Genomic DNA, 72,089 nt, shown 5'->3' on the forward strand with positions numbered 1-72,089 from the left:
CGGACAACATGCAAACTCCACACAGAAAGGCCCTCGTCAGCCACTGGGCTCGAACCCAGGACCTTCTTGCTGTGAGGCGACAGCGCTAACCACTACACCACCGTGCCGCCCCAAACTCACAGGTGATTACTGAAAAAAAATAATCGCATTAAAATTTATTTCAAACTTCAAAAGTGGCATGCAAATGTAATAAAGACGTGCACAGAATTATCACTTATCTACGCTGACTCACATAAAATACTTAGTTTTGAAATGGATAAAATAAATCACAATTCCACCTTACCTTTGAATAGTTTTAGACCAAACTTCGTAGGAAATTTAGTGCTTTTAGGAACAGGATTTTCTTTTGTAATTTGTAGTTCTTCCTCACGTACGGTGACGAAATGATTGGCAGCTGTTTTGCCGAGTCACCCGAGGTGATTATCGAGAAATCGTCTCAACCAATGAGCGCGGCGATTTCCTAACATCACCTCTGTATTTATACTAATTTTAATTACTTCTCACAAAACAGAAAAAAATGCAAAAGTATGTCTGTGAAACTATATACTCACAGTATTATTAATGAATTGTGGTTATCTGGTAGCATTTCATAGTGTGACTGATTTAACTCAGCATTAGTAATGTACAAAGTTAGAGGTGCCGTATTTGATAGAGTCCCCTGCTCGTCCTGCCTCAGGCTTTCAATGGGGAGACCTGAGGTCATAGCTCAACCTACTCTTGTCACCCTCCTTCCCCATTTTGTACTTTTGAGTAGGAGACCAGGAAGTAGCCTGACTGTCTAGCTCACAAATTAGAATCAGGGCACCCACTTCGACAGGCTAATTGACCCACACTGTGACATGATATCATTAGCGTGCAAATGAGCGATAGAATTCGCAAATCTCAAAATGCAGATTTTTTTGCGGACACCCCATGCCACCCTCAGCAAAATGCCACCATGGGCAGGCGCCCATGTCACCTATTTTTGATAAAAAATGTAAGTGATAATGTACAGTTAGCTGGTCATTATTGAGAACCCCTTCAGGGTGACTCCATAGGGATTCTGCATCATCCTGTTGGGTTTATTTTTGCTGTAACGATGAGCTTGCCGTACATTATCCCTTACATTTTTGATGGCCTCATACGGTATCCATAGAAACAAATCCACGACAATAGCCCTTTTTTATATTTGTAAACAGCGATGATGTGTTTTGTGGGCGGAGCTGAACTGGTGGCAGAAAGTGACAGTTAGTGGTGTGGGGTGTTTTATTGTTAATGCTTAAAACTATTCCTATGCCATTCTTGAGGTCTCAAGGCATTTATAAACAAAAAGTGAGGCCATGGTTCTGCGTATCTACTTTAAACATAATGCCAGTCATCCTTGCAAAGTGCTTGAAGCAAGTCTCATCTCATCTCATCATCTCTAGCCGCTTTATCCTGTTCTACAGGGTCGCAGGCAAGCTGGAGCCTATCCCAGCTGACTACGGGCGAAAGGCGGGGTACACCCTGGACAAGTCACCAGGTCATCACAGGGCTGACACATAGACACAGACAACCATTCACACTCACATTCACACCTACGGTCAATTTAGAGTCACCAGTTAACCTAACCTGCATGTCTTTGGACTGTGGGGGAAACCGGAGCACCCGGAGGAAACCCACGCGGACACGGGGAGAACATGCAAACTCCACACAGAAAGGCCCTCGCCGGCCACGGGGCTCGAACCCGGACCTTCTTGCTGTGAGGCGACAGCGCTAACCACTACACCACCATGCCGCCCACTTGAAGCAAGTATAAAGTTATATTTAATTATTTGCATTCATATTTTTTGTTAATTTATAGGTCTTGATATCTAGCTAGCACTACCTTTGTAGGAGCCATTTGTCCATTTTACGTTTTAAGACCCCTGCTGGCTCAATGTATGTTTAAATGTTGGAATCTTGAAACCTTGGCCTTAAGTGGAGCCTAGTACATCTCATCTCATCTCATCTCATCTCATCTCATTATCTCTAGCCGCTTTCTCCTGTTCTACAGGGTCGCAGGCAAGCTGGAGCCTATCCCAACTGACTACGGGCGAAAGGCGGGGTACACCCTGGACAAGTCGCCAGGTCATCACAGGGCTGACACATAGACACAGACAACCATTCACACTCAGTCGCCAGTTAACCTAACCTACATGTCTTTGGACTGTGGGGGGAAACCGGAGCACCCGGAGGAAACCCATGCGGACACGGGGAGAACATGCAAACTCTGCACAGAAAGGCCCTCGCCGGCCACGGGGCTCGAACCCGGACCTTCTTGCTGTGAGGCGACAGCGCTAACCACTACACCACCGTGCCACCCTGGAGCCTAGTACATGAAAGGGTTAATTGTTTCACCTGCACTAATTAACAGAGTGCATGAGTGCTCAAAGGTATATGGAAAGTTTGGAAGCTTGTAGATGCCAGCAGGCACACGGTTTTTCAATCGCTTGTTTGCTTATCGTTTTCTTTTGCGTGAAGTTTAGTTTCATGGACTTTAAGAACTGTTTTGTTTACTACTTAATTTACGTTTGGAATAAAACAACAACTATTGAAACCTCTGACTGGCGTCTAGTGCCTTATAAGAAGACATAACAACCTTCGTAAATAAATTGAGCTAGCTAGTGAAATAGTTTGCAGTGCTCATGACCAACACTACACATTTTGTTGACCTGATTTTGTAAAAGTATTTTTTAGGTTTTTACATATAAGGAAAGACTGAGGAAGAGAATGAAATAGGAGGCCAGACAACATGAATACACACACAGAGATATACTTCAATAAGACAACTTTGCTACCCTTATTTTAAAAACCAACAGCTGTCACTGTATAAAGCTACTGTAGCTACTGAATTCATCGCAGCATTAAATTAATGCTGGTGCCTGTCGACCTCTAGTGGTAGTCTGAAAGAATAACTTGTCAAGAATGTAAAAGTTCTAATGTTAATATCTCATTATCATCTCATTATCTCTAGCCGCTTTATCCTGTTCTACAGGGTGACAGGCAAGCTGGAGCCTATCCCAGCTGACTATGGTCGAAAGGCGGGGTACACCCTGGACAAGTCGCCAGGTCATCACAGGGCTGACACATAGACAACCATTCACACCTACAGTCAATTTAGAGTCGCCAGTTAACCTAACCTGCATGTCTTTGGACTGTGGGGGAAACCGGAGCACCCGGAGGAAACCCACGCGGACACGGGGAGAACATGCAAACTCCACACAGAAAGGCCCTCGCCGGCCACGGGGTTCGAACCCAGGACCTTCTTGCTGTGAGGTGACAGCGCTAACCACTACACCACCGTGCCGCCCATGTTAATATCTCTTCTTTATTATTATTATTATTATTATTGATCCCTTATGGTGAATTCATAAGCTGCTAGGCATTAAACTTTCACAAATCATCAGTTCTTGACTTTACTGTCATTCATCTCGAGTTGCTACATTACATCAGTTGCATAATAACCTTTTACAAAGTATTTTTTGTGGCTTGGTTTGTTTACGAGCTAGTCTTCACCTAATCCAGTATCCAGTTTGTGTGCTGATCACCTGACTTTTTGACCATATGCTTTATAGTAAGTATCTCTCTGCCTTTTGGCTTTGTCTGCATGTTATTTGCAAGAAAAAAAATTGTGTTGTTTCCAGTGTACCAATGTCTGACTGTTTTTCTACTTGCAATCCACAGTTTGGATTGAATATACATAAATTGACTGAATTGAATCCTAAAACATCTAGACCAGGGACTCTCAACCCTTTCTACTTTAAGGCCCACCTATTCATACTTGGAACGAGTCAAGGCCGAGTAAAAAAGATCCCCAATTATTTTGGCTCATCTGTTTTATTTGACTCTAATAATCTATTATAAAGTGTATTAATGGAATGCAATATCACTCCCTGTTACAGACGGGAGCCCAGGAATTAAATAAATGCAATAAAACAAACTGTTTTTAATTGTAGGTATTGTATTTAAAACTGTATGAATGTGCCAGAAACCAAACCCATGCATGCAGGGCATTCTCAGTCAAAAGGGATTAATGATCCAAAAGTGGAGTCTGGTCAATTAACACAAGAACTTATTGCCATGTTTGTGTACAGAAAACAAGCAAGTTATTAAAACCAAGAAGTACACTCAAAAGAAGTGGGTATAGAAACCACTCAATGTGATCAGATCCTTACACACTAACAAAGAAGGATGTTTCCTATGAGTTGGAAAATTATCCATCCGTTGAGTTCCCCGACATCTCAAACTACCTGGTGCTTCAGACATCGTTCTACACGGACAAATGGATGAAACAGTACAACGTTTTATATGTGGCTGGGTTAAAGTTCTGGGGATCAGGACACTACAAGATAGACAGCGGTAAATGGATCTAAGTGCAGGAATAGTGTTTATTATAAGGCATGATATTTACAAAAACAACACAAACGAAAGCAAAGCAGAATCATAAAGCAGAGTATTCAACCCGAGTCATAAACATGGCTAGAAACAAATGTGACAGTGATAATGATAATACTTCACAAAATCTCTATGAAAACAGCATCCGTTTCTGCATGTGCTGATTGCGCTCACATCAGTATCAGGTGTTTCCCATAATGACCGGGTCCTAAGAGCGTGCACAATGCACTCCGTGAGCAAGCACGGCCGCTCGAGCTGTGCCAGACTCAAGTGCGTGAAGGCGTGACAGTCAAGTGTTTGCTTGCTGTGTGACCATGACTTTTAGCTCACGTGTACACATCACCATGCATCGCTACCAAAAATGCCTAATTTTCATCGATAACCCATCACAAAGCATCGTGAGCTTAATGAGACGGATGTGATGTTGGATGCAACCCAGCAATTGTACCCTCATTCTCATTATCTCTAGCCGCTTTATCCTGTTCTACAGGGTCGCAGGCAAGCTGGAGCCTATCCCAGCTGACTACGGGCGAAAGGCGGGGTACACCCTGGACAAGTCGCCAGGTCATCACAGGGCTGACGCATAGACACAGACAACCATTCACACTCACATTCACACCTACGGTCAATTTAGAGTCACCAGTTAACCTAACCTGCATGTCTTTGGACTGTGGGGGAAACCGGAGCACCCGGAGGAAACCCACACAGACACGGGGAGAACATGCAAACTCTGCACAGAAAGGCCCTAGCCGGTCACAGGGCTCGAACCCGGACCTTCTTGCTGTGAGGCGACAGCGCTAACCACTACACCACCGTGCCGCCCCCAATTGTACCCTACTAAGAGTAAAAATTAGCTTCAACTTGGAAAAAAAATGCTGCCCACTAGATGGCGCTTCGTGGCCCATTGTTGAGAAACAGCTTTAGCCTAAATTTTTGAAATCTTTTAACAAAACTGACAGAAGTGTGAGAGCAGAATGTTTTATTGTTTCAAGAAAAAATATTTTACATATTGTTGAACAAAAATGATTTCTTCTCACAGACTACAAATGCATATATCATTATTCTGTCAGTAGTAAAACATTTGATCAGTGTTTATAAAACTTAACATGTCAGACACCCGCTGGCTGCTTTACGCAACCACGGATGTCATCACAGTGCAACACATGCACAACTGTGTACATTCTTTGTCTTACACAGACGCACACACCTTTCTACATATCTAGTACAAACTCTAGAGTATCTAGCCTGATAACCAGCCTAAAAGTTGCATGCTCGGCTCCAGTGTTAGATTACAAAACAGTAAAAATTTCTAACTTTTACAATTTAACAGAACAGTTCTGTGATGGTTGTAAAATGTAGACATGTATCTACTAAAAGGAATAAATAAATCACTTTGCTACATCCACAGAAACTACACCTGACCTCAACTCCGGTGTGGCAAAAAACAAACAAACAAAAAACAAAACCCAGCAGTGACTACGCAACATCATAAGAAAAACTGTACAGTCTGTTTTGCAAGCAAACTGCGTGCTCAAAAAAGAAAATGTCCGTTCTGTCCATTCCGAGGCTTTTCAAATAACGTTTGTCATTCAGAGACATTACTCAGCTTTGTAACGTTATTGAGTTATTAATGACAAAATATCAAAAGCCAGTCTTTGAGTGTGTGTGCGCAAGAGAGAGAGAGAGAGAGACAGAAAGAGAAGGATGTGTCCTATGACCAGAACCTCTTAAACATTCAAAAAATCCCTTTGTCTCCCACACATTAAGACTCTTTCTACAGATGCTTGGTTTTAAAAGATTACATTAAGTTTACTTAATACTGAATCTCAAAAAAAAATCTAGAAAAAAGAAAGCATTGAACATGACCGTGAAATTTTTATATTTGCTCAGAAGACAGTAGTTCAGGTTTTTTTTTTTTTTTTCTGAGCAGCTTGTTGATAAAATACAAATAAAATGCATAAATTAAAAAAAAAAAAAAGATCTTTTATATATGTAGTCCAAAAGCACATAAATAAATAAAAAAAGAAAGCAGTTTAGGGAATAACGTATAATTAATATAGTCATAAAAGTTTTGGCAGTAGAGTCAGTTCTCACTATCGTTATTACTTGAAGGCTTCAGGGATATGATTCATATGAATGCTGGTGGGTGGGCTTGAGATTCCTTCTGACCAGTCAGATAAGTTGGAATGTGGAGAGCAGCTAGACCATTGGTCAGGAGATCCAGGGGATGGAGTCAGGAAGGGATGATCGGGGACCTGTGGCTGGTGATTTGGCGTGTTGTCCATGGGGGCGGAGTAACTGTGCTGAGAAGGAGGAGTCAGAAACTGAGTGCTGGACATCGGCTGGGTCAGGTGCTGTGTCTCCTGTGGCAGCACGGTTTGGATCGAGTTGGACTGAAGTTCTGCCCCGCTTATGTCACCCAGGAAGTGGTGAGAGAGGCCGTGATTGGGGGCGGAGTTTGAGTTTTGGTGCTGCAGATGGTTTTGATGAATGTGGTTCGACAGCAGGTGAGCTGGCGTGCCCAGGTGGCTGCTTTGCATTGTGGGATAGCCCATCACTTGCGGTAAGTTAGCACCGTGGTGCATTGATGGCATTATACCCGAGAATGCACCTTGTTGTTGCTGCTGTTGTTGGGCCCTTGCCAGCCAATCACACGGCCCTGTTTGTGCTCCACCTCCATTATTAGCCACTCCGAGATGAGACAAGCGTGGAGGAGCTGAATCAAAGGGCTTTGCCATCCCCAGATGAGCCCCGCCCATTTGGGAGTCAGCCAACCCTTGCAGGTGATGGGTGACTGGTGGGGACTGTTGGAAAGGTGATGTCATCATTGGTGGTGAGGAGACATCCGATTCCACTGGAGAGAGAATGTTCGTGTCGCCATTCTTTTTCTTTTTCGTCTTCATCTCCTTTCCTCCTTCCTTTCCTCCAGGTTTACGGGGTTTCTTTGCATTATTCGAGTTATTGGTGCCACCCGGGCTAGTTCTGATGCCCAGGAAGGCCTCAGGCGAGCAGATTGGGGGTGAATGAGTAACAGTGGGAGGGGTCTGAACCAGGTTATATTCTTCCAGCAGGCGCACAATATCATGGTGCATACGCTCATTGGCAATGTCACGCGGCAGTTGATCCAGGTGATTCGTAATGTCACGGTTGGCCAGGTGGTCGAGGAGGAGCTTTGCCGTCTCGTAGCTGCCCTCACGTGCTGCCAAGAAGAGAGGTGTTTCCTCCTGCGAAGGTTTACAAGATCTCAATGTTAAACATTTACAAATTTAGAAATCTGGATAATGCACACTAAGTTATGAGAATAAGGACTAGGTATACATGATAAATAAGATCTCATCTCATCTCATTATCTCTAGCCGCTTTATCCTGTTCTACAGGGTCGCAGGAAAGCTGGAGCCTATCCCAGCTGACTACGGGCGAAAGGCGGGGTACACCCTGGACAAGTCGCCAGGTCATCACAGGGCTGACACATAGACACAGACAACCATTCACACTCACATTCACACCTACGGTCAATTTAGAGTCACCAGTTAACCTAACCTGCATGTCTTTGGACTGTGGGGGAAACCGGAGCACCCGGAGGAAACCCACGCGGACACGGGGAGAACATGCAAACTCCGCACAGAAAGGCCCTCGCCGGCCACGGGGCTCGAACCCGGACCTTCTTGCTGTGAGGCGACAGCGCTAACCACTACACCACCGTGCCGCCCCCGATAAATAAGATAACAGTCATAATTATTCTACAGAAATTATTCATGCAATTTAGGAATAAACCAGAATGCCAAGGACGTAGCAGCTCATCTGGCCTGCCATCAAAACAACCATGACTACCAAAACATCACACAGAACTGAAATGTGACAATGTGAGAGAGGACCAACCTCCATAACAAATTGTTTACCACAGGAAAATCAACAAAGTGCTAAATTTTGTTCCCCAAGGGAAGAGCTACCCAAAACATCGATCAGAACTGAATTCGCATGATAAATGAGAGAGGAGATACAATTCTAGTGACAGGCCTGTAAAATTCGTTCAATTGGCCTAATTACTAACTCATTTATTAGCAAAAAATTTGACAAAACAGTGACCAAGTTTTGTGTGGAGTGATGAGTTCTTTCAATCAAAACAACTGGAATGGAAATCCGTGGAGAACTGACGGAGGAGATACCGTACGATCTAACTGGATTGTGGATGACGGACGGACGCCACGCCATGGCAACCGCTCATCGGCCTTATGGCCAGATGAGCTAAATAGTTTTGCTACACTTTGTCATTTTATTATTGAAAATCAATTGTGTATTATAAGCATGTATTCCTATCACATGTATAAATCTCTGAATCAAAATAAGATTAGAAATCGGTTACACCGATTTGTGCAGCTCTGATATAAAACCCAGCACTACACACCTTGTTGTTCTGCAGATCCTTGTTGGCTCCATTCTTCAGAAGCACTACAGCAGCCTCAACATTGTTGACAGCAGCGGCCCAATGAAGAGCAGACTTTCCTATACAGACAGAGGCAGGGAGAGAGAAAGAGCAAAGTCAATTTAACCCTCTGGGGTCTGAGGGTATTTTCTGGCACTCTAATGATTTTGGCATGCTCTGATTTTGTTGTCAGTTTCAACAAATCTAAGCAGTACTTTCAAAGTCATATGACTTTTTTTTTTGTATTCAGCACAAGTTCAGCTACAATAATATCTATGTAGTACGTATGTCATGCCTGTACTTTAAAAAAAAAACAGATAAATGAAGTTATTTTTTTCGCGGTCCGGTTTCCATCAAATCCTGCGCTCTGATTGGCTGGTGAGCGGTCCGTATCCTATGATACGGACCCCAGTTACAGACCTCTGGTGACTCGCTCGTTCACAACAACAACAACAACAACAACAACAAACATAGTAGCAATTTTTGTCAACATTTATTTTCGCATTTCTCAGGAGAATAGCATTAATTTTACAGCATGGATAGCGATAACGACAGTGTTCACAGCGAAAGCGAGTTTTACTACCCTGAGGAAGAAGAAATAAAAGAAAACATTTCAGGAGAAAGCTAAAAACCTGTAACTGTTGCTAACGCCGAGCAAAAACATGGCTGAATCCTGAATGACTCAATTTTGTATAAATAGGGGACTACATAGGCGGCAAAATGTAGTTTTTTTCCTGCCATGGAAGTGCACTTGTATACCGAGGAGGAAGCAATTTGCATTACAGCCGTGAATGAGGATTCAAAATAGCGGCTCGGCTCGGTTTTCCCTTTCGGGCGCTCTCATTTTCTGTTAGAATTTGGTAAAGAAAATATTATTTACCAGCTAAAGGTCAGTCCGTATGGTGAAATACCGTGACCTCGGCCCAGAGGACCTCGGTCAGTACTTTCAAGACCTCGGTCACGGTATTTCACGATACGGACCTCCCAGCTGGTAAATAACATATATATTGTAAAAAGCAGTTTTAGAACTGTGTTGGAATGTGTGAAAAAACATGACCTTACCCATTGTGATGAACCGTTTTGATCACTTGAGGTGATTCCGTTCAGTCTTAGGAATGTATCAAGCACAAAAACTTAACTCTGCTCCACTGACTTGGACAATTAACTGGCCATTAAAAAAAAAAGTCCTATTGTTTTGGGATAAAGGGTTGGGAGTGGGAGGGGTATTCAATGAGAAGAATAAAAATTTCCATTCCATTCAATGAGAAGAGTGAAAAACGCTCCCACTGCCAACTCTTAATCCCATCAGATCAAGTCACAATGGGTAAAGTCATGTTTTTTCACACATTCCAACACAATTCTAAAACTGCTTTTTACAACAGCTTCATTTATCTGGTATTTGACTTTATTTTGGTATTTGACTCTATTCAGTGTGCCTTGAAATTAACTCTTGGAATATTTTACTCAGGTCAGCGCCACAACCAACTCTGTTACTCTATAATTTTGCTCCCACTCCAACTCCAAATTTTACTCTCTAAACTCAAAGTAGAGCAAAGTTGACTATTTTTGAGGAAAATACTTTTAACTCTGGAAAAAACTGCTCAGTCATTTTTCCTGTGTATGCACAACAGTGCACGCATATCAACCGATCTGCTCCTCAGAAATAGAAGAAATATTTACACTTACTCAAGTTGATCTTCGGCTGGATAGAGTCGAAGGTTAAAAAAAAAAGGCATCGCTCATCATCAGTGTCGCAGTTCTCAAGATTTAATTGATTCGCTGTCCTGAATCATCCAAAGCGCATAAATTCCGTGTGCCATCTTGAAACAAGTTTTACCTCCAAATAGCCTGAACTATGTATGACAGATTTTATCCCATTTATGGTGGGCGTTCCCACCGCAAAAGAGAAACCAGTCGAAACCGAAAGAGATTATCAAGCCGTTACCATGTGAACAGTCTTTTATGAACGTGGAAGTGGGCTCTCAGCGCTCCAACTCCGGTGTGACTGAGGAAAGTGACAGGTTTTATGTTTCATCTAATTTAGGTCATTTAAAAACTATAATATTATTTGGCAGTGGGCGCATAGGAAAGTGTAAAGTATAAAGTTTCTGTCAATATGTTTATCATGCTTGTATGATAAAAAAACCTCGTGAAGATATTTACCGTATTTTCTGGACTATAAGCCGCTACTTTTTTCCTAGGTTTTGAACCATGCGGCTTATACAAAGGTGCGGCTATTCTGTGGATTTTTCTTCCACCGCTAGGGGCGCTCTAACCGGAAGTAGAATCAAAAATAAGATAGACGAAAAATCAATGCAAAGAAGAATTAGCAGATCTTTAGCAGATAGAACACGCACGACAAATTACTAACTGGTAATTATTTTCAAATCCAGCGAAGATGATTAAAGTGACTTGTGGTTTCAAACACAGGAGAAATGAAGGTAAATAAATACCGGTTATTTTCTCTTGGTTCTGTTCCGTTTTAATCAGCAAAGTTGCTGCCGTGTTAAAAGGCACTGTTCGGAAAGAATCTGTTCAGGTACATACATGTACATTTACAGTACAAAATCGTTCTGTACATGCAGTAAATATCTAATTTTTCAACATAGATATCTGCGGCTTATAGCTCGGTGCGGCTTGTATATCTTTTTTTAAATTTTTTTTTAAAAATAGAGCGGATGCGGCTTATATACAGGTGCGCTCTATAGTCCAGAAAATACGGTATCTAAATACATGACCTACTCATTCTAAACCTGCCAAGCTTCGCCGGCAAAGCTCTTGACCCCAGAAGGTTAATGTCAATTCTATTAAGAAAAATTCGAATTGTGCAAATATTTATATCTACAGAGTCAGTACTCCTGGTTGCACTTTGGATTTCTAAAAATTTCATATTTTCTGTTTAACGATCATTGCTTCCTGAGATGTGAGATTGCTGCTCATGTATTCTTGCTGTAATAAGGAAGCGAATCACATAAAAAAATGCCTTGTTTTGTTAAATAATAACTGTGTGTATATGAACGTGTACCAGAGTCATCAATGGCATTGGCATCGGCATGGCAGTTCAGGAGCTCCTCAACCATGCCCTCTACTGCTAAGCGTGTGGCCAGGATGAGTGGTGTTGTGCCATCGTTCATACGTGCATCCAGATCTGTAGCCCGATTCCGGATTAGGATCTGAAAGAAAGTTTCAGATGATTTAAAACCTCTCCAACCACCCAGTTAACCTTTTGACCTCCAATCCATGATGGCGCCTTTGCCAAATTTTAGTGACAAGAAAAACTGTGTCCGAAATCGCTCTCTACTCACAATATAGGGCACTATATAGAGGGGATGCCATTTTGTAGTGCTGTCTGAAACCTTAGTGAGGATTATTTACACCCTGTATGGTGCACTCAAAGTATCCCACAATGCATCACGAAAAGTAGTGTACAACCGATGGTCACTAACCAAAGCAATATATCCCATCATGCATTGCGGTCGCGCTCAAAGAAATCAAATTAAAAGTCTCAAATTTGATTTCATAAAAGGCAGCGGCAAAGAAGAAAGTATTCAGCCTTGATTTAAAAGAACTGAAAGGCGCAGGTACTTTGTATTTATTAATATGGGAAATGCGCTCAGTATAATATGGATTTATCACAAAAACACATGCATGTACAGGTAGTCGTCGACTTACGACTGCGTTTGGTTACGACTGACCGGTCGTAAACCGATCTGGTCGTAAGTCGGCCTGTGTTAAATGAACGTAAGTATATTGTGATGTGTAATGATATTGTAATCATCTTAAAGTCTTATTTTATCAACATTTTCTTATTTCATTACCTTGGTTCATTATTTGGTTTAAGTCAAACACTGCATACTCAGGGGTGAAAGTAACTTTTATATATTACTTTAATATACTAAGTATATTATTTTGAGCCATAGTGCGAGCGCGCACCGAAAAATACACCTAATTATTTATTATTGTCTACTTATCAAACATTCATTAGGACTTCTTATCACTCAGTAGGACTATTATAGTACTTTTTTATCACACTATCACTCTTTCATCCACCTGTATCAGTTTTTGATTATAAATAAATTGCAAACACATCATTTCAACAACACAATCGTTTTAATAACATTTTTTTTTAGCTGAACAGTTGAAAACTAACTTTTCATTTTGGACATTGGACACTAAACAGTGTAACAGAACAGAAAAGTGAAAGTTACTCTGATTACCAGCTGCGCACGTTATAGCACAAGATCTGGTTAAGCCGTACGCGCGCTGTAGCTCGCTCATTGTTTGTCCAGCGAAACACTGCACACATAATAGAAGAGGCTGGATGCAGTGTTGCCAGATTAGGCGGTTTTAAGTGCATTTTTGGTGGGTTTTGAACATATTTTGGGCTGGAAACCGTCAGCAGTATCTGGCAACACTGGCTGGATGCTGGGCGCTGCCGGGAGCTGGGGCGGAAACTGTCGTACGCTCAGCTGGGAAACACTTGCCAGTCATAACCAGACGGTCGTAAAGTCGATCGGTCATAAGTCGCATAGGTCGTAAGTCGACGACTACCTGTATTTATTATTTTGAAAACCCGCCAGCTGCCTGATCTGGCACGTTTTAATTGTGCGACAGTAATGACGTAAATACCAGCGCGACGGACTAGTGTCCGGAAGCGTTTTTTCATTTTACCAATGAGCTCAATATATAGTCCTCTATATAGTGAGTAGTGAACGAGTGAGCGATTTCAGACATAGGGTGGGATACAATTGTGTAACATTTATTTGGCATATGCAGAAATGATGTTTGTTTCCAAAGATAAAAGGACTAATTCTTTATTTATTTTGCTTGCAATACAAAGATTTGAAGGTCTGAAGGCTTCTTCTACCTTTGCCTCATTTTGAGTCAGGTAAAACTCCTGCTTGTATGCCAGCAGCCACTGTATCGGTAAAGTGTATACCACGTGCACCCACACAGTTTTTACTGAAATGACTGACCTTACAGCTAGGTGTGTGCTTATGTCTATTATGGTGTGTGTACCTGGAAGACTCCTTGTGCATCGGCAGCCACAGCAGCATGTAGTGGTGTGCGTCCCACGTGATCCTGTGCATTGGCGTCTGCCCCTGATTCTAGAAGACGCTTGGCGGCGTCAGATCGGGCATAACGGGCAGCCAGGTGCAGTGCCGTCTCACCTGCACGCTCTGTACGCTGGTGTGGATCGGCACCGTGCCAGAGGAAGTTGGCAATGACGTCTTCCTCTCCCTCCTCCTCCTCCCCAGCCTCACCACTGCATGAGGCGATCATCAGAGGCGTCAGGCCATCTGAGAAACAGAACAAGAACCAGAACGTCAAGGACGTAGCAGCTCATCTGGCCTGCCATCAAAACAACCATGACTACCAAAACATCACACAGAACTGAAATGTGACAATGCCAGAGAGGACCAACCTCCATGACAAATTGTTTACAACAGAAAAATCAACAAAGGACAAGAACAAATTTTGTTCCCCGAGGGAAGATCTACCCAAAACATCGATCAGAACTGAATTCGCATGATAAATGAGAGAGGAGATACAATTCTATTCACCAGAAAATTTGACAAGTTGACCTAATTACTAATTTGTCAGCAAAAAATTGACAATACAATGACCGAGCTTTGTGCAGGAAGTCTAGTTCTTTCAAAGTCTAGTTCTTTCAGTTCTGTGGAGAACTGACGGAGGAGATACGATTTAACTGAAAATAAACAAAGTTGTCAACAAATTGTTTACAACAGGACGATCAACAAACAAACGACCAAGTTTTGTTCCGCAAGGGAAGATCTACCCAGCACATCGATCAGAACTGAAATCGGATGAGAAATGAGAGAATAGATACAATTCTGAGAAGTCCAAAAACTCGTTAAGTTGACCTAATTACTAACTCGTTAGCAAAAAATTTGACAAAACAACGACCAACTTAGGCGGCACGGTGGTGTAGTGGTTAGCGCTGTCACCTCACAGCAAGAAGGTCCGGGTTCGAGCCCCGTGGCCGTCGAGGGCCTTTCTGTGTGGAGTTTGCATGTTCTCCCCGTGTCCGCGTGGGTTTCCTCCGGGTGCTCCGGTTTCCCCCACAGTCCAAAGACATGCAGGTTAGGTTAACTGGTGACTCTAAATTGACCGTAGGTGTGAATGTGAGTGTGAATGGTTGTCTGTGTCTATGTGTCAGCCCTGTGATGACCTGGCGACTTGTCCAGGGTGTACCCCGCCTTTCGCCCGTAGTCAGCTGGGATAGGCTCCAGCTTGCTTGCGACCCTGTAGAACAGGATAAAGCAGCTACAGATAATGAGATGATGAGAACGACCAAGTTTTGTGCGGAGTGATGAGTTCTTTCAAACAAAACAATCGGAATGGAAATCCATGGAGAATTGACGGAGGATACAACTGAACTGAAAATAAACAAATTGTTTACAACAGGAAAATCAACAAACAAATGACCAAGTTTTGTTCCTCATGGGAAGATCTACCCAAAACATCAATCAGAATGGAAATCGGATGAGAAATGAGAGAGGAGATAAAATTCTCGTGAGAGGCCTGGAAAATTTGTTCATTTGGCCTAATTACTAACTCGTTACCAAAAAATTTGACAAAACAACGACCAAGTTTTGTGCGGAGTGATGAGTTCTTTCAAACAAAGAAATCGGAACGGAAATCCGTGGAGAATTGACGGAGGAGATACGATCTAACTGAATTGTGGACGACGGACGGACGTCACGTCACGGCAACAGGTCATCAACCTTGTGGCCAGATGAGCTAAAGATACGGAGTTCAAAATGTGTCCTGACTTACTGCTTCCTGCTTTGTTTTTATTCATCCTAAACATGTCGCTCAACATGTAGCTCCAAACCTGTAGCCCAAAGGAAGCTTTGATTTGCTGACTTCAAGAATTATTGTGTCATTAAACCATAATCAGCGTTTGCATCTAGCTCTTCAAACATGTCTAACTCCTGATATTATCAAGATTCGTGAGGTTCTCTTTCATTACAGGGTTTAATCATCATTCAGCTGGATAAGACTCATACCAGGGATTCATGTGTTCAATTTAGGGAAAGAGACAATTTGTTTATTTATGAGCCCAGATGCTGTGATGGGATTATGACGTGAGGTAAGGGTCACTCACCGGGACCAAGAACGTTCACATCTACGCAGTCAGTGTCTGTGTCTGCCCGCGGTGGTGTAGGAGCTATAGAGGTCAAGCGCAAGTCTGCTGCATCGAGGTGCTGCTGAGTCCACTGACGTGGATCTGGCTGGATTCCAATATCTGGTGTGGTGTGATCATCAAACTGCATATATACAAAAATATTATATTATCATTAGTTGTGTATGCACATGGTATCACTTATAAATAACTCTTCAAACTGTACACACAGGAGATATTGTTTATACCTGACATATGCATCTGTGCCAATAATAATAATAATAATAATAATACTTAGTAATAAATGAAAGAGCAATGGCAATGGGAAAACATATCGATTTTGTTCTGTAGGAGATTTCACAGGGAGGTGAATTCCATAGCTTGAAACCTGAATCTAGGGACCATAAGTGAGCTAGAGACCTCAAACAAGTGGGTCTAGAAGAAAGTTGGGGTAACCAGTGTAACTTAAATAGAATAGGTGAGCTCTGACTGATGAATTATCTGATCACGCCCAATTCGGCCCACTCGTAACCAAACCTAAATTCTTATAAAAAAGATCTACAGGGTTTCTTTGGATGTGTCCATGGTTATAGCTTTGCAACCTTTCGTTATAAAGTTCTACAAAGAACCTTTAAGTGTTCTCCTTATAAGGGACAAGCCAAAAAACCCTTACAGGGTGCAAGATTTATTTTCTAAGAGTGTACACACAGACACACTCCTCACCCTGAAGCGTTTGCAGTGGTCTTCTTCTGCCCACTCACTCAGTTGCTCGTCCATCAGAGTGCTATCAGAGTTCTTCAGAGGCCTTTGAAAAGCAAAAATTAATCATTAATAATTATTAAAAAATAAATAAATTCAAAAATCAGAAATGCAGACAGCTCCCCAGAAGCCTACTGCTGAATTCCTTTAGTAGTATTCAACAGTCAATAATAGTGGAGTTCCTTGCACGCAAATTGGAGCCCCATACTTATAGAAATGCATCGACCTGATTTTTGATGGCTTGACCATATGACATCCGTGTATGATGGAATGATGTACGTGTACGAGCACAAGGTACCGGATCAGAAGTGCAAGGCAATGTATCTCAAACACTTCCAGTGGACAGCGAAATTTGTATCTTTATTTACACAAGACAGATGGGTTTTTATCCAGTGCTTAATTTTAATTTGCTTTTTAAAAAAATAACGTGGGATTTAGGGATGAGTGAGTACAGCATTATCTGTATCCGTTAACCATATGAATTATCTGTATCCGTATCCGTACTCGGAGTGGGCGGGGCCTAACCCGGAAGTGGGCGGGATTTAACCAGGAAGTGGGTCTGGTTGTCTTGAAACGGGCGGGGCTTTAACCAGTATGTTATTTTAAGCATGCAATTGATATGAGTTGATCAGGAATTGTGATATTTATTGCTGATTAGAAAACTATTTACAGGACAGCATCAGCATTGAGCTTCAGATCAATGGTTTTGATCACGATAGCAAACAAACGATTTACAGAACAAGTTTTGCAACAATGAATACAACACATGTGGTTGCAATTATGAAATGAAATGTAATGAACAAGAGTTTTCATACTCAGCATAACTTTCTTTTTTTAACTTTTAATTTTTTTTATGATCAGTGCGATTTTTTTTTTTGGTTCTTTTTTCTTTTTTTTTTATTTCCACACCAGGTGTGTGTGTGTGTGTGTGTGTGTAGCTTAATTTGTAATACTATTTATACCACTACTACCTAGAAAGTGTCAGACAGTGCGTGAAGTAAAATAAAACTGGTTAGAGCCAACTGACGGTTTAAAAAAAAAAAAACTCCGACGACCGGCAGAGAGAGAGAGTGTGTAGCTTAATTTGTAATACTTATACCACTACTACCTTTATTTTTACATGAATTACAGCAAGAAAGTGTCAGACACTCAATGCGTGAAGTAAAAAAAAAACCTTTTTTTAACCGACGGTTAAAAAAAGAAAAAAAAAATCTCAGACAGGCAGAGATGCAACGCGAGTCGCTTTCTACCAAGCACCACATCTGAACGAACCCACGTTTACCAGAACTCTACTGGTTATAAGTAAGTACAAACTGAAATAAAAACAAGCTTGAAGCTGAAGAAACCCGAAATGTTCACGGAAAGAGACAGAGAGCTGTTCTCTGTGTGAGTGAACAGAGCGGTGTGTGTAGGGGAGGGGTGCTGTGACGCTGTGTGAGGATTTTCATTCAGTCTGAGCACAGATATTGACTCGTATTACTCGTATAATACTCGTACTCGGCAAAAGTGCTTTATCCGTACCGGATACTCGTTTCAGCCGAGTATCTGGCTCAACTCTAGTGGGATTATTGACCAACACATTTTATAGAAAATATTGACAACCGGTTCATATAAAACTAGTTAAAACAGTTTTATTAGTCCACTAGCTTGTTGGGCAATTGATAGTTTGTCGTGTAAGGGCGGTAGAGAGATATAAGCGCAGGATGAGTTTTACTGAAAACATGCTAGCAGATCCAAAACGGAGACAAAGGCAGAGTTGAAAAACAGGCAGTGGTCGAGTGAGGCACAGACAGGATATCAGAGGGAACACAATACTCACAGTCCAAAAACTTAAACAGGGTCAAAACAGAAGAGTGATACAAAATACAAGGCTTTCACAAAGTCTGTGTTATGCCACACTCACAACCCGCCGTAAGTGTCTTGGACACGCACGGGTCGCAGGGTTTGGTAGCTCGCAGCCGTGCTGCAGGATCGCGGTGAACCCGGGGGAAAGTTTGGGGGAGGAGTATGGGCAAAGTACTTCTCAAGTACAGGTTGCGTGTCTGACTTCGAGGCGTGGAAAAAATTGCGCCGTTAGCCCATGGAAAGCGTATGTCTGATGCACGGTATCAGTGCGTGTTCAGTGAGTGTGACTTGCATTTTACTGGTTTCCTGCGCTAGGAGTTCGGGCCACACTTGTGAAGCATGTGTGACGCACGTGATTAGCATGTGACAATCACTCATGACTTGCGTGTGACGCAAGCCAGGAGTGGGTATAAAACCAGCGTGTCTGCAGCATTCTGCATCTGTCTTTCGGCTGAAGAACAATATCGCTTCGTGCTGCTCCTCAGCTTCTATCATCTGCCTATAAGGGTCCAACTCTCTCAGTCGTTGCAGCGGTATGGCGACAGCCATCTTCTTCCCTTCTAAAATGCTACACGTTACATGATCGGTTCCTTGGTTCCTCCCCAATATATACCCAGAGTCTTGCCCCTCATGTCACGTGCGCTGCGTGCACACCACACATAGGGGTAGAAAGTGAGATGTACTTCTGTCTTGCGGGCCGCACAAATAGCAAGTGTGGAGTACTTGTGTAGTACTTCTAAGGCACGTCACTCGTACAATGACTGTGCGTCACTTGTGCGTCTTACTGTCATTGCAAAAAGCCCCTACTAGCCGCGCTGCTGACTTGGTTCAAGCGTACAAAAGGAGTACGGGTCCCGTATGTAGTGTATGTGTTCTTGATTTTTCGCAAGACCCGTAGAATTTGCATGTGCAGGACCAAAAGTCTCCACAGGCAGTCTGCGACCTTCTACGGTGCTGAACACACCCAAGTGTTGCGCAAGTCTTAAGCACGATTTTGCCAAATTTTTTACCGTAGACCGCCCATTGCAGCACATACGGCGGGTTGTGAGTGAGCCTTTAGTGAGAGTCTTTATATGTATGCACTGTGAGCTCTAATCAGTAACAGGTGTGTACAAATTAGTCCTAACGGTGTACACGCTTTACAGTCTGTGGCTGCACACTCTGAGCTCCAACACGTGAAAGATGTAACCAGACAACTGTTTGACATATAATTAAGTTATTCCACGAAATCAAGTCGTACATGAGCTGATAGCCGACGAGGTGCATAGCGCCAAGGAGGCTATAAGCCATGGACGATGAGATTGAGTGGAATAACTGTTTTATTATACCCACATTCACTGGATTTTGAGAAACAGAGCATGTTTATTTTTTGCAAATCCGATAAATAAAAACTTTATACAAAACGTCCGAAAAAATAATTTCAGCTTAGAATATTAACAAACCGGTGAAATGACCGTAGCAATTTGTGAAAAATTATGTAATAATTGTTCTTGAAATATAAAAAAAAATGTTCTTTCCATCAAATACTTTTATTCCATATTTTGTTCCTTTTTTTTGGTTTTTGTTTTCGAGTAGTTTTTATTTCGTCCTTGGTTGGTTCAGTAAAATGCTCCACATTTTGTTCCACTTCTTTTTCTTCTTTAGGGTATTTTGGCAGACCAACTTAAAGGTGCAACTGGGCTGGAGTGTGGAACAGGAGATATTGGGGGGGAAAAACTATATTCTTTTCGCTATTTATGTTTCTTTTAAATACTTGATAACAAAGCCGCTATTTTGTTTTTCTCTACTCGCGGTATATGAGCCGATAGCCTAGTAGTAGAGTAGCCAATCAGAGCACATGATTGCTCATATCCACTGAATGTGGATAGAATAAAGTTTGATATTTGATTGTAACTATATAGTAATGATGTAAAGTGAAAGTGGTGTTTTACTATTGAACACCAGACACCCAGCAGAGTCACAACGTAATAAATGTCATGCACACACACTATACATACACACATATATATATATATATATATACACACATATATACACACATATACATATATATATATATATATATATATATATATATATATATATATATATATTAGTCTGTGAGAGTATAAATAAATCAAAAGAATCAATCAAATTAACCAGACCTCACACATATACATGTCCTTGCTACCTGTTTTACATTCACTCACTCACTTAAGTCCAACTGAGTCTTCTCCCACAGGTTCTCTGCGTTTCTTTTTGGTTTCAGTCACTTTAAAACCCTCAGGAAACCAGAGCTGCCCATGCTCTCGCTTCCGCTTGCGTGAGAGCACAACTCCGACTGCAGCTAGGACCAACACGGCCAAGACCAGGAGAGCCAGAAACATGGGGTACATCTCTCCACGGCCAGGGACCTCGTTCTCACCTACAAATAAATTTAACAAGACAGAGAAATGCCTGTATAAATACTGTTTTTATACAAGTCAGTATTATTCTTTTAATATACAGTACCAGTCAAAAGTTTGGAAACACCTTCAAATTCGATGTTTTTATTTATTTATTTATTTTCCTACATTGTAGAACAATACTGAACTCATTAAAACTATGAAATAACATATGGAACATATGGAATTATATGGTAAACAAAACAATTTGAAAAAAACATGTTTCATCTTTTAGATTCTTCAAAGTCGTCACTATTTACCTGGATAACAGCTTTGCACACTATTGGCATTATCTGAACCAGCTTCATGAGGTAGTCACCTGGAATGCTTCTCAATTAACAGGTATGTCTTGTCAAAAATGGAATTTCTTGCCTTCTTAATGCATTTGACACCATCAACCAGTAAAGAGTAAATAATAAAAATACAGTAAATAGCCCTGTTCGACAACTGTAGTAATCCATATTATGTCAAGAACCATTCAACTAAGTAAAGAGAAATAACAGTCAGTCATTACTTTGAGACACGAAGTTAATTAAAATAAAGAAAAAACATCGAATTTGAAGGTGTTTCCAAACTTTTGACTGGTACTGTATTCTAGTGTGAGCACTCACTTGTAACAGCCTCTATAATGTAGGGAACATTGAGATTGCCGCTGGAAGCCAGCGCTCCCAAGAATGCAGCCACATCTGTTGCACTCTGAAAACACTCTTCTGACTGCTGGTAACATTGCCGGTTATCAATCTCTAGATATACAATGGAGCTGTAACACACACACACATATGGGGTAGGGTTAACATACATACGACATGTTTTAATGTTGCTCTGTCTCATTAGTTGCTGTATTGATGTGTCATGCACATAGAGCTGTATTGTCAGTTTGCTGTATTGTCATCTCTCAACATTAAATCTACTGCATTTACAATATCTACCCATCTATTCACTATTCACAGTTTTATCAACACACATTCTATTTGTTAAGGACACTATTACTCACCCTTTAATCTCCATGTCGTCCAGCTCTCGTTGATGGCGGGGCTTGAGCAACGCTGACAGGCTCCTAGCAGTGCGCTGCAGCAGGTGGCCAGGGTTTGTGCTCCACTCGTGGGCGGTACGTGTGTGTTTGCTGAGCTCATGTTCAGTGCCGTAGTATGGGTAGACTAGAGGCTCACCTGTGGTGGCATGGCGCTTGAGGGCGACATTGGTACGCAACAGGGCACTAAGCTGGCGCAGGAAGGAGGAAGAATTGTTGAGCAGCTCACTGGGTGTCAAGTGCACCAGAAGCACCAGGATGCCAGATGCTAGGCGCTGTGGTACGTCTTCAGCACAGTCCAACCCATCCCAGCCACACTCAGCACTGTTGCAGCCCTGATCACAGTGGCCATCTGAGTAGTGGTCCTTACAGTACTGATCATACAAAGGACTATAGAGAGAGAAAGAGAATGAGTGAAGTAGCTTTTTTTTTCCATTTTCTACGTTCCTACATATCTTAACTAAATCCTGTTCATATTTATTGTATGTTGTTTACTAGTGGCATCGTTAGGCCCTATCACTTGAGGCTACGTATTTTCGCCCTCAAAAAAAGTAAGAGATTAAGAGAAAACAACTGACTGAAACAGATCGGAACTTGACTTGCAGCGTCCGAAGACAGAAGGAGTAGGTGGTGGTGGTGGTTTAATTTAGCTGAGCGCTAAATTTTGGTAAAAGCCAACAGAAGAAGAACATTCAGAATTGGTTGGAAGACGACTTAAAAAAAAACAATCCACTATTGTTGGATTTTTCAAGAGGACAACAGATGGTAAGTCATCGACCGTGGGTGTATATATAGAATGTATCAACAATGTAACCTATTGAATTATGTTGATGCACAAAAATCGCTCCAGGTAGCCTGGTTATGGTGAATTTACAGCGTAGGGTCTGTATGATTAGTGTGCCAGGCGAGTTCAAAAGTTCGAGTGGTTGAATGAATATCTACAGTGGTGGTCTATTTGCCCCGACTAAGTTTATTTAACAGGTCAACAACAATTTGTGTTCATGTAGACATCCAATAGTTGCCCTGACAAAATTTAATCATATGTTTTAATGCTACATGTAGTCTACGCAGACCCACCCAGCCAACCATCCCATAGCCAGCCATTGGCATATTAGTCACATATACAGTGGTGCTTGAAAGTTTGTGAACCCTTTAGAATGTTCTATATTTCTGCATAAATATGAACTAAAACATCATCAGATTTTCACACAAGTCCTAAAAGTAGATAAAGAGAACCCAGTTAAACAAATGAGACAAAAATATTATACTTGATCATTTATTTATTGAGGAAAATGATCCAATATTACATATCTGTGAGTGGCAAAACTATGTGAACCTTTAGGATTAGCAGTTAATTTGAAGGTGAAATTAGAGTCAGGTGTTTTCAATCAATGGGATGACAATCAGGTGTGAGTGGGCACCCTGTTTTATTTAAAGAACAGGGATCTATCAAAGTCTGATCTTCACAACACATGTTTGTGGAAGTGTATCATGGTACGAACAAAGGAGATTTCTGAGGACCTCAGAAAAAGCGTTGTTGATGCTCATCAGGCTGGAAAAGGTTACAAAACCATCTCTAAAGAGTTTGGACTCCACCAATCCACAGTCAGACAGATTGTGTAAAAATGGAGGAAATTCAAGACCATTGTTACCCTCCCCAGGAGTGGTCGACCAACAAAGATCACTCCAAGAGCAAGGCGTGTAATAGTCGGCGAGGTCACAAAGGACCCCAGGGTAACTTCTAAGCAACTGAAGGCCTCTCTCTCACATTGGCTAATGTTAATGTTCATGAGTCCACCATCAGGAGAACACTGAACAACAGTGGTGTGCATGGCAGGGTTGCAAGGAGAAAGCCAGTGCTCTCCAAAAAGAACATTGCTGCTCGTCTGCAGTTTGCTAAAGATCACGTGGACAAGCCAGAAGGCTAATGGAAAAAAAGTTTTGTGGGTGGATGAGACCAAAATAGAACTCATCTCATCTCATTATCTCTAGCCGCTTTATCCTTCTACAGGGTCGCAGGCAAGCTGGAGCCTATCCCAGCTTACTACGGGCGAAAGGCGGGGTACACCCTGGACAAGTCGCCAGGTCATCACAGGGCTGACACATAGACACAGACAACCATTCACACTCACATTCACACCTACAGTCAATTTAGAGTCATCAGTTAACCTAACCTGCATGTCTTTGGACTGTGGGGGAAACCGGAGCACCCGGAGGAAACCCACGCGGACACGGGGAGAACATGCAAACTCCACACAGAAAGGCCCTCGCCGGCCCCGGGGCTCGAACCCAGGACCTTCTTGCTGTGAGGCGACAGCGCTAACCACTACACCACCGTGCCGCCCCAAAATAGAACTTTTTGGTTTAAATAAGAAGTGTTATGTTTGGAGAAAAGAAAACACTGCATTCCAGCATAAGAACCTTATCCCATCTGTGAAACATGGTGGTGGTAGTATCATGGTTTGGGCCTGTTTTGCTGCATCTGGGCCAGGATGGCTTGCCATCATTGATGGAACAATCTCATCTCATCTCATCTCATCTCATCATCTCTAGCCGCTTTATCCTGTTCTACAGGGTCGCAGGCAAGCTGGAGCCTATCCCAGCTGACTACGGGTGAAAGGCAGGGTACACCCTGGACAAGTCGCCAGGTCATCACAGGGCTGACACATAGACGCAGACAACCATTCACACTCACATTCACACCTACGGTCAATTTAGAGTCACCAGTTAACCTAACCTGCATGTCTTTGGACTGTGGGGGAAACCGGAGCACCCAGAGGAAACCCACGCGGACACGGGGAGAACATGCAAACTCCGCACAGAAAGGCCCTCGCCGGCCACGGGGCTCGAACCCAGACCTTCTTGCTGTGAGGCGACAGCGCTAACCACTACAGCACCGTGCCGCTGATGGAACAATGAATTCTGGATTATACCAGCAAATTCTAAAGGAAAATATCAGGACATCTGTCCATGAACTGAATCTCAAGAGAAGGTGGGTCATGCAGCAAGACAACAACCCTAAGCACACAAGTCGTTCTACCAAAGAATGGTTAAAGAAGAATAAAGTTCATGTTTAGGAATGGCCAAGTCAAAGTCCTGACCTTAATCCATTCAAAATGTTGTGGAAGGACCTGAAGTGGGCAGTTCATGTGAGAAAACCCACCAACATCCCAGAGTTGAAGCTGTTCTGTACAGAGGAATGGGCTAAAATTCCTCCAAGCCGGTGTGCAGGACTGATCAACAGTTACCAGAAACGTTTAGTTGCAGTTATTGCTGCACAAGGGGGTCACACCAGATACTGAAAGCAAAGGTTCACATACTTTTGCCACTCACAGATATGTAATATTGGATCATTTTCCTCAATAAATAAATGACCAAGTATAATATTTTTGTCTCGTTTGCTTAACTGGGTTCTCTTTATCTACTTTTAGGACTTGTGTGAAAATCTGATGATGTTTTAGGTCATATTTATGCAGAAATATAGAAAATTCTAAAGGGTTCACAAACTTTCAAGCACCACTGGATGGAAAAATAGCTTAGAATTGGTGTCTTTGTGGTCCTCAAGGAGAGATATGTGAGTGAGAAATGATATATTTCTATTAAACTGATAAGTTTTACTCGTGATATTTAATAGTCAGCTGACACATGCGTCAGTTTCCTGAGACATAGGTGTTGATAATAACTTAATAATGAGAGAGAAACTGAAATGAACTACATAAATGTAACAAGAGCAGTGCAAAAATCAGTAATAAAGATGTCATAACCTTTGAATGTGTGTGGGTGATAATACTTCTTATAAAGTTAGATATAACCTCGCCAACCTCATCTCATCTCATCTCATTATCTCTAGCCGCTTTATCCTTCTACAGGGTCGCAGGCAAGCTGGAGCCTATCCCAGCTGACTATGGGCGAAAGGCGGGGTACACCCTGGACAAGTCGCCAGGTCATCACAGGGCTGACACATAGACACAGACAACCATTCACACTCACATTCACACCTACGGTCAATTTAGAGTCACCAGTTAACCTAACCTGCATGTCTTTGGACTGTGGGGGAAACCGGAGCACCCGGAGGAAACCCACGCGGACACGGGGAGAACATGCAAACTCCGCACAGAAAGGCCCTCGCCGGCCACGGGGCTCGAACCCGGACCTTCTTGCTGTGAGGCGACAGCGCTAACCACTACACCACCGTGCCGCCCCCTCGCCAACCTATCGATGCCAATCTCCCTTAAAAATACAAGCCCCAGGAAAACTTGACTTAGCCCCTGGTCTTTTCAATATAGCTAGAAACGCCCTTACAATAACTACTTGAATTATCTTATAACTGTTGAAATCAGATAATATTCTAACCTACATAACTATATGGAATTCTATGGAAGTGGTAATCAGTAAAGAGCGCCTCCTGATTTCATGAAGAATGCTTTTGGATTTTTTTCAGTCGCATTTAAGTGAAACGATAAAAAAAAAAAACATTTATGCCAAGTCAGAATTAAGTCAGAGTTCTGTGTAAGTTTGGTTGTGTGTGAGAGAGACTTACTTGCACTGGCCCTCGAGTTGGTGGCAGTCAAAGCCATCGTAGAGACAGCCAGCACTTTGGCATTGCATGTCGCACTTGCCATCGTTGAAATACCTCCAACACTGCAGGGCAGCGCTGCACTCGTGCCAGGGGTCGTCGAAATTGAGTGAACAGTCACCGCCGTCCCAGCCGCATGCGTGGCTGTTACATGCTGCGTCACACACACTGTCCCCACCTCGCTGTTCACACTGTGGCACTTCACAACGCGGCTCCGCCTCTTCTGACTCAGCCGGGGGAGGGGTGATGTCCAGACCCCGGCCCCCGTTGAATGAATAATCTAGGATGTGGCAGAAGAGGCCATTGAAGTGTGATGGGCACAGGCAGTGGAAGAATGGGGCCTCTGTAGATGTTTGGCATGTGCCACCATTGTAGCACGGGCTGGAAGCACAGGGAGAATCGAGGCGTGCCTGGCACTCGCGTCCACTGTAACCTGGTGGGCAAAGGCAGCGTGGATCTGGGACACAGGTGGCACCGTGGCGGCAGCGCAGGGGGCCACATGAGCTTGAGTCATACTCACATGATGAGCCTGAAAAACCCTACAGCAGAAGAGCAACAACTTGGCTGTAAATGGTGTGCTGTGTACCTCTGTGCTGTGTGTGTACATACTCTCGACATACAAATAGTTGCAAAGTTTGCTGTCTGTATAGAGTTACTTAGAATTGCAGATATAACTTTGTGTAAAATTCTCAGGTATAGGTAGTATGCACTTACAGGTGGGCATTTGCAGATGTATCCATGTTTGGTGTTGCTTGCGACTGCACAGGTTCCGCCATTTTTGCAGGGTTTATCCTTACAGCCGTCAAACACAGTGTCACAACGCTGGCCTACACACACACACACACACACACACACACACACACACACACAGCTGATTAAAGCTGATCCCAGTCAACTTTATAAATATTAATAAGCTTTGAAATGACTGACACAAATGCTTAAATCCCATCACTGTTTCATTATTAACTTACTATTGTGATTTCTAGCAAAACAATTTAACACACGTTAACAGACATGCTCCGTTAAGTAGGCCTCTGGGAGTGTGTGTATGACTAAGTGACGTTTGTCTGCGCGTACCTGTATATCCTGTGCGGCATTCACAACGGTAGCTGTTAACCAGCTGGACACAGTTGTAAGATCCGTTTGGGTCGCAGGGGTCAGACAAGCACTCATTCACGTCACCCTCGCACCGCTCACCCACATAGCCTGGCGGGCAAACACATCCGTAGCCACCCACCCGGTCCACACAGCGCCCGCCATTAAAACAACGTGGCTCGCCGGTCTCGGGATCCACATCCGGGGAACAATCGTCCACATCAATTTCACAGTGAACACCTACAGAGTGACAGAGACAGTTAGCACAAAAATGTTTATTATTATTTACTATGTAAATAGGATTCATAGAGGGATGAACTGCGCTGAACCGTGCTGGCTGGAAGTGGGTGGACACATTGGGTGGAGTTAGCGAAAGTGGGTGGACGTCACGTGATGTCGTTAGGCGGCGCAAACAGTGACATCAGTGACCTTTTAAGCGGTAGTCTCACGACCCGGATAGTAAACAATAAACATGGAGGACATGGAGTCGCTAGTGTTGCTGGTCTTGGTGCTGTGGCTTGTTGTCACCGACAACGCCAACAGATACTGGCAAGAGCGTATAGATGAGGCGAGGCGCATAAGGCTTCAGAAATTCTCGTAATTCGTAATTCTTCTTCTTCCGGGTTTACGGTGTTTACAGATCCCAGCGTGCTCGCGGGGCGTGTGTGGGCATGTGAGGACACTCCTCCTCACCAATCAGTGCACAGGGGAGTGTCTCCTCACGCCCCTAGCCCCACTCGGCTCGGTTTGGCTCACTTCAGCCCCACTCCAAAACCGTGCGAGTTTTGGGTGCTGAGCAGGGCTGAAGCGAGCTGAGTCGTGCTGCTCTGAGGTAGTCGAAACGCGAGCCGTGTCGGGCTGAAGTGAGCTGAAAAAGGGTAGTGGAAAAGGGCCAATAGAGATCTGATTCTGTAGAGTTGTAAAATTGCAGCTTGTAAGTTTACAGGTTTTTACGTTACAAGTTATCCGGTTTTATGTTACGACAAGCCTTCTCTGGTGTTTGAGAAGATTTGCGTGAAAGGTTTAATCTGCAGAATATGAAAACTTCTTTAGCAAGCAATGAACACATCTATTGACACTGGACATTCGCTAGAAATTAAACACAAGGAGATTGTGTCTCTGCTCACCTTGTGTTCCTCGAGGGCAGGAGCACTTGTAGGTATTGACAAGATCGATGCAGGTGCCTCCGTTCTGACAAGGCTGAGACACACACTCGTTTATCTCCTTGCTACAGTTTACCCCATGGTATCCCGCAACACACTTCCAGAGAGAGAGTAAGAAGAAGAAGAAGAAAATAAATATACAAATTTAGTTCCAGCAGCAGTCAGGAAACATCAGTGAGTGCTTTCTTATACGTACGTAGTGCTTTCAGACTCAACACCTGGAACGTTAACATAGTTTAACAGTAATATTTAGGATGTACAGGTAGTCGTCGACTTACAACCTACACTACCGTTCAAAAGTTTGGGGTCACTTTGAAATTTCCTTATTTTTGAAAGAAAAGCACTGTTCTTTTCCATGAAGATCACTTTAAACTAATCAGAAATCCACTCTATACATTGCTAATGTGGTAAGTGACTATTCTAGCTGCAAATGTCTGGTGTTTGGTGCAATATCTCCATAGGTGTATAGAGGCCCATTTCCAGCAACTCTCACTCCAGTGTTCTAATGGTACAATGTGTTTGCTCATTGCCTCAGAAGGCTAATGGATGATTAGAAAACCCTTGTACAATCATGTTAGCACAGCTGAAAACAGTTGAGCTCTTTAGAGAAGCTATAAAACTGACCTTCCTTTGAGCAGATTGAGTTTCTGGAGCATCACATTTGTGGGGTCGATTAAATGCTCAAAATGGCCAGAAAAAGGTCTTGACTATATTTTCTATTCATTTTACAACTTATGGTGGTAAATAAAAGTGTGACTTTTCATGGAAAACACAAAATTGTCTGGGTGACCCCAAACTTTTGAACGGTAGTGTATGCAACTTATGACCGATTGATTTTACGACCGTCTGGTTATGACTGGCAAGTGTTTCCCAGCTGAGCTAGCTGAGCGTACGACAGTTTCCGCCCCAGCTCCCGGCAGCGCCCAGCATCCAGCCTCTCGCCGCGTACAACAGTTTCCGCCCCAGCTCCTGGTTTATGAAATGAGCAAATCCTCCCGCCAGTCCGAGCGCTGCAACAGCTGATGATGACGTAGACGACCCACAGCCAAGCACCAGTGATGCCAGCGGTCACTAAGTTTTGTATTTTGCTATGTTTTACATTTGTATTTTGGTATGTTTCAAACTAAAATGTTTTCTATTTTTCACACCTGTATTTCGTTTTTTTTGTTTTGCACATATTAAATGAATTGTACTGTACGCAGTGTAGTATGCAGTGTTTGACTTAAACCAAATAATGAGCCAAGATAATGAAATAAGTAAATGTTGATAAAATAAGACTTTAAGATGATTACAATATCATTACACATCACAATATACTTACGTTCATTTAACATAGGCCGACTTACGACCAGATTGGTTTACGACCGGTCAGTCGTAACCAAACGCAGTCGTAAGTCGACGATTACCTGTATATCAAATCCCACATGGTGGTGATATCGGTAGTATTTATGTTTCCGATATTTCAGCTTGTTTATGAGACATGTTATCCTGTTTATCAGACACAACATTCTCCGGATCTGCCTCTGAGCAGGGCCGTCGACAGGGGGGGACAACCAGGTATTTTGTCCCGGGCCCAAGCATGAGGGGGGGCCCAGAACTGGTCCCTCATGAAGATGCTATTAATCATTCTGTTTCATTTCAAAATGTGTTGATTTGGGGGAGAAAAATGTGCTATATTTGCATTCAATGAATGATTTCTGGTTCTTTTGCCTTTATTGTCTTCGAAAATAGATTCAAGAACCCACGTACCACCCCTAATGCAGAAATGGTTTGGTCTTTGATTAAGGCGCCAAATAACACGGCACTATAGAGATCTTGCAGTCACGTGACCGGAAAGTACACAACCCCCATCTTGTCGGTCAAAAACACCGCTGAATACTGCTGCACTCGTGTACAGAATGGATCAGTTTCAACCGACGGACTACACGGCTCATTTTTCTAATGAACAGATAACTAGATATATGTCTAAAATAAACGATCTACAGATTTGTGACCCTTATGGCTTACTGGACGGAGTTTTCACGACCGGATTTTGAACTGCCAGCGGAATACCCGGACGTGTATAATTACCTCATCAACTTTCCCTCGCTGTTCAGTGGTGAAGCACTGCGTGCTTATAAATCTCTGCACAGTTATCTTTACAGAAATTCAGGATTTGTCAGCGACTCAGATGTGGCATCTTGTAAACAAAATAATCCTCATTGGACGGGTAAGTCACTTAAGTATTGAGTATAGCACTGACCAGCCGATTATAGAATAGAATAAGGTAATTCCAAATCGTCCGTGTTGTTTACATGGATCTGGCGTTGGAGAGGTAGAGGCTTGGCAGTGGAGATTTGAGTGGCTGTTTGTATGTGTATATGTATGTGGCAATCATATCCAAATGTTTTAGGCACGCTTGCTGAGCTGCGCTGAGCTGGACTCCGGTTAGCTGAAAGCCCGTGGAACGCTGCCTCTTGTTAATTAAACCTTATTTTGTTGGAAATCATCCCGTGTAGATACGACGGCATGTGAAATTGCCAGCTAGATAGAGTTTAATGTAATGAATGGGCTATAAATGGGGTGTTTTGAGGTTAGTCTGTTGCAAAACATTAAACTTTCGCTTAGACTGGATACTCTTCAAACAATTCCCTTGCTCAAGTGAAAAATGATAGGCCTGTATGAAAAGCGCAATTAATGAAAGTAGCCTAACAAGCCCTAAATGAATAAAACAACCTCTGTTTTATTGTTGTTGCTTACACGTTAAGATTTTGAAATCTTCTCGGTCCAGTTCTATATCCAGGGAACGTTGTAATCCTTTTGGTTTATCCGTAATAAACGTGTCAGCCCCCAGGTCAGATAGGCTAATGTTACGTGGTTGGGAGGGTGTCAATTTTTTTTGTAACATTCTAAATCGAGTACGGAAAGGACGTTTATGAAAAACAAGACAAAAAATACACTGAAAAACTCACTGTACACATCACTAGTGGTGATGCTTCTATGTTCAGATTTTGGGAAAGCCATAACTCCGTTCTCATTGAGGCCCAGTTCCATCCCGTAAACAATCATTTTGGTTTATCAACTACCTGCGCTCAACCATGTCACAGGAGAGGCTCAATGGGCTGGCTATGCTCTCTATAGAGCGCGAACTTGCAAAGAAGCTGGACTTCAATGACCTTATTGACGACTTTGCCACAGCAAAAGTCCGGCGCATTGCATTTCGCACCTGAATAGTTGCAGACTAAGGAAATGTTCAAACTGTAAATATGTTGAAATGTTGAAATAAAATGGTTGACTGTTATAATGGGCTTGGAATACCTGTTATTAAAGGGTTGGAGTGAATGGAGACTGTGAAAAGAGGGGTTGGGTGTGGGTGGTTGCTGTGTGGCGATGTGCGTGCGCGCATATGTGTGTGTGTGTGTGTGTGTGTGGGGGGGGGGGGGGGGGGCACTCAGATTATTTTGTCCCGGGCCCAGCCAAAGCTGTCAACGGCCCTGCCTCTGAGTCACTCATATATGACTCATTCTGCAAACTTAACTGTGGCATTTAATTGATGAACAATTCTGTCCTTAGCATAAATGGCCTACATCGCCTTCTGTAATGTACAGGGCAGCATTTGTGTGAATTCATACCTCGCAGGTGTATCCGCCCAGGTAATCGGTACAGGTTGCACCGTTGTGACATGGGTTTGGCATACACTCATCAACCTGCTCCTGGCAGTAACTGCCCATGTAGCCTGCCTGGCACCGGCACAGGTGTGTGCTGCCTGCGTCTACACACTGGCCTCCGTTACGGCACAGAGCTGCCACAGTTATACCTGGAGAGAAAAGACGAATGGGCCGACAGAAACACTGTAAAACATTTCAGATTGGTTTCACTTGGAAATGCAAGTTCACCTGCTGCATTGAAGATGCACGTTAACTCAATGTGATGATTGTCTTTGTTTCAACTCAGAAAATTAGTCAAGACAACTAAAGCCTTGGTCACAACCGGCCGTACGTGCTCCTACGGCCGGTCTACGTGCAAAAAACGCAAGAAACGCATGGAGGGCGCGCGTGTGACGTGCTGATTTTCGAGCCGTAGACCGGCCGCAGAGGTTCTTTGTCATGTCAAACAAACTCTACGGGCGCTTACGTTTTTTTCAGGTTGCAAGACAAACTTACGGCCAACGTGCGTCTTTCTCCAAGAACAAAAATAAAACGCAGCGATTTGGGAAACGCCAAAAATCGCACGGCCAAAAAATCGTACGTCCGGTTGTGACCTAGGCCTAAGTAGTTCGAGTCTAACCTTTGAAAACTTGTACAGATTAGTTCAAATTAAAACACTTTTCAGAGCTCACCGAGTTAAAGATTAAAAGTAAGCGGACATAACTAAACAAGGCTGAAATGTTTTACAGCGAAGAGAAAGAATAGGGCAGAGTGTGAGTTTATTAGTACTGCATTGTGAGAGATCACAGACGCTTAGAGACCTCTCTCTCTCTCACACACACATTCTCTCTTTGCCTTACCTTGCTGTTGAGCAGCAACCTCACAGCTGACACTGGGCACATCGCAGTAGATCCCAGTCCAGCCACTGGCACACTGACACGTGAAAGAAGAACCCTGCTGCCAACACGAGCCTCCATTTTTACAGGGAGAGGAATCACACCAGCGCACCAGGCTCTGGAAATCCACACACAAAGATACAGACATGTTTAATAAACTGACATTCATAACAATCCCCTTTTTTCATCTTCTTTAATATCCACATACTCCACAACCTGAACTTTTGCAGTACAAATGTATGATTGTTTGTGATGCTAATAATGAACACTGTGTTGATTTGAAAATAAAATACACACATTCAACAAATAATTTAGGGCCTGGGGAAACATTATTTAGAGAAAATGCTCATGTGTTATATTGCATCATGGAAAAATACTTCAATTACGACTGAGGGAAGGGCCAGACGGGAAAATATTTGGCTTGAGGTCATACCGTGCGGACCAATTGCAGCGAGGTCCGTATAAATAACCCAGAGCCAAATATTTTCCCATCCGGCCCGACCCAAGTCAGTCAATAAGCTTTTTATCATTTGACCTTTTTTAACTAACATACAAAGTGGAAAACAATGAACAGCAGTGTGCAAAAAACGAACCAATCAATTTTATTAGAACTTTCAGGATGTTTATCATGACTGTTGTTGTTGTCGTCAAGGTAGCGTCGAATACTTTGTGAACAGGAAGACAAAGTGTCAGGTTTGTAGTCTAAATTTCCTTTTTTCTTCGCTTGTCAAAGCTGTCTAGCTCCTTAGAGGGGATGACATGTCTCTTTCCTCCTTAACTTCAGCAAGAAATCTTTTGAAAACGTTCATGTTGGAGTTTATTTACAGTGTTTTCTTGTTGTTGTCCTTGTCTAAACGAGTGAATTTCTTTGCTCGAAAGCACCTTTTATTTTTCTCATTTTCTTTGACAATTTCAGCTTGTTCAATTACGTCTGTGTCTGATAAATCATCTGGATAATACAATTCACTTTCACTGTGCTCAGTTGTGTTGTCATTTTTCAAAGTAACAATTCAGAACAAAAAGAAAATGGTGGAAGTGAGGGAAACGGGTCCGGGGCTGCATACGGCTTTTTCCAGACTGGATTCAAAAATTCGTGTCTGCCCAGTCATGTGACTTTTCCCAATGGTTTTATTAAGAGTGCACACGTGGGTCCATATGGGTCATGTCAGTCCTGTGCGCCTTGGCGCGTGCACCTGAAGGCGCGCCTAGGGCTGCACGCGCGCTGTGAACAAGGCGCACCTGTCCTCAATCAGTGAACTAAATGTTGGGCTATTTAAGGACTGCGCTGAAGGCAACGCGAGGCGAAGTATTACGCCACGTTCTGTGTGCATTCCCGAGCCTTGTTTCCCATCCTTGTTTTCCTGGTTTCTCAACTCCTGTTCCTGGTCCTCATTTTGCCTCCGATATCCCGTTTGTGCCTCGATCGACCTTTTGCCTGTTTTCGTGTTTATGACCTTGCCTGCTGATTTGGACTGTTTGCTGTTGTGTGCGTTTCCTGCACTTCTTGTATAGATCGCACTGTATAATAATAAACATCTCTGCGCTTACATCCGCCTCTCTCGTGCACTTGACAGGTCATATGATAAATTGTAAATATTATACAATTCAGCAATGATATTGCTTTTGATTGGTCATTGGGCTGCTTTTGTCATACAACCTTAATCACAGTTAGTCCCCCTATGAGAATATATATATATATATATATATATATATATATATATATATATATATATATATATATTAGTGCTGTCAAGCGATTAAAATATTTAATCGCGATTAATGTCGCGACTGTCATAGTTAACTCGCGATTAATCACAATTTAATCGCACATTTTTGTCACATGAAAAACCATTGTAATTCTCTTATCACCATAAAAAAGTGAATGGGCTTGCTCACCGTTCGAACTACGGGGGTACACGGGGGATCCGAGATCCCCTGAAACAGACATGAGATCCCTTGAAAACATGATTTGGGAAATGTTGGGGGGTCTCTAAAATATTGGCAAAATGATGTTTATTGACATAGCAATCGTGTGTAACGGGAAGCATTTGCATATCCGAAGTGAGCGCGCGATGGAGATCCGCGCTCTGAGACAAGCGCAAGCACCCCCCCCCCCCCCCAAGGGAAAAAAAGGGACCCCCCCGAAAATATCGGCATAGTTCGAACACTGGTTGTACCAATGTTTTTTTTTTATTGCAGAGCATAACACGTCTTGTCACAGCCACTGCAAAGTGGAGCTGGAGCCGCCGATGGGAAAACGAAACCTAAGCCGAGCACCGTGGCTCTTCGGGGGAGGGCAGAGGACTCTGGCTGTGCGGGGCGTGGCATCATGTCACAGAGCGTTAATCTCGCGATAAAAAAATTATCGCCGTTAAAATTGAGTCAAGTTAACGCTTTAATAACGCGACATTTTTGACAGCACTAATATATATATATATATATATATATATATATATATATATATGTATATATATATATATATATATATATATATATATATATATATATATATATAAAGGTCTATAAATAAAAATATTCATTAAATGTTCTACGTTCATGCAAATCTGCATCCAAAAACAGCTGAAGCTAATATGAAATAAGAAGTTGGAGTATATTTTTTATATATATATATATACACATATATATATATATATATATATATATATATATATATATATGTGTGTGTGTGTGTATGTGCACATATACCTGGCAGTTGGTGCCTGTGTAGCCATGTGGGCAGGTGCACTTGTAGGTGCCGTAGCCGTCTTGGCATGTGCCACCATTAAGACATGGGCCTGAGTCACACTCGTTTACGTCATGTTGGCAGTAGCTGCCCGTGAAACCGGGCAGACAGACGCATGAGAACGAGTTCATCCCATCCACACATGTACCACCGTTGAAGCAGGAGCTGCATACACATATGGGGTTATGCTGCTGTGTATAAAATGTGTTTTATTTCATCAACAAAGTTTTAGCATAAGTGAGGAGAAAAGAATGAAGACAGGATTGTTTATTCATATTTACACATCTAGTATGTATTGATGGGTGTGTGTTTGTGTGTGTGCATGCTACCTCTCAGTACAGTCAGGTGTGTTGATCTCACAGTTGATGCCACTGAATCCGGCTGGGCAGCTGCAGGTATAGCTGTTCACACAGTCTGTGCAGTTCCCCCCATTGCGGCAGGGGGCGCTCACACACTCATCGATGTCCTCAGTGCAACGCTCACCACGGAATCCGGCCACACACACGCATGTGAAGCCGTTCACACGGTCCAAACACACACCACCGTTGCTGCAGGGGTCTGACAGAGAGAGAGAGAGAGACAGGGAGATTAACAATCAATCAGGCAAGATTTTACCTTTACTTTGAGTGCATACGATGTGTGTGTGCTCAGGGCGCTTTGCGGTGTATGTGTGTATCTTACTAGGAGTGCAGTCGTCGATGTCAGTCTCACACAGGTCTCCTGTGAATCCTGGGTTACATCGGCACTGGAAGCCACCCATTGAGTTCACGCACACTCCGCCATTGCGGCACGGGGACTTCACACACTCGTTGACGTCCACTTCACATGTCTGACCTGCAGAAGAAGTAAAAGATTGTAAGAATGATAAAGATGATGGCGACATCATTAAAGTGCATATTCTGGACCAATTTCGTGTTTTTTTTTATATGAAAGTATGTCCCTTTACACACTCATCCAGAAGGGTAATTTTGCACAAGGCCATCTGTCTACAGCAGAACAAAATAAAATAATAAAACACATCTGGAAAAATCCCAAGGGAGTCTGGAGCCAGATTCGTGACGTCACCTGCGGAAGCGCCAGCAGGCTGCGCGAGCTTGCACAGTTTCAGTGCACAGCCTGTGTAGACCAAGCGCTCCCATTTCTCTCTCATTGTCCGATCTTTTGGAAAACGATGAGTACTAATCCCATCAAGATTGGTGTTGCTACACCCTCCTACCATACATCTGTTAACCATTTTAATAATTACGCGATAACGTTGAAGAAATTTGCAGAAAACCACCAGGCCGTTTTCTCATAAACAAACCAGCGCTGATGTAGGATTCAGAAGGAGGCGTCCCGCACGTGACGTCATGAAAATCAATGTTCCCCGGGAAATCCAAACGCCAAGTTTTTTCAGAGGCGGACCAATTCGCCTCAAATGTCTTGATTTCAACTGAATTTTTCTGGTATTGCACAAGGTAAAAAAATTGCACAAAATGCAAAATGTGACAGATATTTGACCCAAGTTTAATATAAAATAGGAGAATTACATTGCTCTTGCTCCTGAATTTACCCGTGATATGCACTTTAAAACACTTAATAAAGATGGTTCTTTGACCCATACATGTGCATGCTTACCTTGCCAGCCAGCTGGGCAAGCACAGGAGAAGCTCTGGTAGTCCTCAGACTCACGACACACACCTCTGTTCTTACATGGGCGTGTGGAACATGGAGCTAACACACTCTCACACAGCTCGCCTAGGCCACACAAATACACAAAAACCATTTTAATATACTTAACACACTACAATGCCCACAAATTCACATACACGTTCACTTCTCACACATACACATTGTTAAACAGCACTATTATTTCCTTGACACTTTCCAGGCACACAATATAGTGGTCAGCAATTTCCTGCAATTCTGAGCTTCCTCCTTAACAGGAAATAGGAAGCAGAAATGCAGGAAATGTACCCAAAGTTCCCACTCTGATAAAAGGCGCAAAAGGATGTTCATGCAAACACAAACACAACAAAGCACCAGACAAGGCCGTGTGAAGCAGACTGAAGGATGCCTGTGCATTTGTGTTTGTGTGTGAATGAAGAACAATGAGCGAGGTGGAATGTGCGTGGCTTTTGTACCTGTATAGGGCAGCAAGCAGTTGCACTTATATCCAGCTACGTCGTCAATACAGGTGCCCTGGTTCAGGCAGGGGTTGGATGCACACTCGTTGATGTTAGTCTGGCAATTAGGACCTGCAACAGATATTGAAGATTACAAAAATACATCTACAGTACCAGTCAAAAGTTTGGAAACACCTTCAAATTCGATGTTTTTATTTATTTATTTTTTCCTACATTATAAATTAATACTGAAGTCATCCAGACTATGCAGCAACACGTAAGGAATCATTTAGTAAACTTTAAAATGTTAATCAAACTAAAATATGTTTTAGATTTTAGATTCTTCAAAGTAGGCACCTTTTGCTTTGATTACAGCTTTGCACACTCTTGAGATTCTCTCAATCAGCTTCATGAGGTAATCACTCGAAATGGTTTTCCAACAGTCTTGAAGGAGTTCCCAGAGGTGCTGAGCACTCGTTGGCTGCTTTGCCTTCGCTCTGCGGTCCAACTCATCCCAAACTTTTTCGGACTGACTGACCTTCATTTCTTAAAGTAATGATGGACTGTCGTTTTTCTTTACTTAGTTGAGTACATACATGTCAACCTATACAGAATGTCCGTATTTTATATGGATTTGATTCAATAAACGTAGTATACGGGCGTATAAATAAAGTTATACGGATTCTTTAAAAAAACTTCAATATTTATTTAGAGCTATAATCAATTCCCACGATGATAAAAGAGCGCATAACATTTACAAACGTACTGTACACCACAGACAGCCAGTAAAGAGTCTTATGAAATCGCGCGTTATCTTGTGGTAGCGAGACGTCGTTCCACTTTTGATCATGCGCACACCGCATTGCGAGAATCCCGCCAACCGGGAAGTCATAGACATATAAACATAGACGCCGCCTTCTGCGTAGAATCACACGTCATCCTCGACGCCATATTGGATGTGGCAAAGTGGAGATTCTTCAACTGTCTCTAGTATAGCGTCTAGACATTAGCCGAGAATGCCTCATTCATGTGCTGCGTTTAACTGTACCAACAGGTTTACCGTCCAAACGAGATCACATGGGATTACCTTTCAGAGGTGAGACTAGAAAAATACTTTTCATTGTATTTGGTCATTATAATGTAATTTTACGAACAGATTTTCCTGACTTTTGGCCCTTTTCCACTACCCTTTTTCAGCTCACTTCAGCTCACTTCAGCTCACTTCAGCCTGACACGGCTCGCGTTTCGACTACCAAAAAACAGCACGACTCAGCTCGCTTCAGCCCTGCTTAGCCCCTAAAACTCGCACGGTTTTGGAGTGGGGCTGAAGCGAGCCAAAGCGAGCCGAGTGAGGCTAGGGGTGTGAGGAGACACTCCCCTGTGCACTGATTGGTGAGGAGGAGTGTCCTCACATGCCCACACACGCCCTGCGAGCACGCTGGAATCTGTAAACACTGCAAACCCGGAAGGAGAAGAATTACGAATTACGAGAATTTCTGAAGCCTTATGCGCCTCGCCTCATCTATACGCTCTTGCCAGTATCTGTTGGCGTTGTCGGTGACAACAAGCCACAGCACCAAGACCAGCAACACTAACGACTCCATGTCCTCCATGTTTATTGTTTACTATCTGGGTTGTGAGACTACCGCTTAAAAGCTCACTGATGTCACTGTTTGCGCTGCTTAACGACATCACCTGACATCCACCCACTTTCGCTAACTCCACCCAATGTGTCCACCCACTTCCAGCCAGCACGGTTCAGCGCGGTTGTAGTCGAAATGCAACTCCAACAGCCCCGCTCAGCTCGACTCAGCCCAACTCAGCACGGCACGGCTCAGCCCAACTCAGCCGCGTTGGTAGTGGAAAAGCGGCATTTGTGGCTAATATGAAGTCTCGTGCATAATAGCCGCTCGGTGAAACCTGTCTCCAAACAACAAAGTATTTCCTTCGTAACTACGCTGATAACACTTTGTGTTTTTGTCAAACATTGGAGCTTTGTATTCATTCTGAAGGTTTATTGTTATTAATGTTGAATAAAAGTAACTGGGATATATCATTGTTAATTATCATTCAAATTTTAGGTAAATTATTTTAATTTGCATCTTATACGGATTTTATAAGGGAAATACGGATTTTGGAGGTTGGTTATACAGGTTTGATTGACCAAAGGTTGACATGTATGTGAGTAGTTCTTGGCATAATATGGATTAGAACAGTACTCAAATAGGGCCATTCACTGTATACCAACTCTACCTCTTCACAACACAACTGATGGTCTCAAACACATTAAAAGGTCAAGAAATTAACTCTTGACAAGGCACAGCTGTAAACTGAAAGCCATTCCAGGTGACTACCTCGTAAAGCTGACTGAGAAAATGCCAAGCTGTGCAAAGCTGTCATCTAAGCAAAAGGTGCCTGCTTTGAAGAATCTAAAATATAAAACATATTCTGGTTTGATTAACACTTTTTTGTTTACCAAATAATTCCATAGATATTTCTTCATAATGTCGATGACTTTAGTATTAATCTACAATTCAGAAAATTTTAAAATACTGAAAAACCACTGAATTATAGGCATTTCCAAACTTTTGACTGGTACTGTACATATAGAACCACACACAAACAGGGGTCCAGAATTAGAGACACATGCTCACCTGTGAATCCTGCTCTGCAGCTGCAGATGTAGCCATTGGTCATGTCTCGGCATGTTCCACCATTTACACACGGGTTGGACAAACACTCGTTCACGTTCAGGTCACAGTTACGGCCCGTCCAGCCTGGCTCACATGTGCACACATAGCTGTAAGGACAAAAAATGACTGAGTACGAGCAAGAGTGTGTGACTCATTAAGGCATGCCATGTGTATCATTCCAAACCAAATGCTCCACAACTTTTAAGGAATTCCTAAAAGTCGGCAAAAGAAAATTGGATTTATTCTGTTTCCATTAATTACTCAAAATCAAAAGAGTGGCAGCCAAAAACACACAGTCACTGAGAAACCGACTTGCAATTAATTATTCAGTAAATCTCTATTCGTCATATCTTTTTGATCCATAAACAAACTTTTCCACCTCACTATTTTTTGCAATAAATGAGTGGGATTTTTGCTTCACTAATGACGGCTCCTAATATAGTGTGAATATAGTCTCATCTCATTATCTCTAGCCGCTTTATCCTTCTACAGGGTCGCAGGCAAGCTGGAGCCTATCCCAGCTGACTACGGGCGAAAGGCGGGGTACACCCTGGACAAGTCGCCAGGTCATCACAGGGCTGACACATAGACACAGACAATCATTCACACTCACACCTACGGTCAATTTAGAGTCACCAGTTAACCTAACCTGCATGTCTTTGGACTGTGGGGGAAACTGGAGCACCCGGAGGAAACCCACGCGGACACGGGGAGAACATGCAAACTCCGCACAGAAAGACCCTCGCTGGCCCCGGGGCTCGAACCCAGGACCTTCTTGCTGTGAGGCGACAGCGCTAACCACTACACCACCGTGCCGCCCGTGAATATAGTATAAAGTAAATATAAAGCAATATGATTTTGTAACTGAGTCTGAACACTGATTCAAATGTGTCATGAACAGTTTCTGACGTATAATTTCAGTGGTTCTTAAACAATAATATACTTTGTTTGGAGTGTTTGTGAGAAAGGGAGACGTACGCATTGGCCTGGTGCTGACAGGTGCCGTGGATGCAGGGGTTGCTGGCACACTCGTCGTGCTGCGAGAGGCACATGGAGTCGTGGAAGCCATCGGGGCAGATGCAAGTGAACGAGTTCACGCCATCCACACAGGTGCCACCGTTACGGCATGGGTTCGGCATGCAGTCATCGATGTTAATGTTACATGTCGCTCCTGAAATAGACAAAGGCAAGCAGAGGAATTAAATTGATTAGAAAAAGAAACTTAATTACATACAGTCCAAAGACATGCAGTTAGGATAACATGGGGCAGCAGGTTGGGCTGAAGTGCCCTTGAGCAGGGCACCTAACCCAAAACTGCACCTAACCCAAAATAGCTGCCCACTGCTCTGGGTATGTGTGTGTGCTCATTGCTCACTTGTGTGTGTTCGCTGCCTCAGATGGGTTAAATGCAGAGGTTAAATTTCACTGTGTGCTGAAGTCTGTGCTTGAGTGTACATGTGACAAATAAAGGCTTCTTGGCTTGGCTTGGCTTTGTAAGACCAGGAAGTAACCCAGGAGGTGAATTTATTTAACTTTCAATACTTTTCTACATCAAGTTTCAGTATAAAAGCCTTTGTGTTTGTGTGTGTGTACTCTGAGGATGTTGAACAGCTGGGGAAGGACAGGCCATGTGAATGACAGACCTTGCGAATGACAAAGACAGAACCGCCACCTCCCTTCCCTTTCTTGCTTCGATGGGGGAGGTGGTGTCCCGTAAAGCGACGTTTATAAACACAAAGGAGGCAGCCATATTTCACACATGACCAAGTAACAATTACTACCCCACCCCCTAATTACCTCCCCCCCCCCCGCCACCACCACCTCTGTGGACAGACAGTGTCACCTAACCGCCTGCCTCTGCTACAACAATGGCCCTTTATCCCCACAACTCTTCTAGCTCCCTCCCAACACACATTATGCCATTCTTCTTTCGAAGTTTTTCAAGTGTGTGTGTGAGAGAGGGGGATGCCAGCTGAGATACAGCATCCTGGGACAGGTGAGAGCTTAAGAGGACATCAGTGCAAAGCACACAGGTGCGTGTTTGTGTCCCAGTTAGAAAAGGGCGTCTCTGTCCTCAAATGTTATCTGACACCAAAGCCGGGCACCACGCTCACCACCTGTTACACACAAATACACACAAAGATTCTTACCTGTGTATCCAGGCTCACACAGGCACTCATATCCGTTGATCTTGTCGATGCATTTGCCAAAGTCACATGGGTTACTTTTGCAGTCATCCACATTGATCTCACAGTTCCGACCTGCACGTGCAACATGAGTTAGAGGGTATACTGACTAGTGTGTGTGTGTGTGAGAGAGAGAGAGAAATACCTGTGGTTCCTTTAGGGCAGCTACAGATATAGGAGTTATCCCGGTTTAGGCAGGTACCCCCATTACGGCACGGTTGACTCAAACACTCGTTGATGTTGATCTCACACAGGCGGCCAGCATATCCGGGGCGACAAGCACACGTGAAGGAAGCCACGCCGTCCTTACACACTCCGTAGTGGCAAGGGTTTGAGGCACACTCGTTGATATCTATCTCACACATAGAGCCTATGAAACCTGCAGAAAAAGAGAGAGAAAAAAAAGATGATTAAGATGATTTAAAAAGTGTATTAACGCATGTGCGTAATTGTGTGTATACCTACCTTCTTTGCACTTGCAGGTGTATTTGTTTGGCCCGTCAGTGCACTTGGCTCCGTTCTGGCATGGCGTGCTTGCACACTCGTCTACATCCACTTGGCACAGGTTCCCAGAGAATCCTGAGAAACAAAATATGTGTTACAGTTCTCCTCATACCGCCTCACTTTGTCTCTGCTCCAATATATGCGTTTCTCTTCCTATCCAGCCTCCGTGTTCCCTCTCCTCTGTCCTCTACCAACAATCTCCAGTAAAACCCGATGCACATAAATAAAGCAAGCTGTCCAGTCATGTACAAAAATCTGATGAGCTGAGAAATGGTCCAATGATTTAGATGAGCAAGCAGCTCAGAAGCAGTTACCTTTAGGACACTCGCAATGGAAAGAGTTGACCTTGTCAATGCATTTGCCATTGTTGACACAAGGCTGGGAGGCGCAGTCATCTGTATTGATCTGGCAAAACACACCTTCATACCCTACATACACAAAGTTTTGAAAAATGGTTAAAAAAAAAGACGAAATGATAAATAGACAGCTTACGAAACGGAAACCCTACACACCAAGCACTTGTGTTTCGGTACGATCCTCACCTGGCATGCAAATGCAGTGAAAACCACCAATTTGATCAAGACAGGTGGCATCGTTCTGACATGGGTTAGACTTGCACTCGTTCACGTCCATTTCACAGCGTGGCCCCTCATAGCCTTGGAGGCACTTGCACTGGAATGAGCCCTTGGTGTTCAGACATCGGCCTCCGTGCTCACATGGATTGGCCCCTGAACAAAAACACACACCATTCATAAATATCAGCCAATCACAGAACAGTTTCTCTCTGCATTTCAAGTCCGACCTCATGGAAATCTCGCCCCTGTGCCTGGCTAATAAACTGTACTGTGACTGGCTTTTACCAAGGGAGCACTCGTCAATGTCCTGGTTGCAGGCAGAGCCGGTGTAGCCAGGAGGGCAGGTGCAGATGGCCATGCCATTGACAGGGTTGGTGTCGCAGTTGGAGCCTTTTTGACATGGATTACTGATGCACGCATCATCCAGATGACACAGCAGACCTGCAAATAAATAACAAAATGAAAAGTTAACGTGCCTGTGGATAGGATTTGCAGCTGCATTCTCATTGAATAAATCTCACACACACACACTCACCGGTACGCCCATGTGGGCACTCGCAGTAGAATGATGCGACGCGGTCGTGACATGTGGCTCCATGGTAGCAGGCTGCACTGGCGCAGTCATCAATGTTCTCACTGCAGTCATCGCCTGTCCAGCCATTCACACACACGCAGTGGAAGCCGCCCACTGTATTGTGACAAGTGCCACCATTGTGGCAAGCATTTGGGGACAGCTCGCACTCGTCCACGTCTTCTGTGCAGTACTGACCTGTATGTGAGTGTTGAGATTAAAGGTTATGTATCAGAGTAGTGGAGATTTCATACAAATGTACTTAGAACACTGAAATGTATTTATTGCCACTGATGCAGATGTGATATTAATTGTGTGTGGCATTATTTCACATTACGTTTACTGCTGTGTATTCGAGTATACCTTTAGATGTGCCATGTTCATCATAGCACACGCCATGTAGCAGTGCGTAGGAATGTGTAACACTTTTTAGGATTAGTGTTATCTAATACCCTGTACATATATATGTTATTTACCAGCTGGGAGGTCCGTCTTGTGAAATACCGTGACCGAGGTCTTGAAAATACTGAGTGAGGCCCTCTGGGCCGAGGTCAGTATTCAAGGCCGAAGTCACGGTATTTCACCATACGGACCGACCTTAAGCTGGTAAATAATATATTTATTTTTTTCTTTACCAAATTCTAACAGAAAACGAGAGCGCCCGAAAGGGAAAACCAAGCTGAGCCGCCATTTTAAATCCTCATTCACGGCTGTAATGAAAATGGCTTCCTCCTCGGTATACAACTGCACTTCCATGTAGGGATGGCGAAAACTAAAAAAAATCTTGACCGACCACTGAGCCTCATTAGCCAGTTAAAGTCGGTTAACCTATGAGTTTAAACAGGGATGCAAACAGCGTGCCTTTTTCACGGCTCGTGCAGATCCGATTTTTTTTTTTTGGGGGGGGGCGTTGGAGTGTCTGAATAATTTAATCAGAGTAAATTCTGTATTAAAATTACTACATAAGCAAATGCCGTTACAGTCCATGAAAAAGCCGTGAAAAAGTCGGCATCTGTGCCTTTAGTTTGTGTGGAGAGATATGATCTGCAATAACATGCATTGTTGGCTACAGACCGAAACATACTTTCAGAATGCACTGGCCAAGGCAGGACTAAACTTGATGTGCCTTCTAATAATAATTAAAAAAAAAAAACAGAATAGTAATTTGTAAGCTAAAAAGCCTGTGTCTACACGTTTGGTGCGTTCATGTGCTATGGGAATTATGGTAAATACCAAACGCCGACATGGAAAGCACACATGAACGCCCCCTCTTGTGGTATTTTCCACTGGGCAACTCGTAGAAAATTTTGATACACGAGTTGCCGAGATGAGATGAACTTTAACCTTTTCAACATGGCGGCGAGCGGTACAAGACACTTGAATGGTAAGCATTGTACGCTACTAAAGTTTTTTTTTTTACTAGTACTAGTGGCTAGTTTTTGGTGTCTATGCAATGTTGCGTCATTAACAAGTGTAATATAATACGTTAGAAATCCGTTTCCTTTAAAAATGTGTTATGGTTTGTTTTTACCTATCCAGAGCAGACGCTATTGCTAACAATAGCTAACTAACTATTGCTAACTAGCAGTCCGCGTCCTTTGTCAACAACAACAAAAGCATGTGAACACAACTCACTGGTAAATACCACTTCCCAACTGGAAAATATCATCTTCCCATAGCACATTTTTTTCTTTCGCCGAGTGGCAGCTGTGTTCAACTGGGGCAGGACATGACTGAATGGGTGTTTCTGATTTGTCAGCTGTCTTTAACTGGGGCGGGAGGGCGGGACATGACTGAATGGGTGTTTCTGATTTGTCAGCTGTCTTTAACTGGGGCGGGAGGGCAGGACATGACTGAATGGGTGTTTCTGATTTGTCAGCTGTCGTCCTTACACCACATGGCATGGCCCAAGCGTTTACAACACAGAATTCCAGGTTCTCTGCTCCAAAATTGGCAGCTTCAAAATGATTGATTTTTTTTTTTCACCGACAACCAAAAAAAAAAATTAACCGGTTGACGTTGATTCGGTCAACCACCGGTCAAACGGTCATCGGTTAACATCCCTACTTCCATGTAGGGTTGGGTACCGAAACTCGGTACAGGTATGGCACCGGGGCGAACATCAACGGTAGTAATCAGTCCGAAATACAACATGAATTTCGGTGCCTCATTTCGGTGCCACAAAATACACAGCTGCGCCCTCTGGTGTTCACTGTTAACAGCGGCACCGTATTCAGTAGGCCTACACACTCAGCAGGCAGAAAGGTCAAGATGTCTCAAGCAAAACGTTCCAAAGTATGGTTACATTTTACAAGAAAGGATGCTGAATCTTCCACGTGCAACAAACGTTTGAGGACATTTTCGTGCAAAAGCGGGAACACGTCAAATTTAATGAAACATTTGGTCGCACATGAAATCCATCTAAAGGCCGAAGCTTGCACCGTTTTTGACAGCCTCCGTGAACGTGACCCTATAGCAAGTACATCGGAAGCATCCAACGTGGGAGTCCCTATGCCCAGCCCAAGCAATGGAGCTCCCAGCCCAGCTAGCGTAGACATACTGGATGATGATAATAGCAGCATTTGCTCTTCAGGTGAGTATTTTTTTTTAACACTGCTAAACAATTGATGCATGCCAATTCCTATTGTTAAATGTAGGCGTAAATGTTTCGAGTAGCACAGATGCAGTCTCACAGCTTGTGTGAAAATGCGTTTGTCAGGCTGGCAGGTTAGCTAAGTCATATTTGATGAGCAAGTGTTGTACACGTTAAGAAGGCACAACGAATCAATCGCATTAAATGCGTTCAACTCTGGTTGTAAGCCTATGAAATGTTGCCGTTTAGTCGGTAGCAAAAAACAGCTTAGCATATGAATAACGATAGTCCTAAATGCGGAGTTTATGAGAACAGCATTACGTGGCATGTTCAAAATAAATTAATGAATTAACTGATATTTTAAATGAATTTATATTTTGTGGTCTTTCTAGTTACGCCTTTCATTTCATGGAACATTTGGCATTTCATTATCCTGTTCCATGTGCACTGGCATTGCTAGTCATTAGAATAAGTTAATGTACTGTACAGTTGTGTACAATTGTTGAAGTACAGTACAATGTGAATTTGTTTTCTTTTATCTTTTTTATTTATTATTTAAGGGATTTAAAGTAATCTGTTGTTGTTCAATTTGACCTTGGACTTTGCCTTAGGAATAAAAAGTCATTGTTTCATTACAAATTCTGAGTGTGCTGCTTTTTTTTTTGAAAGTACCAATTTAAATACCGTTTAGGAACCGGCACCGTTTTGAAAGTATCGATTTGGCACCGGTATCGAATGAAACCCTTTCAATACCCAACCCTACTTCCATGGCAGGAAAAAACCTACATTTTGCCGCCTATGTAGTCCCCTATTTATACAAAACTGAGCCATTCAGGATTCAGCCATGTTTTTGCTCGGCGTTAGCAACAGTCACAGGTTTTTAGTAGTGCTGTCAAAAATGTCGCGTTATTAACGCGTTAACTTGACTCAATTTTAACGGCGATAATTTTTTTATCGCGAGATTAACGCTCTGTGACATGATGCCATGTCCCGCACAGCCAGAGTCCTCTGCCTTCCCCCGAAGAGCCACGGTGCTTGGCTTAGGTTTCGTTTTCCCAGCGCCGGCTCCAGCCCCACTTTGCAGTGGCTGTGACAAGACGTGTTATGCTCTGCAATAAAAAAAAAACACTGGTACAACCAGTGTTCGAACTATGCCAATATTTTCGGGGGGGTCCCTTATTTTCCCTTGGGGGGGGGCTTGCGCTTGTCTCAGAGCGCGGCTCTCCATCACGCGCTCACTTCGGATATGCAAATGCTTCCCGTTACACACGATTGCTATGTCAATAAACATCATTTTGCCAATATTTTAGAGACCCCCCCAACATTTCCCAAATCATGTTTTCAAGGGATCTCATGTCTGTTTCAGGGGATCTCGGATCCCCCGTGTACCCCCGTAGTTCGAACGGTGAGCAAGCCCATTCACTTTTTTATGGTGATAAGAGAATTACAATGGTTTTTCATGTGACAAAAATGTGCGATTAAATTGCGATTAATCGCGAGTTAACTATGACAGTCGCAACATTAATCGCGATTAAATATTTTAATCGCTTGACAGCACTAGTTTTTAGCTTTCTCCTGAAATGTTTTCTTTTATTTCTTCTTCCTCAGGGTAGTAAAACTCACTTTTGCTGTGAACACTGTTGTTATTGCTATCCATGCTGTAAAATTAATGCTATTCTCCTGAGAAATGCTGGCAAAAATTTATAAGATTTTTGATAATCTTATAAATAAATCTTATTTTTAAAAAAAAGATAAACGTTGACAAAAATTGCTACTATGTTTGTTATTGTTGTGAACGAGCGAGTCGCCAGAGGTCCATAACTGGGGTCCGTATCGTAGGATACAGACCCACTCGCCAGCCAATCAGAGCGCAGGATTTGATGGAAACCGGACCGCGAAAAAAATAAACAATGTTATTGCAGTGGCAGGTGTGGTAGGTTTCTTTTTAGTACGGAAACACTGGCACTAGAAACCTAATACCACTAGTTAGTGCAATATCAAGTTCAAGTGGTGGAGTTTGCAGTAGCCCAGGGGGCAGTACTGTCTCCATTATTGTTTCACCGATCACCCTAAAGTTTTTTTTTTTTTTGTCTTCTGAAGGAAACTGCAACAGTTCTATAAAGCACCATAAAACAACCCTACAATGTGGGCCTATTTAAAAAAATTTCAAGTAGAACCGTCTTAAGTGTTGTGTTGTACCTGTCCAGTGTTTGTTACAGTGGCAGTTGTATGTGTTCACCCCATCCATACATCTGCCTCCATTCTCACATGCATGCTGAACACAGTCATCAATATTATGCTCACAATCCTGCCCGGTGAAGCCTGAAGAAAGAGGAAAACAGTGCGTGAATGAATAAACCGACTGAGAGATAGGCTGTGGGAACCTGTGCGTGAGTGTGTGAAAAATTCCCCCCGACCTGGACACAACAGGATTTGTGTGTGGGTGCCGGCAAATACATTTAACTATGGCAATCAAGATGAGCAATGAGGTTAATCATAAACCTAGACACCAAAAGAGCCGTGTTGCACATCAGAGCAACACACTGCTTGTTACATTATAACCACCCACACCCACAATTATTTACACATCTCATTCAAATACCCAGCCGCACTGTATCACTAAGACACACACACACACTTCCTTTACCTGGCAGACAGGTGCAGGCATAGCCGGTGTCACTGGTCTGTGCACATGTGCCCCCATTAGCACACGGAGAAGGCTGGCAGGGCTGGAAGGGACGCTCACAGTGTGTGCCAGCGTACTCAGGTGGGCAGCGGCAACGGTATGAGCCCACCTCATTTATACACATTCCGCTGTTCTGACAGGGTGTGGGAGTCATGGCGCACTCGTTTACGTCCAGGCGGCATGTGGGCCCGTGGAAGCTGGGTGGGCACGTGCAGATAAAGTGAGAGTCGAATGCTGAGCACTGGCCACCATTGGCACAGGGGTTTGACGCGCATGGGTCTGCCTGTAGGCATGTCTTACCTACAACACCAACAGATTTTCACGGTAGTACTGTACAGAAGTCTTAGACACCCTATTTTTTTTCATACAAACTTTGTTACAGATTTCTATTTTATGAATTCTGCATTATCGAGTCAGTACAAAAACATTTTAGATTTCCAAATGTTCGTTTTCCAGCACAAAATTAAATGTTACAGGAAAAAAGTTTGTATCTGAGCAGCATATTACATAAGAGACCACTTTTCACATTAAAAAAAGAAAACACAATGAAGGCGACTGGGTTTTGCTGCAAAATTAAGAAACAAATGTGGCAGTCAAAGTGTCCAGAAGAACTGTGGCTGGTTTTGGAAGACGCTCTGTAAAACCTACAGCTCGTTTCCTTATAAAACTGCACTCATTGGACCTGAGACTACTATTTTTTTTAAAAAAGCAAAGGGTCGTCTCACACCAAATATTGAATTTGTTTCATTTATTATGGCTTACTGCGGTTTATAGTATTTTTTTTAATGTTGAAACATTTCATTTCATTATTTTTAAGCCATTTTTGGTCTACAGCATTTCTTTACATGGGCCTAAGACTTCTGCACAGCACTATATATATATATATATATATATATATATATATATGTATGTATGTATGTATGTACCTGTCCAGCCAGGTGGGCAACGGCAGCTGTAGGTGCTGAGGGTAAGGAGTGAACAGGATCCTCCATTGTGGCACGGTGAGCTCATGCAGGCATGATTGACAGGTGTGAGGCACAGTGGCCCACTGAAACCCAGTGTACAGTCGCATGTAAACTCCACGTCATTGCCCTGCGTGCGTGGGCGACACACACCTCCGTTCCGGCATGGTGATGGACTGCATGGGTTTGGGAACTGACATTGGGCACCTGCGTAGTCCGCAGGACAGCTGAGAGATAAACAGAATAAAACACAGGCACTCAAAAAATATTTTTCCAAGTAACATTGGAAATAAAAAAGTGGAAATAATTTTTGGATTGATTGCTTCGGAGTTTTGAATATAGTAATACCCCTGGAAGTTCAGTTTGAATGTGATGCTGTTTTATTTGTTGTTTTTCACAGTAATTAACCAATAATATAAAAAAAATTAATATAGCTATAGTACGTCTTTACTGGTTATTATCTAGTACGTGCTTGGCATCCATTTTCAATGTCTAGCAAGAATGTTCTCAGGACTGTGTGTGTGCGTGAGCGCGTGTGCGTGCAGCAGGTGTGCGCATTGATGAGTGCAGTTGTGAGGCAGGCCCCTCCCCCTGCTCTCTGCCTCTCCCCTGAACCCTGTTGCTATGGCAAGTGGCGTGAGGTCACCAGGGCTGATCCCCTGAGACAGCACACTCCTCCTGTCATCCCTCCATCCACCCACCAATCCAACTCTCTCCCACCACTCCATCTTTTTTCCCACCGCTGATTGATATATATATATATATTTATATATATATATATATATATATATATATATAATATAATATAATGCGTTTGTGTATCTTTGTTTACTGCTTTAAGTTCCATCACTCTCTCACTCTCACCTCTCTCCTTTTATTTCTTGCTACTTCTGTCAAAGTAGATTTTATTATCTCCTGTAATGTTTTGCACATTCTCTCATTCTCTCCCCCGTCTCTCCAATGATCAGAATTAATCAACATTTCCACCAGTTGCTATACCAGTAAGGATATATACACCTTCCTCAAAATAACTATGTTTAATTTCAGCACTGATTTGGATAAACACTCTTTGTCTCTGTGGCACTGCAGCAGCAGGCGTCTATAGCTTGCCGTGGCAACATGTGTGTGTGTGTGTGTGTCTCTGAACAGATGCAGTGGTGACCTATGACCACATTTGTGACTCCAGGCTACAGCCTTCACAGGGGGCTGGTCTGCCATCTGCTACTGATTGCCCTCAATGTGTGTGTGTTTGTGTCTGAGTCTGTGCATGTGCATGTTCACACCTCCCACATCCTGCTTCGCTGTGTGTAAAAGTGAACAAGAAACTTTCGTTTTCTCCTGTGCTTTCTAAAGCAGAGTGCACAGCACACACGCATACAGTACCTTAAATTCATTCCAGGTTTCTTTGCTGCTGGCAGCCCATATACGCAAACACCCAAAACACACATGTTTACACACAGCAAATGAAACTCCTAAGCTATAAACAAGCCTTAAGGATTGCTAATAAAGAGATCAGATGTACTAGTGATGTTTTACAAAAATGGCGATCGCCATGGCAGCACGGTGGTGTAGTGGTTAGCGCTGTCGCCTCACAGCAAGAAGGTCAGGGTTCGAGCCCCGTGGTCGGCGAGGGCCTTTCTGTGCGGAGTTTGCATGTTCTCCCCGTGTCCGCGTGGGTTTCCTCCGGGTGCTCCGGTTTCCCCCACAGTCCAAAGACATGCAGGTTAGGTTAACTGGTGACTCTAAATTGACCGTAGGTGTGAATGTGAGTGTGAATGGTTGTCTGTGTCTATGTGTCAGCCCTGTGATGACCTGGCGACTTGTCCAGGGTGTACCCCGCCTCTCGCCCGTAGTCAGCTGGGATAGGCTCCAGCTTGCCTGCAACCCTGTAGAACAGGATAAAGCGGCTAGAGATAATGAATGAGACGATCGGCATTCAAGACGGGAAAAAAAATCCCCAGAACTTAGAATGGATCACATCCTGAGTTTCCCATAGCTCTCATCATCTGTTAAATAACCTCCCGTACCATGAACCACTATAGTATTCCTTTAAGAAATCAGAGAAGTCTGAGTTTTTCATTCAAAATTAGAAACAGAAAATAGGCCTGCACATAAGGGCCTAACATACTCCATAGGTTTTTACTCCATAAATTTGAAAAGTGTATCGACAAAGATCTGATCTCTGATCAGGTATATTTGGGACAAATAATAGGAGACTGAAAATGTGTTCCAGCCTACATTTGCGTTTCTTCGAAAACCAGATGCACTAAAGAACAAGCAGTAATACAAAAGGAAATTAATGCAAGGTCAGCGCAGGGAAAGCGAGGCCTTATCTTCCATGGGGCTGTTTGGGGTGAAGGGGGAAACTCGTTTCAACACTGAGGAACCAGGATGCTGAAGCAGTGAATTTTGATGCTACGTTTATCCATGGTAACATTGTTTCACTGTTTCCTTCCAGAACATTTGCTTATTGCATTCACACACACACACACACACACACACACACACACACACACACACACACACACACAATCATGTACCACACTACACCCTTTTGTCCATGGACTAACTGGAACATTACACTGAAGCCTGCACATCTGAATGATGAAAAACTTTCCTGGAGTGCTGATAATGTGGCTGACATGTTAGCCAACAGGTTACACCAGCAGGGGGCGCAAGGAGTGTGCACTAAAGCGAACATGGCTGCTGTCCTTCAGCACTCTCTACAGAAGATACCAGCTTCAGCGCTTTTGTTCAATCTCCAAAACACACACACACCATTCAGTGGGAACTTCAGGGCCATGAAACGATGCAGGAAAGAAGTCACTATTAAGATTTTTTTTTTAAATGAATCCGAAAATATCTGTGTTTCCTGTTTTCCCGCGAACACATTCGACCGGACATTCAATCTGTGTGTCTATTTTCATCCTATTGTTTTGAAGTTTACTATACTGCATCAGCACAAGGACCTGTCCACTTTTCACCATTCATTCATTCAGAGAGAGAGAGAGAGAGAGAGAGAGAGAAAACGAGCGAGGTGGAAGAGGAAAGGAAGAACGCATGTGGGATGTGGCCAAAAGGCTCTCACACTTGTTTGCTTTCAAATCTTTGGCCCCCTCCCTTTCCCCCAAGCTGACCCCCTACACACACACACACACACACACAGAGTCTGAATGGTGTCCTGTTCTGGGGCAGATGGCTGTGGAGGTAATGAGACTGGATGAAACTAGGCATTGCGAGGGAGAGAGAGAGAGAGAGAGAGAAAGAGAGAGAGAGAGAGAGAGAGACTAACAAAACCATGAACATTATAAATGTATGCAAGGGTGCAAAGAACAGATGGAAAAGAGAAAAAGTGTGTTGGAAGTTTGTGTGTGTGTGTGTGTGTATTGTGAATATTAATATGTCTATATGTTTATGTGTCTGTTCAAAAGGAAGTAAACATTTTAAGACCCCACAAAATGCGTGTGGCTGTCTGCTCACTCCGTGTGTGCCTTTGCATGCGAGTGTGTGTGTGTGTGTGTGTCTGGGTTTAGGACAATAGGGAGAGAAGGCCAGCTGTCGGATTGAATTGGCTGAATAGGCTTCAGGAGTAACGGACCACTGAGCCTCTGGGAGAATGTCTATGGGCGCGTGCACGCTCGCACGCGCGTGTGTGCACGCGCACACACACACTCAGCGTGGAGCCTCATTCAAATTGAAAATTCACCACAGCTGCAGTGTGTCTTGGTTTGCTTGATCTCTCGCTACATCACCCCTTTCTTTCACTCTCTTTCGTGGATTTCTTGATCCATTTTTAATTTACTTATGAACTGCTGTGACTCACCTGCAGCCTGGTGTTCCATTGGCTGTGAGCTCACACGTTCCTCCGTTCTGACATGGTTCCAAACACCTGAGGCCTACACTCACATTCACAAAAGGAAAAAAAGAGACTTAGAAACATTTTACAGAAGTGCACACAAACAGAACAATCGTAAAGAGAAAAGGGTGCCTTTTGTCGTCGTTCTTTTTTTTTTTTGAGTCTTTCATGGCAGATCAGGCTATTTGTTTCAGCTCCTGAAGGACTCTTTGATAGATGAGGCTGTATTCATCCACAACAGCCCTGTCTTTTAATTTCAGTCACTGAACTTTCACAAACCTTCATTTCGAAACATGTAACCGGCATTCTGGGCTGCAGAGCCACACTTTAAAGGAGTGTTTCACTCAAAAATGCTTGTGTCACTAATAATGAATGCAAGTCAGTGGAGTCCATTTGTAACATGCAAATGAGACTGTTAACTGGTTCTCACTTGTTTTAGTTCATTGTTTGCTGTGTTAGTGTTTTTCTGGGTGAAGCACTTTTCAGCACACAAAAGTCCATTTCATTTTGGGACAGCAAAGATTGTTTACATCAAAACCTCACAAATACGTTCAGATGAGACTGATTTGTTAATTAAAAAAACCCACTTCTACATACAGTATAAGTTCTGTAAACCCCAAACTATAAAATGAGTACATATACAAATAGAGTGCAAATGAATTTAACAGGACGTCTAAAAAGAAGTGCTAGAAGTGCACAGGTCCAATGAGTTTTACAACAGACTACTTTGCATTTGTGTGATCTCTGAAGCCTAAATTGATCACTCTTATTCAGGACGGTCCATGCTAGTCTGATAAATCCATCACTTTGTATGGTTTTGGTGTTACTGTGCTTTTTGGTCTTAAATCACTTTTTTTTGTGTGTGTGTGTGTGTAAGGCCCGAATCTCCTTGACACGTCAATAAACATCCAAACACACAACTCAAACTCGTGATTCATTCTATTCAAAACTTCATAAGCCCTTATTACCTCCATCACTGCACTACATATGATGTAGAAGCTCATTACTTCGTTTATCTCATTAGGGACCTGAATACTAAGTAAATCCATCCATCCATCCATCAATTATCTGTAGCTGCTTATCCTGTTCTACAGGCAGGGTACACCCTGGACAAGTCGCCAGGTTATCACAGGGCTGACACACAGAGGCCAAGTTTACATTAGACCGTATCTGTCTCGTTTTCTTCACGGATGCACTGTCCGTTTACATTAAAACGCCTGGAAACGGGAATCCGCCAGGGTCCACGTATTCAATCTAGATCGTGTCTGGTCCGGTGCTGTGTAAACATTGAGAATACGGGGATACGCTGTGCTGAGCTCTAGCTGGCGTCGTCATTGGACAACGTCACTGTGACATCCACCTTCCTGATTCGCTGGCGTTGGTCATGTGACGCGACTGCTGAAAAATGGCGCGGACTTCCGCCTTGTATCACCTTTCATTAAAGAGTATAAAAGTATGAAAATACTGCAAATACTGATGCAAATACTGCCCATTGTGTAGTTATGATTGTCTTTAGGCTTGCCATCCTTCCACTTGCAAGTGGTAAGTGATGCGCATGCCTGACATGCACTGAGATCACACACACAGCGGCTCAGTCCCAAATCACTGCTCGTGCACTCCACTCGCGCGCTCTGTGAGCTGTGCAGGGCCGGAGTGCGCACCCTCCAGAGGGCACTAGCTGTTCAGGGCGGAGTGATTTGGAGCGCAGGATGCCTGCAGAGCCGAGCGTATCCGTGTATTGGCGTTGCTGTGTGCAGGCGAATCGTGTATTGGCGTTGCTGTGTGCACACTAATCGTTTTAAAAACGTTAATCTGATGATCCGCTGATACGGTCTAATGTAAACCCCACCAGAGACAAACAACCATTCACACTCACATTCACACCTACGGTCAATTTAGAGCCACTAGTTAACCTAACCTGCATGTCTTTGGACTGTGAGGGAAAACGGAGCACCTGGAGGAAACCCACGCGGACACGGGGAGAACATACAAACTCCACACAGAAAGGCCCTCGCTTGAACCCAGGACCTTCTTGCTATGAGGTGACAGTGCTAACCACTACACCACCATGCCGCCCCAAGTAAATCCCAATTGGACATGTAGTATATTACACTGAGTGTACATATAGGGCACTGTAACCTGACTGGCCAAAGAACACAATATAATAAAAGTCAAACTGTGATCTTTGCTTATTTGCATACTGTGAGTTTGTGAAATGTCAGTATTGCAAGGACTATCCATCCATTATCTGTAGCCGCTCATCCTGTTCTACAGGGTCGCTGGAGCCTATTCCAGGTGACTATGGACGAGAGTCAGGGTACACCCTGGACAAGTCTCCAGGTTATCGCAGGGCTGACACAGAGACAAACAACCATTCACACTCTCATTCAACTCTAGGGGAAACCGGAGCACCCCATGCAGACATAAGGAGAACATGCAAACTGCACACAGAAAGGCCCTCGCTTGAACCCAGGACCTTCTTGCTGTGAGGCGACAGTGCCAATGACTACACCATCGTGCCGCCATTACAAAGACGAATGCTGTAGTAAACAATATATTGTGCTGATACTATGTAGTAGGGCGGCACGGTGGTGTAGTGGTTAGCGCTATCGCCTCACAGCAAGCAGGTCCGGGTTCGAGCTCCGTGGCCGGCGAGGGCCTTTCTGTGCGGAGTTTGCATGTTCTCCCCGTGTCCGCGTGGGTTTCCTCCGGGTGCTCCGGTTTCCCCCACAGTCCAAAAGACACGCAGGTTAGGTTAACTGGTGACTCTAAATTGACCGTAGGTGTGAATGGTTGTCTGTGTCTATGTGTCAGCCCTGTGATGACCTGGCGACTTGTCCAGGGTGTACCCCGCCTTTCGCCCGTAGTCAGCTGGGATAGGCTCCAGCTTGCCTGCGACCCTGTAGAACAGGATAAAGCGGCTACAGATAATGAGATGAGAAGTCCTTGTTAAGACTCCTACTGTACATCCTGGTCCATCACGAGAGGCTGTTTGGGATTGATCACTGATGCTGAAGTGCAGAAGTCATTCATTATTCCATCCCCTGTGTACAAAAAGCCTGTTTGTCTCGGGAGTATGAAGATATCAGGGATAATCTGATCTCCTGCTGGCTTCTGATATCACGACACTTTAAATCCACAAACGTACTTGCCATTGGTCAAGTCAAGCCGAGTCTTAGGGTGTCGCTAATGCGCCTGCGCAGTCTATTTTGTGGGGCACGCGCTCCGTGGGAAGAAAGCGCGACAGCTGCAGGGAGAGAGTCGCGCGCACAAAAGACATCAGAGTGCAGCACGAGCCGTAAAACACGCTGCCGGGCTATTGTTCACACGGCGTCCCCTCAAGCGCGCGCGCACACACACACACACACACAATTGCAGCACTCTGCCATAAAAGCCCATTAATCTCTCTCTCTCTCTCTCTCTCTCTCTCTCTCACACACACACACACACAAATGTAATTTGAGGAAATAAAACCGCTGGCGCTTTTTTTTAAGTGTAAATAAAGCCAAATGACGTGACTTCGTTCCGACCTACAATACCGTTCAAAAGTTTGGGGTCACTCTGAAATTCCCTTATTTTTGAAAGAAAAGCACTGTTCTTTTCAATGAAGATCACTTTAAACTAATCAGAAATCCACTCTATACATTGCTAATGTGGTAAATGACTATTCTAGCTGCGAATGTCTGGTTTTTGGTGCAATATCTCCATAGGTGTATAGAGGCCCATTTCCAGCAACTCTCACTCCAGTGTTCTAATGGTACAATGTGTTTGCTCATTGCCTCAGAAGGCTAATGGATGATTAGAAAACCCTTGTACAATCATGTTAGCACAGCTGAAAACAGTTGAGCTCTTTAGAGAAGCTATAAAACTGACCTTCCTTTGAGCAGATTGAGTTTCTGGTCTGGAGCATCACATTTGTGGGGTCGATTAAATGCTCAAAATGGCCAGAAAAAGGTCTGGACTCTATTTTCTATTCATTTTACAACTTATGGTGGTAAATAAAAGTGTGACTTTTCATGGAAAACACAAAATTGTCTGGGTGACCCCAAACTTTTGAACGGTAGTGTACCAGTCATCCTCAATAAATTACTCACAGCAGTTACACGTCAAGTGAGGGAATTAAAAACGCAGAAAAGACACAGCTGAACAAACTGTTCACTCAAAGTGTGTCACTGTACACAGAGCTCATATGAGTCCTGTGTGTGTGTGTGTTTATAAGTACCTGTAGCCTAAGACGCAACAAGTGCATCTACATACAGCCATTCAATTAAGGTTTGTTTGTTTTTGCTAACCGTTATCTAAGCAAACATTATCAGACAGATTCCCACAGACTGCGCGGTTTGTTCAGTGTAACCCGAGCATTAGCAGTAAGCGGCTCCGTTACCTTTCCCCTCACAGAGCGCAGCCGGCCCGAGGAATACGGAGACTATCAACAGCAAACGGTTCATCCCGTCACATATGTTGTTCAAATCCACCCAGAGTTGTCATAGAGCCGAAGATTTTCTCTCCAATTCCAAAAACAATAAGCAATAAATAAGTTTCGATAAATCAGTAAACTCCAGAAGAAGGCGCGCGCGCGCTGCTGAGTGCAGCCCGTGAGAAACTCGCCTCAGATCGTGCGCGCGTGCTGGAGGAGTAGAGCGCGCGGGCAAGCTGTCGCGTGGGATTCCAAAGTTCTGCGTGACGTCTCAGGCGCGAGACGGAAAAGTCCCGCCCTTTTCTTTGTCCCGCCCTTTCCTTTGAGAAATGTGAGAAAGCTCAAGAACATTCAACTCAACAACAATGTGGAACTAAATTAAAGAATAAAGTGAATAGAGCTGCGTGTTTTTAATAGAAGGGCAGACTGAGCTCGCATGCTAGTGATTTTAGGCTGAAAAATAGTGTGATTTTGGTCTTGTTACTGTAAATGAAGAGGCCGAGAGAGGGTCCTTCTGCACAAAGAAAGTAGATAGTTCCCCTTATTAACAAATCTCTCTCTCACACACACACACCTGCCTGCCTGACTGACTGACTATCCTTCTGAGGACCTTCCAATGACATAAAGAAGAAACCTTTATTCGTCACATGCACACTTCAAGCAGAGTGAAATTCATCCTCTGCATTTAACCCATCTGAAGCAGTGAACACACGCACACACCCAGAGCAGTGGGAGCAGTCAGGGGTCAGGTACCTTGCTCAAGGGCACTTCAGACCCAAGGCCGCCCTAACTGCATGTCTTTGGACTGTGGGGGAAACCGGAGCACCCGGAGGAAACCCACGCAGACACGGGGAGAACATGCAAACTCCGCACAGAAAGGCCCTCGCAGGCCGCTGGGTTTGAACCCAGAACCTTCTTGCTGTGAGATGACCATGCTAACCACTACACCACCGTGCCGCCCCTTAATACAGTTAAGTAAAACTATCCCTGCAGCAAAACTTTACCCTAACCTAAATCTCAGTAATGAAAAGGAAACCTTTTTGCTCTTTTATTTTTATTTATTTATTATTATTATTTTGGGGCGGCACGGTGGTGTAGTGGTTAGCGCTGTCGCCTCACAGCAAGAAGGTCCTGGGTTCGAGCCCCGGGGCCGGCGAGGGGCTTTCTGTGTGGAGTTTGCATGTTCTCCCCGTGTCCGCGTGGGTTTCCTCCGGGTACTCCGGTTTCCCCCACAGTCCAAAGACATGCAGGTTAGGTTAACTGGTGACTCTAAATTGACCGTAGGTGTGAATGTGAGTGTGAATGGTTGTCTGTGTCTATGTGTCAGCCCTGTGATGACCTGGCGACTTGTCCAGGGTGTACCCCGCCTTTTGCCCGTAGTCAGCTGGGATAGGCTCCAGCTTGCCTGCGACCCTGTAGAAGGATAAAGTGGCTAGAGATAATGAGATGAGATTATTATTTTGTTTAAACAACAACCACAACAACACCTTCCTTGTGGGAACTATCCAAATGTCCCCACAAATGGTCAAAATAGGCAGATTTTACTATCCTTGCTGGGACATTTGGTCCTCAGTAGGGGACACACACACACACACACACACACACACCTTTTACTGACATAATTATCAATGCAGCTAATGAATGCTATGCCTATACCTAAAAAATTTTTTTGTTTAAAAAATTTCCTCAATTTGTATACATGTACATCTATCTATCTATCTATCTATCTATCTATCTATCTATCTATCTATCTATCTATCTATCTATCTATCTATCTATGTAGTTGGAAACACGCACTGCGTTTATAAGTAACTATATAAATTCCATAAAATTGACCATGAGTGTGAATGGTTGTTTGCGTCTCTATGTGTGTGTCAGCCCTGCGATGAGCTGGCGACTTGTCCAGGGTGTACCCCGCCTTTCGCCCGTAGTCAGCTGGGATAGGCTCCAGCTTGCCTGCGACCCTGTAGGACAGGATAAACCGGCTAGAGATAATGAGATGAGATGATATGCTTTTCCAGTTGTTTGATGTCTGTTGGTATGTTTTTCTCTTGTAAATATGTGTGAAGAATATCTAATGAAGTTTTGGTAGCCTTTCGGGTGTTCAACGTGTCTTTTTCTTTCCTGGTGAGCACAGAAATGTTTCTGCGCATGCGCAGCAGAAAACCTTCTCATTGAATATTCGCATCAGCTCTGATGTGTGACGTTATGGAGTCTTGACAACCATGCAATATCGTAAACCATATTCAATGCTCATTCTCCATTGGGTAGAGTGATGTAATACATCCAGCATCCAGTCACTAAAAGAGGTCATTGTTGAAGAATAGAAAAAGAATGATGTTGCAAAATGTCGCCAACTTGTTCATTCCATGCCTAGAAGACTTGGTGCTGTCATTAAAAATCATGGAGGCCATACAAAGTACTAGATGTAGTAGTTTTTGTTGTGGGGTGTACTCATTTTTGCACCACCCTAATTTGAGTAAAACTGAAAAATGTGTAATCTAAGTTATATTATTAACCTTACTTTCACGTTATAAGTTAAACAGATGTTATATTAAACTTTGTCTTGTCAACATTTTGGAATGTTTGTGTTCATTGAGATATTGTTTAAAATGTTACTTTTCAAAGGGGGTGAACTCATTTACGCTGAGCACTATAGTGTATATATATATATATATATATATATATATATATATATATATATATATATATATATGCACTTGTTTCGTTGTAGGCTACAGTTACTTACCATTACCGACGAGACACACACACACACACTTCACAACATATTATTGGCCAGAAAGTGAAATGATGAAATGGAGAAAAAACCCTCTACAAACCTGTTGACACATCGAATTGTTGAATAATGATAGGCTAATGCTGGCAGGTGTGGTTTTTTTTTTAACCTGAAACTTACAGTGCTGTTTCAAGCCCTCGGGTGCTATAGTAGTAACATTTCATTTTCTTTGACAGTTTGTGTGTGTGAGGGTGTGGGAACAGTTTGACTGTGGATTCTATACCCGCAGGACACATACAGTGTGGGTGTCTATGTGAGAGAGAGACAGAGAGAGAGAGAGAGAGAGAGAGAGAGAGAGATGATTAATGCTAATATGTTTTGACTCTCTCTCTCACACACACACACACACACACACACACACACACACACACACACACACACACACACACACACACACACACAAGTCCATGCATGCCTTGAGGATGCTGAATATGCCTGTCTCCTCCCCCTCGGCCTATGCTCAAATAAAGCTTTATTTGCATCTCTAAAGCAGGCGACACACAAACGGCAGTCCCTTGAATAATCACAGCTCTGAGCAGCGCATGCCTGCACTGTGTGAGGGGGGTTAGGGTGGGGGCTAATTACTAACAGTTAGCAACTGGTCTACCCATATGCCTGAGACCATTAGGGCTCAGGAGAGGCCAGGGTCTTCTCTTTCAACTCTACAAACACACATACCTGATAAGCGGTGCTATGGTGAGAAAGTCGATACCTTGAGCTTCATAGCAGGAAATAGGGCCCAATTCACACCAGACAGACAGAATGAAAGGCACAACCCACACACAGTCGTATATGTACTTTAATTTGCTTGCTGAATTGATGCAGGTAATACATGAGCATGAAAACCTGGATGGTGAAGCAAGTGAAAGTGGCACTTGGAATAGGATCAATTCTTTGTGTGCATGTGACATCACACTTATTTTCCAAACTAGAAGTCTGTCATGTTGGATGATAACAACAACCAAGCTGGCGGTGCTTCACGTGTGAGCTGCTGCAATGCTTTGTGATTTTCTTTTGATTTCTTTGCCTTTGAAGAAAGATAATGCCTACTTTGTGTGTGGGATATAATTGCGATAATAATGCTGGTCATAACAAAGAGAAACGATTAGTCAGAATTCCCAAAATAATTAAAAATGGCGACAAAACAGAGGAAGAACTGTCGAGAGAACACTGTGCGTTGTGGTTCAAAAACATGCTCCTTAGTCGTAAGGACTTCATCAAGGAAAAAGCTAATTACACCTGCGTATGTGGTGACCAATTTATATGTAGTAAGAGTTCATTGCACGGTGGTGTAGTGGTTAGCGCTGTCGCCTCACAGCAAGGAGGTTCTGGGTTCGAACCCGGCGGCTGGCGAGGGCCTTTCTGTGTGGAGTTTGCATGTTCTCCCCCTGTCTGCATGGGTTTCCTCTGGGTGCTCCAGTTTCCCCCACAATCCAAAGACATGCAGTTAGGTTAATGTGGGGCGGCCTTGGGCTGAAGTGCCCTTGAGCAAGGTACCCGACCGCTGACTGCTCCTCAGGCGCTCTAGTGTGGCTGCCCTCTGCTCTGGGTGTGTGCACATGTGTTCACTGCTTCAGATGGGTTAAATGCAGAGGATGAATTTCACTGTGCTTAAAGTGTGCATGTGACAAATAAAGGTTTCTTCTTCTTAATTACGGAGTAAGCGGGGCGAGGTATTGTTTTCGGTCGGGTTTCTTTGTTTTTTTGTTAATGATATTACGGGAAAATGGCAGGACCAATCTTCATGAAACTTTCAGGATAGATGGGCATTGGTCTCAAATAGAACCTCCAACATTTTGAGGGTCATCCGGTCAAGGCCATCAAAAAGGTCAAAATTGTTTTTGCTGTGGCTACCTGCCTCATATAGAGGCACTAGCCACTACGTCATCGTGCTGTAAGAATGTAAGAGTGTAATGATCGCGCACTGCACATACATGTGTTCTGATTAAAATGGCCGGTGAGTGTATACAATTCGGTTCACCATTTGAAATGAATGGACTAGACTAAAGAAATCACTTTCAGACATGTTTATGCTTATTACAGAGGGAATGTGCGTTCCACTGAGCTCTAGTACCGGGCCATTTCTGGGAAATAAGAGTTTGGGTCATGGTGACAGCGTGTGTATGTCAGCCTCGGTTTGGAGGTTTCAGTTTCGAAAACTGTAAGAGGTAAGAGTAGTACAGACACTTGGTATATTTTACTTCTGTGATTTTTAAATTGTTCATTTTTGGATTACGCTTCATTTTTGTGGCTACTGCCTCATAGAGTAAATATGTATACTATATTTACTGTATGGACATGGTATCAGAAAACTATTTTATTTATAAGCAGTAGCCACATGTACCCATAGGGTGCCTATTTTTTTCTTGATATCTTCCTTCATATTCATCATAAGTGCTACCAGGTGAGGTTTGTTTTGCCTGGCAACACTTGTTAAAGCTATGTTTTCTGCTGATTAAATTGAACTTTTGAGCTTTAGCGCAAACACTCTGCTTCTCATCTTGCAGGAGTACCAGTAAAACAAATCCAGATTGGGCACTAACACTCAAATTAGGACACGATAAGTTCAAGACGAAAACTCATCTCACAGTATCAAGAAGCAATAGGATAAATGAAAGATCTGCCAAGAAGCCAGATTAGAAGCAACTCAAACTTTAGCGAGTTTGGATACGCAAGGAGAACAATGTGGGTCAACTTTGCCAGGTGAGATATTAGCGATGCCGTTCCAGTAACCCAGTAACTTCGTAACTTATAAGCCTTCATTTGTATGCTGGTTGTCCATGAGGCTTATAGAATGAGAGAGTTCACAATATCAGGGTATTCAATCAGTGGTAATGAGGCTAAATCCTCTGTATAATCGGACGGCTTTAACATATACGGGTCAAAGCCACAAATTTCAACTTTTTCTCTGAATCTTGACCTGGCAGAGGACTCCAGAGAATCATAAGATTTTAAGAAAGTCGGAGATGCATCACAGTTATTGTTCGCACGAGACGGTGTTTTGGATTTGTATATCATCCAACATGGCGGCAGATGCAGACGTTACACTGTTTTGTCACATGGTTGCACACGAAGAATATAGACCAGAAGTTTTTAGTTATGACTTAAGTAAGGTCCTCCTACCAATCTGAAAAGCAAGAACATTACAGAATTTCAAACGCACTTCAACCCAAGTATAAATCAGACATTTAGTCTTCTCTTCTCACTGTTGTAAAATTGTCCATGTAAAGTAAATATTAGCATAACATAGCGCAACACACCACAGTGGTGCAGTGGGTAGGAGTGCCATCCTGGGTTCAATCCAGAGCTTGAGTTACTGTGCAGTTTCTGTGCATATTTTCCACATATCTACGTGGGTTTCCTCTGGTTTCTCCGGTTTCCTCCCATCTCCAAAAACATGCCAGTAGGTGAATTGGCTAGGCTTCATGTCACACCCCTAGGTGTGAATGAGTGTGTGAATGTGTGTGTGTGTGTGTGTGTGTGTGTGTGTGTGTGTGTGTGTGTGTGCAGGACATGCTGAGATTGCATTCCCAGTTCACCCACAATGCATATTGTGGGTGAACTGTCTACTGGGCTACTGGGATCCATGGCAATCCTGACCAGAATAAAGAGATCACTGAAGATGAATTTTATGAATGAATTTGAGCAGCCCGAAAAATGCTTGATTTGCAGTTAAATAAATCTCCTTTGCTACAAAATAATATGCAATACTGTGACGCTCTATGAGGGTTTTAAAAATAGCAAGAGGAGAAACTGCTGCAATCAACAGGATTTATCAGGTACTGCAATTTAAGAATATTTTATATTATGTATTTCTAAATATGTTGAGCCCATTTGTATCATGTCTTATATGAAAATAATAAGGTTCTGGAGTACACGTCTTAACCTGTACAATAGCATATTTTAGCCTACTTCCAGGTCTTCAATTGAGCAAAAATTCATTCTGAATCCATAAATGGGATGAGCCGCCACACACTGAGTCCAGCTGGTCAAAAAATGAAATGCTGTTTTAATGGATATTCTCAATGTAGAGGTAATTATTTTTAAAATAAAGGGTTATTTGTTAATAAATTAGTGAAAATGTTTAAGGTGTGGGTGGCACGGTGGTGTAGTGGTTAGCACTGTCGCCTCACAGCAAGAAGGTTCTGGGTTCGAGCCCAGTGCCCGACGGGGGCCTTTCTGTGTGGAGTCTGCGTGGGTTTCCTCCGGGTGCTCCGGTTTCCCCCACAGTCCAAAGACATGCAGGTTAGGTTAATTGGTGGCTCTAAATTGACCGTAGGTGTGAATGTGAGTCTGAATGGTTGTTTGGTCTCTATGTGTCAGCCTTGCGATGACCTTGTGACTTGTCCAGGGTGTACCCCGCCTCTCACCCATAGTCAGCTGGGATAGGCTCCAGCTTGCCTGCGACCCTGCACAGGATAAGCAGTTACAGATAATGGATGGATGGATGGATGTTTAAGGTGTCATCATCTTTACAGAAGATCAAGTAAAGTAAACTTTGTGATGTGTAAATTGTAATCTATGCATTGCACAAATTGCTATATGAGCTTTTGCTACATTGGACTCATTTTGTGGTGACACACCCCAAATATCTAATTTCTAGATTTTGTGTCAGAAGACAAGTGGGATCCATTAAAAAATGAGTATGTGTGTATATATAATTTTAAGGACCACCCCCCGAAAGAATTACAATAATTTCCTGTTTTGGTGTGTACCAAGAGAAACAAAAATTAAATTATTTCCTTGTTTTTCCAGTTTCATTTCAACACAATAAACTAATGAAAGCAATCTACACAAACCCTCTGGATCTCAGTCATTTTCTCAATACAAGCAGGAGCAGTAGCATCCAGAACATTTTCATTTCACAATCACTACACAAGCCGAGGTTCTACCTATAATGTACAACCCCAACTCTAAAAAAGTTGGGACACTGTGTAAAACATAAATAAAAACAGAATGTGAAGATTTGCAAATCATGGAAACCCTATATTTCATTGAAAATTGTACAGAGACAACATATCAAATGTTGTAACTGAGAAATTTTATTGCTTTTTGAAAAATATATGTTCAATTTGAATTTGATGTCAGCAACACGTTTCAGAAAAGTTGGGACAGGGGCAACAAAAGACTGAAAAAGTTGTGTAATGCTAAAAAAAAACTAATTAGGTTAATTGGCAACAGGTCAGTAACATGATTGGGTATAAAAAGAGTATTCCAGACAGGCGGAGTCTCTCAGAACTAAAGATGAAGAGGGGTTCACTGCTCTGTGAAAGACTGCATGGGCAAACAGTGCAACAATTTAAGAATAACGTTCCTTAATGTAAAACTGCAAAGAATTTAGGTATCACATCATCATGGTACATAATATCATTAGAAGATTCAGAGAATCTGGAGAAATCTCTGTATGCAAGAGACAAGGCTGAAAACTGACATTGGATGCCTGTGATCTTCAGGCCCTCAGGTGGCACTGCATTAAAAACAGACATGTGTCTGTAGTGGAAATCACTGTATGGGCTCAGGAACACTTCAGAAAACCATCGTCTGTGAAAACAGTTCATTATTGCATCCACAAATGCAAGTTAAAACCATAAATAAACAATATCCAGAAACACCTTCACCTTCTCTGGGCCTGAGCTCTTTTACAATGGACTGAGGCGAAGTGGAAAACTGTCCCAAGGTCTGACAAATCAAAAATAGAAATCATGGACACCACGTCCTCCTGGTTAAAGAGGAGAGAGACCATCCAGCTTATTATCAATGCACAGTTCAAAAGAAAGAAAAAAGAAAGAAAGAAAGAAAGAAAGAAAGAAAGAACAACTTTATTCATCACACACTTGTGAAATTTCCTCTCTGCATTTAACCCATCTGAAGCAGTCAACACACACATGCACACACACGTGAGCAATGAGCACACACACATACCCAGAGCAATGGGCAGCCATGCTTACAGCGCCCGGGGAGCAGTTGGGAGTTAGGTGCCTCGCTCAAGGGCACCTCAGCCCAAGGCCATCCCATATTAACCTAACCGCATGTCTTTGGATTGTGGGGGAAACCAGAGCACCCGGAGGAAACCCACGCATCTGTGATGGTATGAGGGTGCATTAGTGCACATGACATGGGTAGCTTGTACATCTGGGAAGGCATCATTAATACTGAATGATATCTACACATTTCAGAGCAATATACAGTGGCATGCAAAAGTTTGGGCACCCTTACTGAAAATGTCTGTTACTGTGAATAGTTAAGTGAGCAGAAGATGAACTGATCACCAAAAGGCATAAAGGTAAAGACGACAGGTTTCTTTTCAGTGTTTTCTGCAAGATTTGTGTATTATTTTTGTTTTGTACAATTGGAGAGTGAAAAAAGAAAAGGAACACCATGCGAAAGTTTGGGCACCCCAATACATTTGAGTTCTCAAGTAACTTTTATCAAGGTTCCAGACCTTAATTAGCTTATTGAGCTGTGGCTTGTTCAAATTCTTTGTTAGGAAAGGTCAGATGATGCAGATTTCAAAGCTGTATAAATTCTCTGACTCCTCAAACTTGTCCCTAAAATCAACAGCCATGGGCTCCTCTAAGCAACTCCCTTGCATTCTGAATAATAAAATAATTGATGCTCACAAAGCAGGAGAAGGCTACAGGAACATAGCAAAGTGTTTTCAGGTAGCTGTTTCCTCAGATTGTAGCGTTATCAAGAAATGGCAGTTAACAGAAACAGTGGAGATCAAGGTGAGGTCTGGAAGATGAAGAAAACTTTCTGAAAGAACTGCTCGTTGGATTGCTAGAAAGGCAAATAAAAACCCCTGTTTGACTGCAAAAGACCTTCAGAAAGATTTAGCAGACCCTGGAGTGGTGGTGCACTGTTCTACTATGCAGCGACACCTGAACAAATATGACCTTCATGGAAAAGTCATCAGAAGAAAACCGTTCCTGTGTCCTCGCCACAAAATTCAGCGTCTGAAGTTTGCAAATGAACATCTAAATAAGCCTGATGCATTTTGGAAACAAGTCCTGTGGACTGATGAAATCAAAATAGAACTTTTTGGCCACAATGTGCAAAGGTATGTTTGGAGAAAAAAAGGGTGCCAAATTCCAGGAAAAGAACACCTCTCCAACTCTGAAGCATGGGTGTGGATCGATCATGCTTTGGGGTTGCGTTGCAGACAGTGGCACAGGGCACATTTCATTGGTCGAGGGAAGCATGGATTCGAATAAATACCAACAAATTCTGGAAGCAAACATCACACCATCTGTAAAAAAGTTGAAGTTAAAAAGAGGATGGGTCCTACAATAAGACGATGATCCAAAACACACCTCAAAATCTACAATGGAATACCTCAAGAGGCACAAGCTGAAGGTTTTGCCCTGGCCCTCACAGTCCCCTGACCTAAACATCATTGAAAATCTGTGGATAAATCTCAAAAGAGCAGTGCATGCAAGACAGCCCAAGAAACTTGTAGAACTGGAAGCCTTTTGCAAGGACGAATGTGTGAAAATCCCCAGGTAAGAACTGAAAGATTATTAGCTGGCTACAAAAAGTGTTTACAAGCTGTGATACTTGCCAAAGGGGGCGTTACTCAGTACTCACCATGCAGGGTGCCCAAACTTTTGCTTCGGGCCTTTTTTCCTTTTTTGTCATTTTGAAAATGTAAAAGATAAAAATAAAAAAATTTGTTTTTGCTTAAAATATAAAGGTAATGAGTCATCTTTATGCCTTTTTGAGATCAATTCATCTTCAACTTGCTTAACTGTTCACAGTAACAGCAATTTTGACCAGGGGTGCCCAAACTTTTTCATACCACTGTACTGCCATACAGACAAAATCTTTTTCAGGGAAGGCCTTCCTTCTTTCAGCAAGACAATGCCAAACTGCTTTCTGCACATATTAAAACTGTATGGCTCCATAGTAAAAGAGTCCAGGTGCTAAATTGGCCTGCCTGCAGTCAAGACGTGTGTCCCATTTAAAACATTTGGTGCATTATGAAGCGGAATATACAACAAAGGAGACCCCGAACTGTTGAATAACTGAAATTGTATATCGCACAAGAATGGGACAAAATTTCACTTTCAAAACTATAGCAACTGGTCTCCTCAGTTCCCAAACATTTGCAGAGTGTAAAAGTAGAGGTGATGCAACACAGTGGTAAACATGCCCTATCTCAACTTTTTTGAAACGTGTTGCTGACATCAAATTCAAAATGGGCATATATTTTTCAAAAAACAATAAAAGTTCTCGGGGCGGCACGGTGGTGTAGTGGTTAGCGCTGTCGCCTCACAGCAAGAAGGTCTGGGTTCGAGCTCCGTGGCCGGCGAGGGCCTTTCTGTGCGGAGTTTGCATGTTCTCCCCGTGTCCGCGTGGGTTTCCTCCGGGTGCTCCGGTTTCCCCCACAGTCCAAAGACATGTAGGTTAGGTTAACTGGTGACTCTAAATTGACCGTAGGTGTGAATGTGAGTGTGAATGGTTGTCTGTGTCTATGTGTCAGCCCTGTGATGACCTGGCGACTTGTCCAGGGTGTACCCCGCCTTTCGCCCGTAGTCAGCTGGGATAGGCTCCAGCTTGCCTGCAACCCTGTAGTACAGGACAAAGCGGCTAGAGATGATGAGATAAAAGTTCTCAGTTTCAACATTTTGATATGCTGTCTTTGTACTATTTTCAGTGAAATATAGGGTTTCCATGATTTGCACAGTATCGGGTTCTGTTTTAGTTTACAGTTTACACAGCGTCTTAACTTTTTTGTTATTGGGGTTGTAGTAACATCTCATCTCATCTCATTATCTCTAGCCGCTTTATCCTGTTCTACAGGGTCGCAGGCAAGCTGGAGCCTATCCCAGCTGACTACGGGCGAAAGGCGGGGTACACCCTGGACAAGTCGCCAGGTCATCACAGGGCTGACACATAGACACAGACAACCATTCACACTCACATTCACACCTACGATCAATTTAGAGTCACCAGTTAACCTAACCTGCATGTCTTTGGACTGTGGGGGAAACCGGAGCACCCAGAGGAAACCCACGCGGACACAGGGAGAACATGCAAACTCCGCACAGAAAGGCCCTCGCCGGCCACGGGGCTTGAACCCGGACCTTCTTGCTGTGAGGCGACAGCGCTAACCACTACACCAGGGTGTGTTTTAGGGTTGTAGTAACATGTCCCAGCAAAGTCATGAACATCATTATTATACTACTGTTTGTGAGTGACAGAAGGAGAGCCCATCACTCAGGCGCTCTAACCTGATGCTGATGGGGCAGACATGTTTGTGTGTGTATGTGATGAGTGCTTCCAAATGAGAAGCTCAAGATCCTCCACTCTTCTTCCTTCATTCCTTGGAGGCATTAAGGGTCAGACCTTGAGACATAAGCTTTGGCATGCGTGGTATCTAGTGGTGTGTCTGGATATCCCAGCATGCTTGTCACTTATATGCATGTGTGTGTGTTTTTAGGGTGTGTTTTGTGCCCCAGCTGTTGGATGTATCACTTTCACAGTGTCTCCGACAACTGTAGCTCTGACCTCGCCCTCTCACTTTCCAAAAACAGTCTTCTTAAAACATTGTGTGTGTGTGTGTGTGTGTGTGTGTGTGTGTGTGTGTGTGAGAGAGAGAGAGAGAGAGAGAGAGAGAGAGAGAGAGAGAGAGAGAATGTTGTCAGGTATGTTTCCTCTTCTCACAAGGTAGATTGCTATATTCACAGTGCCAAAATATCATCAGTCATTCCACTTATATACAGTATCTCCTTCCGTTTTTCTGTCTCACTCTCAGGCTTATTTGCTATCTCTTTCTCTGTCTTCCTCACTGTGTCATACTATTTCTCCCTTTCTTCTCTTTTGTCTTAAACTGAGAAAGCATGCACACATACATTCATACAAACAGTCAGACAGACAGACAGACAGAGAGCATAGCCTACATACCATTCCAGTTTGTGTACGTCCATAAATCCATAAGTGGACACATCCATGTCTCTGAGAGTGTGTGTGTGTTAATGAATGCATACTGTGCGTATGTCAGAAGGACAAAGAATAATT

At 43.2% G+C, this 72,089-nt stretch overlaps 1 protein-coding gene across 2 annotated transcripts; it reads right to left on the minus strand.

The window, feature by feature from the left end:
• Positions 1 to 5,357: 5,357 nt before the first annotated feature.
• notch1a (notch receptor 1a) lies at positions 5,358 to 59,491 on the minus strand. Of its 2 annotated transcripts, XM_060935667.1 has the most exons (34): positions 59,240 to 59,491; positions 54,823 to 54,895; positions 50,964 to 51,226; positions 49,999 to 50,337; positions 49,551 to 49,673; positions 44,723 to 44,956; positions 44,473 to 44,628; positions 44,155 to 44,340; positions 43,927 to 44,040; positions 43,574 to 43,687; positions 43,254 to 43,487; positions 43,073 to 43,183; positions 41,901 to 42,093; positions 40,884 to 41,029; positions 38,248 to 38,361; positions 37,742 to 37,861; positions 36,806 to 36,958; positions 36,454 to 36,682; positions 36,088 to 36,289; positions 33,346 to 33,499; positions 32,471 to 32,655; positions 28,824 to 28,956; positions 27,679 to 27,936; positions 27,316 to 27,428; positions 26,566 to 27,140; positions 21,990 to 22,415; positions 21,607 to 21,755; positions 20,766 to 20,976; positions 16,692 to 16,773; positions 15,951 to 16,113; positions 13,838 to 14,118; positions 11,844 to 11,991; positions 8,801 to 8,898; positions 5,358 to 7,619 (listed from the first exon to the last, which is right to left on the minus strand). In XM_060935667.1, the coding sequence occupies exons 1-34, from the start codon at positions 59,301 to 59,303 to the stop codon at positions 6,498 to 6,500; spliced, it is 7,266 nt and encodes a 2,421-aa protein (XP_060791650.1). In that variant the 5' UTR covers positions 59,304 to 59,491; the 3' UTR covers positions 5,358 to 6,497. The 2 variants fall into 2 exon arrangements, with proteins under 2 accessions (XP_060791650.1, XP_060791651.1); XM_060935668.1 differs by lacking the exon at positions 49,999 to 50,337.
• Positions 59,492 to 72,089: the final 12,598 nt, after the last annotated feature.

Source organism: Neoarius graeffei, chromosome 12 (genome assembly GCF_027579695.1).
Source record: "Neoarius graeffei isolate fNeoGra1 chromosome 12, fNeoGra1.pri, whole genome shotgun sequence".
In the NCBI taxonomy this organism is placed as follows: Eukaryota; Metazoa; Chordata; class Actinopteri; order Siluriformes; family Ariidae; genus Neoarius; species Neoarius graeffei.

What these genes read in the sequence shown, in the direction of transcription:
- notch1a (XM_060935667.1), bottom strand. Translation starts at nt 59,303, where the DNA reads ATGAACCGTTTGCTGTTGATAGTCTCCGTATTCCTCGGGCCGGCTGCG. An exon ending in CTGTAACAAACACTGGACAG is followed by an intron (nt 44,957 to 49,550) that starts GTACAACACAAC and finishes ACTCACATACAG; the next exon opens with GTCAGTACTGCACAGAAGAC. An exon ending in CATTGACGAGTGCTCCCTTG is followed by an intron (nt 44,341 to 44,472) that starts GTAAAAGCCAGT and finishes GTTTTTGTTCAG; the next exon opens with GGGCCAATCCATGTGAGCAC.